Raw genomic sequence first — 72,089 nt, forward strand, 5'->3', positions numbered from 1 at the left:
CAACCGGTGAAAACCTTTCATAAGGACCGGCCATGGGCAATCAGTATCAGCTCTGATAGTTTCCACCCGAAACAAAAAATCTTCTACGCTATCTGATTTATTACTGCCGTCAAATTGTATTCCCCATTTATCAATATCAATGGTATTTTGTGTCCTTGGGACAAATCCAAAGGCAGAAGATGAAATGACATTTTGTTGAGGTGGTGGTGGATAAATAGGTCCATTTGTTGGAAATTGATAGTTCTGGTTATGGTTCGACTGACAGTGATTAGAAATCGGTGGTGGTGGATAACTAAATCTATCAGATGGAAATTGGTAGTTCTGGTTATTATCAGTTCGGAAATTGGTAGAAACGGGAGGTGGTGGCAAATTATGTTGCTGTTGTTGAAATGTGTTAGTATTCGACGGATTACGAATTTGTTGACTTTGCCCTAGTCCCTGTTGTGGTGTCCTATTAACCCCTCGGTAACTAGCATTATGTGACCACTGAGGAAAATTACTCGGTGGCAAATTATGTTGTTGTTGAGGAGTATGCGTTATTGGTGCATTCGAAATCTGCTGATTTCGTCCTCGTACTTGTTGTGGTGGAACATTGTTCGCCGATATTGGATCTGCCTGATTCCTGTCCGATTCTGACAATGCTCGTTCAGACCTTATGGTCTCCCTTACTATTTCTGGTATTAATCTCATAAGACTTTCCTGCATTTTCCTCATCGAACCTGCCTGTGCAGCACCTACTGAGGCTGCAACATAATCCTGAATTGACAGTCCGTTTGAATTTTGTGGTACTGATTGGGAATTTGTCATTTCACGATTTTGTGATTGAAAATCATTTCTAATTCCAATCGCCGTAAGGCTACTGAACGTGGGAGATGGAAACGTACTATCACTCCCTGTAGACGAAAAACTATTAGGACCCAATGTTAAGTTTTGATCAATGTCTAATCCAGTGGTAGCATTTGCCGATGTAGTAGCAGTTGTAGTAAACGTCGTAACAGTGGTGGTTGCAGTGGCTTTCGTTGCAGTCACAGTAGCAGTAGTTGTTGTTGTATTTGTTGTCGTAGTTCTCGTCATGTTCGACATGGTATCACTGGCCGATTTTGATCTAAGCTTCATTACGTATAACTCAAAATTCTCACTTTGTATTGATAATGAAAGTAACGAAGTTTAACGTAAATTTCAAATTGAAAATTAAAAGAAAACGTTTTTTCACGTTAATCGAAAATACCGGTAAAAGTGGCCCAATAAGATTTTGTTTTAATTTTTGTTTAACCAACTATTTTCAACTTTTAGAATTCGTAGACGTTTTTGGTTTTTTTTTTTACAATTGTTTCTTTTCTTTTTTTACTTTTTGGGTTATATGATTAATTTTACAAAAAATCAAACTTCAAAATTTTCTAAAAATTTTTCTCTTTTCAGATAATCCAAGGATTATTCGGATTGAGGTGTTTTTGTAGCTGACTGATTGAGAAGTGGCGCAAAATATTCAACGAATTTGGAACATTTATTTATTTTATTATTTTTTTATTTTTATTTAAATATGTTTTTGACCAATTTCCCACAGTTTAGTATATAAGAAATTGTTCATATTTTATTCTCAAATTCATTTTATATGTATTAAATCATTAAAATAAATAATTCCATATCCTAGAATTTTCAGAAACTATAATCATATTACTTTTTGTATCTTTCTCTTGTGATTATTTTTTATATAATGATTTGTTATCTGTTTTATAGTTTCTTTATAAAAACAATTTAAAGAATTTGGCTTCACAAATTACAAAACATATAAACATATATTGTTAACTACTTTAACCATCAATCTATGTATAAAAATATAGTAGCAAATAATCAAAACAAAATTAATTATTTAATTATGACTTACTATATTAGTTATACATAGTCAAAAGTTAAATAGTTAGCCATGTATGAATATCTATCAATGTATGTCGCTACACTGGTATAACAAAAGACACTTGTTTCCCGGGACTTACAAACATATCTAGTATAGTCAAACATGGGAGAAAGTGGGTTTACGAAAACCATGCCAAGTGGCAAAAATTTAAGACTCCACTTCCTTAAGGTAGACAGTAAATGGTTCGAATGCCTTATACAGACTAATACCTTTTTATTTAGAATTCAAATGATATAGACTTGCACAGCGTAGCAAGTTAGAACCATACTACTGTCCCACGTTGCTGGGCGCCAAAATGTGATGGACACTTCTGGGAATCTCCACCACGTCGAAAACAATCGTATACGATATCAAAAACTCGTCGGAAAAGCGCCGTCACTATTGAGAAGTTGTTCCACGTAAAAGTTACTACAAAAAGGTTTCGCATGAGTGCAATTATTAGGTGTCTTTTTTAATCAATTTATAACGACGCCAACAGGAGTCCCTTCAAAGTGTTAGACAAGGTCCGCTAGAAAGGATCGTTTAGGTGAGTTTAAAAAGGGTCTAAAAAGTGAATTTTAGGGGAATTGAAAAGGAGTCGTTATGGTCAAGTAAAACGATTGTTTTGATTTTTATTAATTTGAATAAAAATAGATTTATTGCAATTTATACGAATAAACTCACATTGAACATAACGGTGTACCAGTACTTAAATTAAATATTATTTGTACTTTTAGATTTCTTCTAAATATGGGTATTAAGTTCAAGTTTAGCCGCTAAAATCAAAAGCAAATCAGTAAAAAATAATAAAGTTATAACTATTAGATGCAAATCTTATTATAACTTGATGGGGAACAGTCCAAAACAACTTTTCGTAAAGTTTATATTCTTTAAAATTGGTTATTAAAGAAAAGTCATTTGACAAAATGGCTAATGGCAGAACGGCTAAACTCGAACTTAATACTCACGTTAAGGCTGTAGCATATAATATGATAATGAGATTTTTATTGAAATGTATATAATTTTTAAAAACGAATTTATCGTTGTATTGATGGACCATGATTCGACGTTTTGAAAAATTTGCTTTAATTTTTGTTTTTACGGCTAATTAAGCGATCTCTCGCATGAAAAACATGCTGCTGACATACTCTGTTGATGTCCGTGATTGTACAATGTGTATATTTTAAGTTGCAGATATCTAAGTAAGAAAGCAAAACATTAGTACGTTTTTAAGTAAAAAGAGTAATCAACAAACCTTTAATTATTTTGAATGAAACGAAATTTTGTATACTTGGTTTAGTTGGCGTTCCACGCCATGTTAGATTTACTGCTAGTTTGTCGCTTATCACAGATTTAATTGCGGCTCGCATAAAGGAAGGCATATCACTTCCCCCAACACGTTGTATTAAATTTTTCTGAAAATGCATAAATATTAAATAAATTAATATTATCGCTACAAAAACTACACCTAAAAAGAGAATGTAGGTTTATAGTAGAAAAGTTTTACTAAAATATTTTAGCAATTCCACATGATATGATTAAACAAATTTAAATTTTTATACCCTGCGCCACACTGTGGAACAGGGTATTATAAGTTAGTGCATATGTTTGCAACACCCAGAAGGAGACGAGATAGACACATGGCGTCGTTGACAAAAATGCTTAGGGTGGGCTTCTGAGTCGATATAGCCATGTCCGTCTATCCGTGAACACATTTTTGTAATCAAAGGATTAGGTCGCAGTTTAAGCCCAATCGACTTCAAATTTGGCACAAGTATGTGTTTTTGGTCAGAATAGAACCCTATTGATTTTGGAAGGAATCGGTTCAGATTTAGATATAGCTCCCATATATATATTTCGCCCGATATGCACTTATACGGCCCTAGAAGTAAGAGTTTTACCCCAATTTGGTTGAAATTTTGCACTAGGAGTACAATCGGTAGTATAGTGAAATGTGCAAAATTTTATTGAAATCGGTTCAGATTTAGATATAGCTCTCATATATATATTTCGTCCGATATGAACTTATGCGGCTTAGAAGACAGAGTTTTACCCCAATTTGGTTGAAATTTTGCACTAGGAGTACAATTGGTAGTATAGTCTAGTGTGCCAATTTTTTTTTTGAAATCGGTTCAGATTTAGATATAACTCCCATATATATATTTCGTCCAATATGAACTTATGCGGCTTAGAAGCCAGAGTTTTACCCCAATTTGGTTGAAATTTTGCACTAGGAGTACAATTGGTAGTATAGTCTAGTGTGCCAATTTTTTTTGAAATCGGTTCAGAGTTAGATATAACTCCCATATATATCTTTCGTCCCATATGAACTTATACGGCCATTAAAGCCAGTGTTTTACCCCAATTTGGTTGAAATTTGCACAGGAGTACAATTGGTAGTATAGTCACGAGTGCAAAATTTGATTGAAATCGGTTCAGATTTAGATATAGCTCCCATATATATCTTTCGCCCGATATGCATTTATACGGACCTAGAAGCCAGAATTTTACCGCAATTTGGTTGAAATTTTGCACTAGGAGTACAATTAATAGTTAAGTCAAGTGTGCTAAATTTTATTGAAATCGGTTCAGATTTAGATATAGCTCCCATATATAGCTTTCACACGATTTTCAGTCATATGACAACAGAGACAATTTTTTTTCTCCGATTAATTTGAATTTTTGCACAGGGAGTAGAATTAGCTTTGTAACTATGTGTGCCAAATTTGACTGAAATCGGTTTGGATTTAGATATAGCTTCCATGTACATATATGTTTTTCTGATTTAGGTAAAAAGGGTCAAAATACCAACATTTTCGAGTTTAAGTTCGAGTTTAGCCGCTAAAATCGAAAACGAATCAGTAAATACAATGTAATATTAGAGAAAAGTAACCGATTTCAGTGGCTCAACTCAAACTTAATACTCACCTTAACACTGTGTTTTCTTTTGTTTTAGAAAATGTCATATTTCGAAGCAGAAATTGGATTTTAAAATGCAAAATTTAAATTAAATTCCATAATTTTCAAAAATGTATGAACTCCTTTGTGCGAATGTGAAATGTAGTGCAATTGAGTACTTAATTTTTATTGAAATTTTTCTGATTTTTAGTTCATGCAATTCAATTAAGGAAAATTTTCCCTCATTTGGCGAAATGTAACTAAAATCAACAATTTTATGAATTAAATTTAAGTTAAATCTAATTCGTTGAAATTTTTTTGAAGGTACTACTTAACGTCCTCATCTAATAGAAGTTGGTCATCGAACTCTTTTAGTAGGTTTAACGAACAAATTGGAAGTGTCGGGAGGAGAGAGGTATCCGAGCTCCCAGGTCGGGACAATCGATTTTGCTAGAAATAACATATTGACAAAATTTACTGCACAGAAAAAAAAGTGAGCTGTTTTATAGGAAGAATGAACTACCTCGCACGAAAATTGAACTAAATTTTACTCCACTTTTTGAAATTTCCACAAAGCGTTGTTAAAACCAGGAAATTTTAATGGCCTGTTGTACTTTTTAACTGCAATTGACGAAATTACATCCTCTCATAGAAGAAAAAATTAACTAAAAGTAAAGTACCAAATTTCAGCCGGATCGGATGAAATTTGCTTCTCGTAGAGGCTCCGAAAGCCAAATTTAGGGGTCCGTTTGTATGTGGGCTATACGTAAACGTGGTGCGCTATGGCCCATTTTCAATAACATCCGACCTACATCAATAACAACTACTTGTGCCAAGTTTCAAGTCGATAGCTTGTTTCGTTCGGAAGTTAGCGTGATTTCAACAGACGGACGGACATGATCAGATCGATTTTTTCACCTCGACCCAGAATATATATACTTTATGAGGTCTTAGAGCAATATTTCGATGTGTTACAAACGGATTGACAAAGTTAATGTACCCCCATCCTATGGTGGAGGGTATAATAAATACTTAGGTCCAGTTTCTCAATGTCTTATTATTATTTATCGTGTCGATAAAATCCCATACAAAAAAAAAAAAATAGTAACCAGTGGTCTATCTTCCGATTAAATATTAATCGGAGGATGAGAATCTTGCCGTTAATAAATAAATTGTGGACATGTCAGTTGAAAACGACTGTTTCTATTTAAAATGTGATTTTTACCCATCTGTGTTGTTGTTGTAGCCCTTTGGAGTTGGAATTCCCGTGTTTATAGGGAAATAGGCATACTCCAAATCCCATTTGGAGTATCTGTGTTGATTTAAACAACTGACGTACGTTTCGTGTTTTGTTTCACTGGCGGTGTTGCCCAAAGATTATCTATTTCCCAAGAAGTACATATCGCTTGTTCTTTCTTGCCGATAGGTGCATGAGTTCATGTTCAAACCAAAGACAATCAAAGAGGAAGACATGAATTGGGCTTTGATAGTGTTAGTGACAAGAACCAGAGATTAGCCCCATACTTGTAGGAGAAGCACTTCGAACTTACTGGTTTGATGTAGACAATTTTTATTTTGCTATTTTCTCGAAAGTTCCCGAAAATTTCTGTGTTGATTGCACTAAATTATTAATAAAATGTTTCATAAAGTGTTTTGGTTCTTTTAAAAGTTAAACAAATTGCTAAAATAAGCGAATTAGATTTTGTTACGAATGCAAAATTAAAAGAGAAACCGAAAAAAAGTTGTAACTACTTATCGAACATGTATGGGGCTAATCTCTGGTTCTTGAGAAAAAAGAATAACAACATGCCCATTTCACGTCTTCTTCTTTGATTATGTTTGGTTCAAACATGTATGAAAGTATTTATTTGGATTTCGGTATGATATTTACGAAAGAAAGGAGGAAGCAAAAGTTATGAAAATTTGTCGATGGTTAAATTTAATAAGTAGGTCTGTTCCCCAATGTATGCGGTTAAAATGTTGGTCAATTGAAAGTTGGTGTGGAAGGAAATTTTCCCATCAATTATGTACAGGTAAGTTGACACCAAGGCTTAGAAGAAATTTTATCTAACAAGCTTCCATTTCTTTCATTAGGTTCACTAAATGCTTTATTAAATAATGGCAGTGCCTTAAATATTATGCAAAGCACAAATCGACATTCAGCTGAAATCTTAAGTGTTCCAAATGACTTTGAACCCGAAATGGGACCAAGTACTTCAATGGCTACAGGTCAAACTACAGCAGCCCAAGAGCAACAACATCATTTATCAGCTGCTAACATTAGTCAAAACACTTCGCCGCAACAAAATCAATCTCAGCAGGCATCAAACACTGCGGCATCAACACCGCGCCATAATGTTTTGTGTGTGCAACAGAACATCCCACCTTCTTTGCCTTGGGGCTATTTGGCTTTGTACCCATACAAACCACGAAAGAACGATGAATTGGAATTGAAAAAAGGTTGTGTTTATATGGTAACTGAAAGATGTTTGGATGGCTGCTTTAAAGGCAAGAATTGGAAAGATGTGAGTGGAATATTTCCGGGAAACTATGTGACACCCTTAAGAGCCAGGGATCAACAGCAACTAATGCATAGTTGGAAGTTAATTCCACCTGCAAATTGTGCCACCATATCAAGCCATATGCAAATGAGTAATCACACATTTAGCGGTAATCCAACACTACAACAACAATCAAATTATTCATCTTCAATGCGTCACGATTTGGAGAATATAAACGCCCGTCTTACCTTGGCAAATTTAACACCTCCCCAAGCATTGCCGCCTGATCTACCACCACATCATATGGGGGCAAGCACTGGAAATTCAAACATTCCACAACAAAATTTGTCTTCAAAGGAAACACGGATAAAGAAGCCCTCAAAGAGAAGCCAACAACTACAGGTTGTATTTCATCCTCATCATCATCATCGACATCAACATCATCCGCTTCGGCGGGATTGAAAAAAACTTTTTAACGCACATAAAATCAAGATCAAACTCGCCAGGGGCAGCAATAGTGGCTGTTTCAGCATTCCACAGCAAACACAAGTAAACCTACGCAGCAGCAACACCAACAATCACAAAGCGGAACACAACAACTCACATCAACAATTACTCCAGTGCATGTTAGGTAACTTTCTCTACCCATATAAAGTTAATATTACAATCTTTAATTTTTCTTTTTGTTACATCTTCAGGTCCGGCTCTTGTCCCAGTCAAATTTTGCAAAACACCCCCAATGATCGCAACCGTATTCATAATGAAAATAAAGATGAATCATCTATAGCTAAAGTCCAACACCAGCAGCCACCGCAAGCGGGCTACGGTTCTCAACGCATAAAAACTGCAAAAGAAAGACCATCTTTAGAAAAGTAAATGTAAAAATATTTTGATTTTATAAACTAATTTTTTTTTGCTTTTAACAGTTCACGACTTCAATTGATTCTACATTACGCACTATTTATGCTAATGACATACAACAGCAATCGAATGTTATGCCTAAAGGCCGGTATGCACCTCTAGCGAAATTTTCGGTAGCAAAAATTTATTTAAGTCTACAACAAACAAACAGGGCTGTGTACACAAATTTTAAACCAGCTAATCGCTTTTAAAAATTGTTAATATATGTTCCAAATATTCCTCAAATAAATTGTTTATTATTTACAGAACTTTTAAAACTTTTACGCACACAATGATTGTAATAAATTAAATGTTTGCTGCCAAAATATGCTTTTGACAACCCTGTTATTTTCATTAGAGGTGCGTACCAGCTTACGAAATTGAACGCTACCGAAAATTTCGTTAGCATAAATAGCAATGCATTTCTTATGGGAATGAAATTTTTCGTTAGAGGTGCATACCGGCCATAACAAATGTGGCCAACAATTGCAACAAACAATCCCCCAGCGGCTACGGTCATACATCGTAACTCTCACTCTTTGGATGCCTCGAATCTTTCGCAAATCCTATTTTTATTTACTTTGTTCAAGTATGCATTTGATGGCATAGCCTAGTAAAATAAGGGCACAATATAATTGTATAATTGGTCGAATATAATTGGCGTATTAGATCCTACCAGGCTAATGAATAGTTTTATGTTGGTTTCTTGCTTCATTGCTTATTTTGATAGATTAATTTTGGCGGAATTGAAAACTTGAACTTTAATGCATAATAATAATAATAATAAATTATATAGATTTTAGTTATTCGTTTATTAATCGAAATGCTTCCTTAATTATACAATTAATATTTTCTATACTTTTTAAGTTGATATATCTCTGTTAAATTATATATAATGTACTTTACACACACACCTTACCTAAATACGAATCCCAATGTTGATGCTTTAATGTATTACTTTGTAAATAGTATTTGGTAATCCAAGCTACCGCAACTTGCAAAATAACAAATTTCACGTGTTTTATGAAACTTATAATTTTTTAATATATATGTATAAATGGAAAATTAATTTACTAACTTTTTATATGTCGACCTTCATTAAAGTAAGTAAGGAAGTTCAAATTTGTGTTCAGCACAAAGCTCATTTTTCGTCAACGAACATGTAAATTTTCGATTTTGGAGTGAAAACAATACCAGACATATTGCAAAAGCTACAAATGCCAGGACATACCTATGAATATTGGCAGTGGCAGCGAGAAGATATCCAATTTTTTTACCCAAAATGCAAGAGCTTAACAAGCATGACATGTGGTTTAAACAAGACGATATATATATCGTCTTGTTATATATATAACGTCTTGTTTAAACCACATGCCATGCTTGCCAAACTCTTGCATTTTGGGCAAAAAAATTTGATATCTTCTCGCTGCCACTGTCAATATTCATAGGTATGTATATATACATACATACATGAATACAAACATGTTCAACTTAAAGGCAGGTATTACGTTCGCTTTATCGCGCTAAATCAATTTTTCCTCATATCATTCACCTTGAAGTTATTATCAAATTTGAAAAACAAGTTATGTTATTCTGTTTTATAGATTTATTTTTGCTTTTAGCGGCTAAATTCGACCTTAATACACACCTTAAGTCTTTACAAAATCTAAATGAAAAACATCGTACTTACCAATTGTGTAAAATTAACGGCTTTCGAATTTAATATTTTAATAAAGTTATGACAACAAGGAAATTGCGCTAAAATATGCTTTAGTTTGGATGAAGCGAACAACTTAATCTGTAATATAAGAAAACAATTTGTTAAAAACTTTCTCAAATTAAGTTATAACAGCAAGCAAAATTTTTGCAAACATTTTGTTGGCTAGTCGCATTCAGAGTATTTTAATTATAAAGGGTGATTTGTTAAGAGCTTGATAACTTTTTTTTAAAAAAAAAACGCATAAAATTTGCAAAATCTCATCGGTTCTTTATTTGAAACGTTAGATTGGTCCATGACATTTACTTTTTGAAGATAATTTCATTTAAATGTTGACCGCGGCTGCGTCTTAGGTGGTCCATTCGGAAAGTCCAATTTTGGGCAACTTTTTCGAGCATTTCGGCCGGAATAGCCCGAATTTCTTCGGAAATGTTGTCTTCCAAAGCTGGAATAGTTGCTGGCTTATTTCTGTAGACTTTAGACTTGACGTAGCCCCACAAAAAATAGTCTAAAGGCGTCAAATCGCATGATCTTGGTGGCCAACTTACCGGTCCATTTCTTGAGATGAATTGTTCTCCGAAGTTTTCCCTCAAAATGGCCATAGAATCGCGAGCTGTGTGGCATGTAGCGCCATCTTGTTGAAACCACATGTCAACCAAGTTCAGTTCTTCCATTTTTGGCAACAAAAAGTTTGTTAGCATCGAACGATAGCGATCGCCATTCACCGTAACGTTGCGTCCAACAGCATCTTTCGACATTTCACGGTCTTCAGCAACACTCTCAGAAACAGACGCAATATTCTCTTCTGTACGCACTGTACGCATTCGTGTGGTTGGTTTAATGTCCAATAAAGTAAACTGAGTGCGAAACTTGGTCACAATCGCATTAATTGTTTGCTCACTTGGTCGATTATGTAGACCATAAATCGGACGTAAAGCGCGAAACACATTTCGAACCGAACACTGATTTTGGTAATAAAATTCAATGATTTGCAAGCGTTGCTCGTTAGTAAGTCTATTCATGATGAAATGTCAAAGCATACTGAGCATCTTTCTCTTTGACACCATGTCTGAAATCCCACGTGATCTGTCAAATACTAATGCATGAAAATCCTAACCTCAAAAGAATCACCCTTTATTAGAGAACTGCAATATAGTTAGTTTTTAGGTTTTTAAACATTTTAAAAACTAGAAATTTTGTCCATCTATTGACTTTATTAACAACAACGAAAGCCTTAAAACGAAAAGGGTTTAACACATGCTCTAAGTAAAACAAAATTACTATTAATTTACAAAATTTTAGGTTATAGGTCCTTTTCTATGGGACTATTAAAAAAGGTTGGTGAGGGATCAGGTATGTTATGATAAACTGATATCTTTTAAATGTTATCATGGCTAGTATTAAGTGTGATTACTACAACTTGTTATGGGTCAAGTCAAATGTAAATGAAATTAACCTTAGGTCCTTACTGCCACACCATTGACCAAACCTCCAACAAAAGAGAGACTGAATTTACTATGCTACCTATAAGGCAATTGGCCGGTCAGTGGTAAACTATACAGCGCCAGTGTGGACACCGCAAACTAGTGATACGCAGTGGAATAACATAAAAACCTGCCAGAACGCTGGCAGGTTTTCTTTTCTCTTGTACTGCTAAACCAACCCGACTTACCGCCAGATCGCTCTGGACACACCCACCTTAGTCACCGAGTTCCTTGATCTGGCTACAAGCTGATGTACCAAAGCGTATTACATGAAATTGATGAAATAACAACAACAAGAAATATGCAAACTTTTTAATTTGTGTTAACTTATAAAACAAGGGAAAGTATTGGATGTGTATCAGTTCATGTTATAAGCTGTATTTTTAGTCTTTTACTTTTTATAACTTTTGTTTCCATGAACAATTGGCACTTAATAAAATACCTTTGAACACAATACGGTGAAAAGGTAAATTCCATCTGGAAGATATTTCTTTTAATTTTATTCTTTGGAACACGCACACCACAAATTTTGTAATTTTAGTTTAAAATATCACCAGATTGCTTTCTTTGCTTATACTTGTATAAAATAAACACTTCAATATTCACAATATACTTACAGTTGGTTTTGGTTTATAAAAGAAATCGTTTATAAAAGAAATCGTGCACTATGAAATCGAAACACTAAACAAATACTTTATTACATTAATGGGAACATAACAGTTACTGGAATGACAGTGCTGAAAACATACATACATGAGTCGCCATTACGATTGTAAACATTTTGTTTTTGTAATTTTCGAATTATCGCGAATTATCTTGACAAACGTTTCTGTTGGGCGTCCGTGAAAAGGATAGCGATGAAAACAAACCTTGAAATGCTGGCAGGGAAGTCACTAAATATATATCTCATTGCAGAAAACTAAAATTATGGATTCTACGTTCTTGAAAACATTAAAAAGCTGACCAATGAAAAAATGGTGGACAATTAACTTGAACTGCTTCCAATAATTTATAATAATTGGTACGTCAATATGAAAAATTAAATCAACACTTTAGAGAAGTCACTAAATTTAAATCTCTTTGCAGAAAACTAAAATCTTTGGATGCTACATTCTTCCAAACATTAAGAAGCTGACCAATGAAAAATGAGTGGCTTATCGACAAGAAAAAGTTTCCAGAAACATTACAAGTGCAACCAATTAGAATTGTTAAAAATAACAAATTGTTGAAATCAACAACTTCTGGATGAAAATGTGCATCACATCGTCAGTTTAATTCATATGCTATTATCAGTTTAAAATGGATATTTTGTGAATTCCTTCTGCTGGAAATCAATTCTAACACGCGGTCCAGTACGTTCCTAATTTCAAATTGCCCGCATGTTAATAAATTTTAATGCTGTTTTATGACACCAGAAGGAAGGAAATCGATTTATCAATGCAAAAGTGTTTACTAATAATGTTTAAGATATTTAAAGTTTTGTTGTTTGTTTTTTTTTTTTTTTTGTTCTTATTTGTTGATATGTTTAATAAGATTATTATTTATCAATTGGTATTGTAGTGAATTATATATTTTATTTTAATGATAATGAATAAATTATACAAAATTCATAGAATTTTGGCTTTGACTTTCAATTTGAAGTGGGTATATCATTCATACCAATTTAGGTTGTAAAGTGTTTGCAACGATGTTAATTTTGAATTTGACTCGCATCGAAAATTGTTTGACAAATTATTGAGTAGCGATGCATTTCAGTTTGAGGATAACACTTGAGATATTATTGCTAATGTGTTGAATTTCACTGTTGAGGGTAATGTCTGTTTTTTGTTGAGAACGCGATTTTCTCAACAATTTCTCAACTTGAATATTACTCTAATCCTTTGAAAAAATGTTTGAAAAATTGTTCAAATTTAGCATTTTTCAAACGTTTGTGTTTATTGGGTCGTTAGCAGCATGCGAGCGCTTTTATATATGACGGTGTGGCAATACGAGAACAATCTGGTAGCACTACAATATTCTGGCAACGCCAGAACATTCTTAGACAATGCTAGAAGGATCTACGACCATTAAGTTATTCGTCTGGTGGCTGCCAAACACATACACACTCACATAGATATATGCTCGCATTACTACAACAACAATGGCAATAGACAATGAGATGAAATGAGAATGCAGAATAACAAAGCAAAGGGGTTGCTATTCTATGAGAGAGTAAGATCTAACATTTCGGTAAGCAAACAAAAGAACATAAAAGAAATTCAGGAAAATACTAGACAATAAATAGATGATTCCAACAAGTGATAGCGAAATTTTATCGTTACAATTTGAAATTTTAAATTAACGGAAACTAATTTAAATAAACTTATGTCTATAATTATCAAATTCGTAACACTGCCTCCCGCTTAAGCCTGTTCGTCCCGAACAGGCACAGAACCTGTTCCGTAAGGAGCCAATCGTTCCAGATGTACAACTTTCATCTTTGATCTAGGGCTGTCGTCCTTCTGAATCCGGTATACAACATCATTGATCTTCTTGATGACTTTGTATGGGCCTTCCCACTGTGTTTGCAGTTTAGGACACAATCCTTTCTTTCATTGCGGGTTAAATAGCAGAACCAATTCTTCTTCTTGGAAGCCCTCAGTATTTACAGCACGATCGTATCTCGCCTTCATTCTGTTGCTGACCATTTTTATTTTGTTGCGCACTGATTCGTGAACTTCACCGAAAGTGTTTGGGATGTCGTTTCTGTTTTCTTCCATGGCGAGCTCATTAGGTTTAGCGCCGAATATCAGATCTCCAGGCAACTTCAACTCAGTTCCGAATAGAACATTGGCCGGTGTTCGAGAGGTGGAATCATGAATGGCAGATCTATAGGACAGCAAAACCTTTGGTATATGCTCGTCCCAGTCCCTCTGGCCGTTGTCCACCACTTTTCGAAGATGTTCCTCCAGGGTGCGATTAAACCTTTCTACCATGCCATCGGATTGTGGATGTAATGGCGTAGTCCTCGTTTTCTTGATACCAAGGGATTCACACATCTCTTTGAATATGGCCGATTCAAAATTTTTTCCCTGGTCTGAGTGAATCTCGGACGGCACACCGTAGCGACATATCCAGTTTTTGTTGACCACATCCACAATCGTTTTTGCCTCTTGGTTTGGAATTGCATACACCTCCGGCCATTTGCTGAAGTAATCCATGACCACAAGGACATAACGGTTTCCAGAATCACTTACTGGGAAAGGGCCTGCCACGTCCATTGCTATTCTTTCAAACGGGGCTCCTGGTCTATATTCTTGCATACGACCTCGACTTTTCCTTGTTGGACCTTTCGCATTCATGCACTTCTCGCAATTGGCTACCCATTCAGCAATTGATTTCTGGCATCCAACCCAGTAGAATCGTTGCTTCACTTTCTCGGCGGTTTGGTTATTCCCAGATGACCTCCACTGGGACCATTATGGAACTCCGCCAAAACGTCTCTTATTTTGGAATCTGGAACGATGATCAAATTTCGGCTGCTTTTGCCATCTTCGCTTTCGCATTTACGTTGCAGGGATCCATTAACTAGAACTAAGCTATCCCATTGAGCCCAGTATGATTTCATAAGTGGACTTTCGGCTGCGATGTCTTTCTTACTGGGCTTCTTGTTTTCTTCCTTTGCCGAAATAATTTTGTTCAAAATGGGATCTTTACTCTGTTCTGTTGGCCAGTCCACTCCAGATTCGATGTGTAACAGCCGAATATCAACAATCTCCTCCTTGTGTTCAGCTTTCGAGCAGTGATTGCATTCTATACTGCAAGGTCGACGTGACAAGGCGTCAGCGTTACCGTGTTTTCCACCTTTTTTATGCTCGATACTGAAATCATAGCTTTGGAGCCTCTCGATCCAACGTGCCAGTTGAGCTTCCGGATTCTTGAATTGGAGCAACCATCGTAGAGCTGAGTGATCAGTCCTGAGCAAGAAGTGTTGTCCATACAAATATTTATGATAATGTTTTACACTCTCTATGACGGCTAGCAGCTCTCGTCGCGTTACACAGTAGTTCTTTTCGGGCTTGGACAACGTTCGGCTGAAATATCCGATGACCTTCTCCTTGCCGTCTATCTGTTGGGATAGCACACCTCCAATGCCATGCGCACTAGCATCTGTATCCAAAACAAATTTTTCGCCCGGAATAGGATACGCTAGAACAGGAGCTGAACATAAAAGTTCTTTTAAATGTTGGAATGAATCCTCCTGTTCGTCGCTCCACTGGAACTTCTGACCTTTTTGCGTCAATTTATGGAGACTAGCGGCGATGCTGGCGAAGTTTGGGACGAATCGTCGGTAATATGTACATAACCCAAGGAAACTTCTTAATTCGTGGAGATTTCGGGGTCGTGGCCAATCTCTGACAGCTTGGATTTTGTCTTCATCGGTGGATATGCCCTCTGCAGTCACATGATGACCCAGGTATTTAAATTCCCGCTGGAAAAGGGAGCATTTCTTTGCGTTAAGGCGTAGACCAGCGGCTGACAATTGCTGGATAACGTCTTTCAAGTTCTTAAGGTGCTCGTCAAATGTTTTGCCCATCACTATGATGTCGTCCAAGTATATCAAGCACGACTTCCAGTGCAACCCCTTCAGTACCCGCTCCATCAATCTTTCGAAAGTAGCCGGAGCGTTGCAGAGCCCGAACGGCATTACATTGAATTGCCAGAGACCGCCATTAACGCCAAAAGCCGTCTTTTCCTTGTCTTTCTCGGCGATCTCTACTTGCCAATATCCACTCTGCAAATCAAGCGTAGAAAACCATGTTGTTCCGGCTAGTGTGTCCAACGTGTCATCAATGCGTGGAAGCGGATAACTGTCCTTTTTGGTGACATCATTCAGTTTTCTGTAGTCCACGCAGCATCGGGTACTTCCATCTTTCTTTTTGACCAGCACAACTGGGGAACACCAAGGACTTGATGATGGCTCGATCACACCACTCTCCGCCATTTCCTTTATGAGCTTGTGAACTTCGTCTCTTTTTGCCAGGGGAACACTTCGTGGCGCTTGTTTTATGGGCCTTTCTTCTGCGGTTTTAATTTCATGTTTCACTACAGATGTTCTTCCTTGATTTCCCTTATCAGAAGCAAAAGCAGAGACGTTTTTCCACAACAATTGCTTGGCTTTATTTCTCTCTGACGGCGATAGATGACGTGTCCAAGCCTCGACATACGCTTCTAGATGTTTTCTCACTGCTCCATGTGTCTTTGATGAGTTACCTTCCAAATTGACTATTGCCTCGGCTGGTGTACATTTGCCAATGTCAGAAAATTTTACAATTTGCTCGTGATTGTCAGACAAGTTCAAGACACGAACTGGTATTAGTCTCTCTTCGTTCGTTGTTACCAGGGCATTTGCTATCAAGATGTTGTTGCTTTTGTTTTCTGCTGGTTCAACAACCCACAATTGGCCGACTTCACAATCTCCATTCATAGAAACCGATATAATTGCTTCGGCATTCGGTGGTATAGACTCTGACTGGCTCGTTGTCAAACGTCTGACAGGTATATTCTCGTCGTATCCCACGTTTACCGTTATTTCGGCATCGCACCATGTCATTACACGACGCTTCATATCCAAATTGAGACCAAAAGCAATCATGAAATCCACTCCAATTATAACTTCGTCTACTATATCGGCCACAATGAAATCATAAGTAACGGATTTGTTAGCAATATTTAATTTTACGGCGACCTTTCCATATACGGTTGCGGCTTCCCCTGTAGCCGTGCGAAGCTTGACTCCAAACAGTGGTGTAACTTTTCCTTTTACTAAATCAGATCTAATGATAGACTTTGATGCACCAGTATCCAACGTCAAAGTACGCTTGTCGCCATTAATAACATAAATTGTTATTTTTCTGTTGAACTATTGCTATGGAGATGGTGGGGCCATCGTCTGTGGGAGCCAGCTCTTGCCCCGCTGAACTAGCTGAACTAGTTTAAAGGTGACTCACTTGACTGTGGGGTCACCTTCTTATGGCTATTGTTTAATAGAGATGGTGATGTGGATCTTGACCGTTTGCGTCGTGCTTTGCATTCTCGAGCTAGATGTCCCGGCTTATCACAGTTATAGCATTTGATCCGGGATTTATTTTCCTCTGGCTTCATTTCTTGCATTGCCTGCTTCATGGCCTCTTTCATCGACTCAATAACGGACTTTGATTCGTCACACTCTGTCTCTACTTTACGTACCTTGTGAATTTGAGGCCGCGCTAGCAATCTCGCAGTCTCCTGTGCAAGTGTTACTGTTTCAGCGAATGTAGCCTTTTGTGACGCATATGTTGCACATTTTATATCTGGGTCTCGAATTCCATTGACGAAGGTTTCAATCTTGATGCGGTCCACAAGAGGATGACTCTCACCTGGGTATGTCAAAAGCACTAGCCGCTCAACTTCTGTTGCGAAATCTTGTAGGGTTTCATTCGATTTCTGGATTCTTCCTCTCAATTCCATTCTGAAGATGTCCTGCTTGTGCTCTCCACCATACTTGCGTTGAAGTGCCGCTATTACTTCATTATAGTTATTTCTAGAAGCAGCGGGAATGCTTTGTATCACATCAGCAGCATTGCCCTTTAATGCCAATAGAAGTTCAATTGCTTTATCATCGTCATTCCACAAATTTCTACAAGCAACCATTTCGAATTGGAATTTGAAGACATCAAATGACGTTGAGCCATCGAAAACAGGAGTTTTGATTTTTGAGCCCTCGATGACGCGCACTGGACCACCTTTAATTTCCAGCTCTGACATTTTTTTCTCGATGTGCAGAAACTTCTCATCATGAACCATAATTTTCTCATCCACGGAAAGAACTTTCTTATCCAATTCCACAATTTGATTTTCTATATGGTCCACACGTTTCTCCATGCCTTCAGAAATTTGTTGTAATTTTTCGTTGAGAATTCTAGAATTTTCGTCGAATTTTTCCTCCAATTTTCTAGAACTTGCTTCCATTTGTAGGGCATTTTCTTTCAGCAATTTTCTAGAATTTTCTTCCATTTTTCTAGAATTTTCTTCCATTTTTCTAGAATTCTCATCCATGATTTTTCTAGAGTTTTCTTCCATCATTTTGCTCAAAACATTGAGCATTGATATGTAATCCACAACACTCGAAGCCACAGATGGAGTTTCTACACTGCTTGTATTGACGAGTATTGATTCATCAATGTCTTCCTTATAATCAAACTCATGCGTCGCAATGTCCATATTACGCCGTTCAAACTCTTCCAGTAGACGCTTTTGAAGCTGGGCCTTATTGCCTGTTGTCGGCAGCTCCAGTTTGCTCAATTCCTTTTTTAAGTCTTCCACACGAAGCTCATTAAACTTCATTGTAGATTTTTTTCCGTTATTTCACTTCCGACACCAATTGTTACGTTTTTATATTTAGGCGTTTTTAATTACCCGACAATTAAAACACAGTTCTTTTAAATAACGACAATCTACAATTTATTTACTATGACTTCACACTTTACAATTCGTTCACACTGAAGTTATTCGTTTGACGCTTTAATTAAGACTGACTCGTTAGCAGCATGCGAGCGCTTTTATATATGACGGTGTGGCAATACATTCTGGTAGCACTACAATATTCTGGCAACGCCAGAACATTCTTATGGCGTTTTCTTTTCTTGTAAAAAATGCGCACTTTTTTTGCATTTTGCCCGGAAAATGTACATTTTAGGTTCTTTTCTAAAAAAACAGGCAAAAGTGCGAAAAGGCTTCGAATTCTGTTGTGAAAATATCGCCACGCATAGGGGCAAATTACGGGCATTTTCAGCACTGCCAACAAACGAGAGTGCTGCGATTGCCCTGTTTCCTTCCTTGAATTTTTTTCTGCCCGCTGAAATGATAGCATTTTTTTAGGTTGCTGGTAACATTTTAAAAATGCGCATTCTGTACAGACAAAATGAAGGCAAAGCACTTTTTTTAGAAAAGAAAACACCATTAGACAATGCTTCTAGCATCTAGGATCTACCATAAATAACTAAGTAATAGATGACCCATCTGTGTCAAACGCAGTCTGACAGTTCCCAAAATGAGGAATAAACGAAGAAAATAGGGGGAATTACAAATTCTCTCTGAGATTCGTTTTTACAATTTTTCTATTTTATCCACAATTTGAACATGTTTGATACACCAGATGATTTATAATCAAGTTAAATATTCAAAAGTTCATATTTGAACAAAAAATTGCGACTACAACCGCGAAAATACAAAATTTAATTTTTAGCAAATTTTCTCTTTACGAAAAACACAAAACGAAATGTCAGAAAATTTATTTGGGCTTCTTCAACATTTTCTGCTCGGAGAGCGATGGGTCATCTATATTTTAAAGAGTCTATGGGATCTACGACCATTAAGTTATACGTCTGTGGCTGCCAAACACATACACACTCACATAGATATATGCTCGCATTACTACAACAACAATGACAATAGACAATGAGATGAAATGAGAATGCAGAATAACAAAGCAAAGGGGTTGCTATTCTATGAGAGAGTAAGAACTAACATTTCGGTAAGCAAACAAAAGAACATAAAAGAAATTCAGGAAAATACTAGAAAATGAATAGATGATTCCAACAAGTGATAGCGAAATTTTATCGTTACAATTTGAAATTTTAAATTAACGGAAACTAATTTAAATAAACTTATGTCTATAATTATCAAATTCGTAACAATACTAAAGAAAGAAATGGGCTAGCGTTGCCACAATTAAATATTATTTTGGACCAATTTTTTCCAAAATCAGATCAAAATTCCCTCCATCATACAAATTTCGAAGCAAAATGCCTTAAATGCCGGTAAAAATCCCATACAAAATCAACATCAAAAATATAGTATCGTGTTGTTGTATTATTGTTAGTATATTAAATTAGACTTAAGAGCATTGTTTGAGTAGTATTTAAAATGTTTTAAATAATTGTATAAGGCCTTTGTAAGACTTGGTTACATATGATAATAAATTAAATAAATAAAATAAAAAATGTGAAAAACTTGCGAATTTTTTCCATTTGTGGTACTTTGTTTTTTTTTTTTATACCCTGCGCCACACTGTGGAACAGGGTATTATAAGTTAGTGCATATGTTTGTAACACCCAGAAGGAGACGAGATAGACACATGGTGCCTTTGGCAATAATGCTCAGGGTGGGTCCCTGAGTCGATATAACCATGTCCGTCTGTCCGTCCGTCTGTCTGTCTGTGAACACATTTTTGTGATCAAAGTCTAGGTCGCAATTTAAGTCCAATCGCCTTCAAATTTGGCACGTGTTCCTAATTTGGGTCAGAATAGAACCCTATTGATTTTGGAAGAAATCGGTTCAGATTTAGATATAGCTCCCATATATATTTTTCGCCCGATATGCACTAATATAGACCCAGCAGCCAGAGTTTTATACCGATTTGCTTGAAATTTTGTACAAACATAACACTTAGTCGTATAGTGCAAGTGTGCAAAATTTGATTGAAATCGGTTCAGATTTAGATGTATCTTTCGCCCGATATGGACTTATATGGCCCCAGAAGCCAGATTTTTTGCCGAATTTGGTTGAAATTTTGCACTAGGAGTACAATTAGTAGTATAGTCAAGTGTGCAAAATTTGATTGAAATCGGTTCAGATTTAGATATAGCTCCCATATATATCTTTCGCCCGATATGGACTAATATGGTCCTAAAAGCCAGAATTTTGGCCCAATTTGGTTGAAATTTTGCACAGGGAGTAGATTTAGCATTGTAGCTATGCGAGCCAAATTTGGTTGAAATCGATTCAGATTTAGATATAGCTCCCATATATATCTTTCGCCCGATATGCACTTATATGGACCCAGAAGCCAGAGTTTTATCCCGATTAGCTTGAAATTTTGCACAAGGAGTACAATTGGTAGTATACTCATGTGTGCCAAATTTGATTGAAATCGGTTCAGATTTAGATATAGCTCCCATATATATGTTTTTCTGATTTCGACAAAAATGGTCAAAATACCAACATTTTCCTTATTAAATCGCCACTGCTTAGTCGAAAAGTTGTAAAAATGACTCTAATTTTCCTAAACTTCTAATACATATGTATCGAGGGATAAATCATAAATAAACTTTTGTGAAGTTTCCTTAAAATTGCTTAAGATTTAAATGTTTCCCATATTTTTTACTAACATTGTGTTCCACCCTAGTGCATTAGCCGACTTAAATTTTGAGTCTATAGATTTTGTAGAAGCCTATCAAATTCTGTCCAGATCGAGTGATATTTAAATGTATGTATTTGGGACAAACCTTTATATATAGCCCCCAACACATTTGACGGATGTGATATGGTGTCGAAAATTTAGATCTACAAAGTGGTGCAGGGTATAATATAGTCGGCCCCGCCCGACTTTAGACTTTCCTTACTTGTTTTGAGTTGAAAAACTGACGTAAATCGCGTAGTCAGTAATTAGTGTTAAATCGTTCCATCTGTTAACTTTAGTTATTTTCATAGCATGGCGCCATTTGCAATTTGAATTAAGAAATAATTTATTTATTAAACTGATTTGTGTGAATTTATAATACATACGTGGATCGCATTATTATTTAGAAATGTAATCAAATCGATTGATGAAATAAAATATAACATGGAGTGGTATTTCCGTAATCAGCCTTGCAGATTATAAGTTTATCCGGACGACAGTGGTCGTGTCGAACATATCCCATATATTGGCCACATTATAAGTTAAGTCCGAAGGCATAATCGATACTGCTGCATGTTTATGGGATCGATAACACATTTACCGATTATTTAGTCATCAACAAATTGTGGTATCGATTGGACACACTGTAAGATTCTTTACAAACACCGCCCTCGTTGCAGTCGGGTCTACGGCACGGGGCGGACACAGGGTTCTCAACCCTGTCCAAGGACTGCAAACCCCTATTTGGAGTATGCTTATTTCCAGAAAAAAACTCGAAAATACCATCTCCAAAGGGCTACAACAACAAACACAGACATTCCGTCCGGAAAAACTTTTAGTCTGTAAAGGGCACCTTATACGGTTGATAAACCTTGCGACACAACACGTTGCGGCTACAAATCCGTTAGTATAAGGTCATGTTCGCGTGTTGCGGAGACGTGTTGGCATAAAATCAAAACCACTTTAATTTTTTCATGTTGGGAGGCACAAATCTTTACGTGTAGGGTATGTTCGCCAAACATTATCAAAAACAAATTTGTTTTCATAACAAAAACAAGCATTTCTGCAATGAAATTAATGATGGATAGCAAATTCTGCATGGGAATTTAAGAAATATATAAAACTAAACCAGAGTTGTGGCAAAAACGTAGAAAAATTCCACTTCCATTCATGGAAAACTATGCGAGAAGTATTTTGAAATTCATAAAGTAATTTGTAATTTATTAAATGTGGATTACTTCAGGAATCATTGTATTGTCACAAATACCAGGATTTTAATTGTCTTCTTCCATTTTTTAGTAAAAAATGGATTCAATCATAACTTTTCTTACATCTTCATAGTTTATGTTTCACCTTATTTTTTCATGTTGTCATCATATTTGTTCGTGCTGTGTAAGGGCAAAACTTGAACGAACACACAACAAATAGGCGAACCTCCGTCGTAGTGTTTATCTGATCGTGTAAGGTCCACTTAATAGTCTTGGGCAAAATCGTGCACCGTACTCTGCCAGCATTTCAAAGTTCCATTTCATCCTCATCGCTACTACAGACTCGTAAGTGACACTACAACAACCGACAATTACGATGGGGGGAAGCGTATCAGAAAGTACTAAATGTACATGAAGGTATTTTACCATCACTATTGTTACAAAAGCCATTTTATATTTTGTGAAATGCCAAGCGCCACTAGCTACCCAGTAAAAACTGGGTAAGCACTAGTGATTCTTTCAGTAATACCGGTAATCAAAAAGTTACTACTTGCGGTATTACCTGTGATTTAAAAATAATAACTTACCTGTGTAGGCAAAAAGTGATTCTTTCTATTAATACCGGTAATCAAAATCATATCTTAAGGTCCGGGTTCGGCTCTACAGTGGGCACCGTTAATAGTATCGAAAAGTAGTGCCAAATTATATTTCAGAAAAAATTGCCAATAAAATATACCTTTGTTTTCTAAAGTTGTATAGTACATAATTTATATTACAAAATAACATCATTAAATAGATACATGCCGTGGAGCGTGGTATAGTGTGATGACTTACAAAACAACAGGGGTGAGTTCGCACTTTTTGGGTATCTTTATGGTAAATATATTATTTTTGGAGAGCTGGTATGCTTGCGAAGAAGTACTTATTTTTCGACTGCTGGTATGCTTGCACGGAAGTACTTTCCTCCAATGTCATGCCCGTGTAAAAGTATTACTACTGATATATGTACGAGGAAGTTGTTACCAATTTGGCGCAGGCATACTTGTACTCATACCTGGTAATAGGAGTTTTTGCTGGGTAATTATAATTTATTTAAATAAAAACGAAAATGAAGTGCTGAAAACATAGTTATTACGCTTAAAATTGTGAAAGGTATGTTGTTGAACAATTTCCGAATTTCCAAATGGAGTAAAGTGATAGTTTTTCAGATATTTTTTCAGACACGCTGCCTCCATCGAGAATGAACAAACTGGCTGATAAACGCTGCAACATGTAACTTGCTACTTGTAACTCAACATCATTATTTTATTTATGCCAAAAAATTTTTTTTCGATTTTTTTTGAAAAAAAATTTCGCCGGGGGTGCTTTTAACAGTCAAATCGTTGTTATAAGTGCTTCTTTCATTTAATTACTTCATAAAATTGAAGATTTTTGCAGATTTATATTCATATTAGGTTTGCAAAGAAAAAGATTTTTTTTAAATCGCGCTATTTTTTGAAAAAAATTTCGCCTGCGGCGCTTTGTACATCCAAATTGTAGTTAAAACCGGAAATATTTATTCATTTGCATCAATAGCATACATACATTCTTCTTATACATATACATATATACATATACATATACATTCTTCTTACAACCAAATATATAAACCGATTTATATCCATATCCGTTAAACAACAAGTTCGCCCGCGGAGCTTTTTGTATCGAAATATTTTTTAGAACCGGATACATTAACAGATTTATATCCATATCCGGTTTAAAAAGGTTTTTTTTTTAAATTCGCGTTGTTTTTGTTTTTGCAAAATGTGACTTTCCAAACAAACGATTCACTACACCCATGTTGCCATAATCGGTTTAAAACCACTTCTGTTTTATTCTACCCGAAAAGCAACTTTTAAATAAAAATTAGTATAATAGTTTACAATGCAAAAGTCCACATTTCACGGATACAATTAAATTCATTGGCGCATAACTCCGGTTCTGGCAGTGATATTTGCCTAAATGTAACTTTAGCAGATAAGTGGAAGTTTTGGCTACATTTCCATCAGTGAACACAAATAGAAACTATTAAAAGTGTAAAAAAAATACCAAATCAACGTTATTTAAAAGTGTATAACGACATCAGTGGAAAATAAATACTAAGAAATATTCAAAAGTGTGGACAGTATAAATAATGTCAAAAACAAGAAGAAGTTGCCAGTACCAAACATCAACCTAATGCAAATAAATTGAATGCAATTTCAAAGAAATAATCGGTAAACAACATGAATTTTAATCATCAAATGCCAGGGTGACCCTGCCAACATTTTTTGAATTTGGGGGCTCTTCTGAGAATCCCCACTACGTCGAAAACAGTCGTATACGATATCCAAAACTCCTCGGAAAAGCGCCGTCACTATTGAGAAGTTGTACCACGCCAAGTTACTACAAAAAAGTATCGCATGAGTGCAATTATTAGGTGCCCTTCTGGATACATTGAGAGGGACGCCAATAAGAGCCCCTTCAAACAATCAGAGAAAGTGCATTTTAAGAATCATTGTGGTCAAGTAAAACACAATGTTTATTAATTTTATTATACATTTATAATTTTTCATAAATACAACATATATACGACTATCACATTTAACATATTTTTATGCATTAATAAAAGATTGATGTTGAGTTACAAGTTGCAAGTTACATGTTGTCTATCAGCCAGTGCTTTTATTCCCAATGGAGGCAGCGTGTCTGGAAAAACTATGACTTTATTCCATTTGGAAAGTCAAAAATTGTTCACCAATATACCTTTCACAATTTTAAGCGAAATAAATATGTTTTCAGCACTTCATTATCGTTTTTATTTAAATAACTTATAAGAAGCTAGTTGTGTTTGGTGTTTCATAAAATATAAAATGGCTCTTGTAACAATAGTGATGGCAAAATACTATCACAGTTGGCGATTGTTGCAGTGTCACTTACGAGTCTGCGGTAGCGATGAGGATGAAATGGAACTTTGAAATGCTGGCAGGGGAGTTTTTCAAAGATTTTTTCTTGATATTCTTCTTAAAATTTGAATAAATAATATTAATAAAATCAGCAACAAACTTCCACAAAAAATACCGTACGATTATAACAACAACAGTAGTGATATTTGCAGTGTCAAATATTTGCCCAAAGCAAAGAAAAAAGCAAACACAATATACTGTAGGTGGGTAGGCGTAAAGCTGGTGCATACATATGTACGTATATACGACTGGTTGCATAGACCAATTAAAATAGAGACATACCTTGACAATTGACCATGGTTTTGTTTATTTGCAGTGCGCAGTCATTCCACTCAATTGCGCAGTCAAGTGACTCAATTTCTTTTTGGAAAACGAGAATTACCGTACAAATCAGTCAATTTGCATTACAAAAAAGGTGTGGATGTATAGAATTTTATATGCTTTTACAATATTTGGTGTTTCATCAGGAAAACATAGGAAAGAAAACAAATTAAAGCTGAATTAAAAAATCACTTAATTGCAGACGAAAAAGAGCCATCTACGGTGTGCAGACAAACTACAGAGCTGTGAATTCACTTTCGTTGTCTATACCTTCCTTGGTCTATGCTGGTTGATGCAGTCATATGTTGTGACGTCATATCTATAACATAGGGAATGCCTACCTCGAGAGAAAATAGGGTATGCCGATAAAGATTTTTTTTACGGAATTAAAAAAAATACCCACTCTTAATGAAATTTTCGTGCGTGTGGAATAGAGATCACATATACTGCAGTTCGAGATATATTTTTTTATCGGAATCGTACGAAATAATCAAAAATAATAAAAAGAACCATTGTTTTAAACTAATTTTTCGCCTTATTGAAATCAACACAACAATTGACATTTTCGAAATTTATAAAACCAAGATTGTTTGAAAAATTGGGAATTGCACACCATTTGGACATGAAAGCGAGACTCTTCGAAATTCAATTGAAAAATAATCTATATAAAAAACGAATTTAGAAAATTTGTGTACACAAATTCTCAAACGTGAAATATCGGTGGATTCGATTTCAGGATGAATTGTTGACAACAAAATTAAAGTATTTATTTCAAAATTGCCGAATTAAATATGTGCTGTGTTACGAAGAAGCATTCAATCAGTGCGCTGAAGAAAAAAAAAACAGATTCTCTAATTAAACCATATTGTTTTTTGACAAAACATATTTTTGGAAATATTTCAAAATTTTTGGACAATTTATTTATTAATATATAAAATTCGGTCGATCGTAATCACATTTTCAACATAAAAATTTATCATACCTATAGTACGAAGGATTAATAGTAATTTCATCGTAAAGAAAATTTTGCTCCAGCACAGCAGTTATACTCAAAAAATCGAATCATTTTAATCGCATATGGTAGAATGGCCGCTAGATGCAAATTTCTATTTGATTTGAATCAACTGAAAATCTTTTGTTCGTCGTACACACCAAGCAGCAGCGTTGCAGGTCATGTTGTTGACGAAGAAGAGCTGGAGAGGAAATGGCAGGAATTAACACCGAATTACAAGGAGATCATGACGGCAGATGAAGGTGAGCATATCAAGGACTTATTGGAGATGGCTGGAAGAGAATATGTGACAACATGTGCAATGTACAGAGAGTGCAAAACCACGATTTACAGTGTAAAACTACAGAAACAGTCCCAGAATCAAACGCGACACCACGTTCACCGCCCAAGGGTTTTCATTATTAAAACTCCCGCCGTGCGATACTCAACCCTTTGAATGAGGGTATTCGAGGTGGCCAGCTTTCCGAGACATATTTTGGGGTGTGCGGTACTCATTCTGAATTATCATCTGCTCAAAAGTTATACCATTTGCGGAACAAAACGAGGGGAGAAGCTTACCAGATTGTGAAGCAATTCGATTTAGTTGATGGCAATTTCGAGCTTGCGTGGGAAGCGCTGAAGACTCGGTATGAGAATCCCAGGATACTTGTACACCAGCAAATGGAAATCTTATTTGGTATTCAAGCTGCTCAAAATGAGAATGCCAAGTCCGTACGACAAATTCAAAGAACAATTAATGACAGTTTAGCGATATTTAGATCTTATAAAATAAAAACTGAAAACTGGGATCCCATCTTGGTCCATCATTGTTCTTCGAATTCCAGAAGAAACACTTCGTGCGTGGGAGGACTCGTTATCCGACCACAAGAAACTTCCAACATGGGAGCAAATGGACGAGTTTTTATCGAAACGAATTGAGATGTTGGAAACATATCCGACATAAGAAGATCGAACAATAGCTATACAAACAAATCACAATCTTTTCACTCTAAAGGTAGGTACTTTGTTCGGTTTCCGCAGCGAAATCCAATACAAAACCAAAAATACGAAAAAGTACCGAAATATTTTTTCATTTGTAGTACTTTGCTTTTTTTTTCGAGTTGAAAAACTGACGTAAAGCGCACAGTCCCTAATTAGATCGTGTTAAATCCTTCCATATGTTGAGATTAATTAGTTTCAAAACATGGCGCCATTTGCAATGTGAATTAAGAAATAATTTATTTATTCAAATGATTTGTGTGAAATTACAACACAAATGTGGTTCGCATTGTTATTTAAAAATGCAATAAGATCGATTGACAAAATAAAAATAACTTGGAGTGGTGTTTTCGTAATAAAGCTACCATCTAGCGGCTCCCTACTACATGATAGAAAAGAAATAATGTACATAAAATGAAATTTATAGAAAAAGTGTTAACAAAATAAAGTTCTATTTAGTGAATTTCATTTTACATTTTCTTTTTACTGGGTATAGGGATATTAAACACAAATGCTGGCCGTGCATCGTAATTATAAAGAAGGCAGTGCGATTGATGTTGCAGTACTATGGTAGCTACGAATGTAATCGCAAGAATAAATTGCTATGTTCCAAAAATAAAATGCACAAATTAATTATGCATATATCTTGCATTTTATCGATTCAAAACACTGGTTGAATTTTATAACTTGACTGAAATAGTTATAAAATTATACATTGGGAGAGTATAAAAAGAGACATTCTTCAGTAAACCAGCCACTTTGCATCTCAATGTATTAATTTCGGTCAACGAAGAGTTCCTGGTATAGAACACTAACATCCCTTTGTGACGAATTATCTTGCGAAATATAAGTCGGGAACAGTGACTTTTGCTTAGGAACTACCCTTGAACGTGAGTTATAGGCTTATGTTGATTGAACAAAAAGTTTCACTTTGACTTTAGCTATTGTATGGTGTACGTGTTTTAACTGGTCACCCCATGATGTTGTTCCCCCCGAGGTAACAACATTGGCAAATTAAATGGCGTTATTAGCCTTTGTGGGAACCGTGGTGGTGACCACTGGATTTGAAATTGCTAGTGAGGCGGCAACAGCATGGACATAAGTACACTCTTGTCCGCTGGTATTGCAATGCGATTGTGTAGATATTGTGGACACCAACGAATTAAGTTTGTTGATGAATGAGTCCATTGCTGCGCATGATGTAAAAGTTAGAATAACACCGGAATTATATGTTTGTTAGATGGGCGTTACAAATTGACGGTATGTCGTTAAAGCTGTTGCCGAATGTGGTAAGACACCACGAGTAGATCGGCTGGCGTTTTATTCTTAACAATTATTAGTATCCAGTGCTGTGTGAGGTTTCGTTGCAAAACAATTTAAAAACTGGTAGAAAAAACTTTTCAAAACAATTATCATGAATGCGTGTGTGTAAACAATCTAATCAGCTGCCGCGTATACATATGTAATAATTTTATGACGTTTGGCGATGTTGTCAATTAAATTTCGGAGAAATAAACGCGAAATATTTCCAAAATGGCTGTGTTCTTCCTTCGAAATCTATTGTCAACACTCTCATTTTATCGTGCCAATAAACATACAAGGCATATTAATTAAAGGTAAAGTCACGAGCAAACGTGTGTACACCCCATGATATTTAGAAAGTCAAACTAAAATGACAGGTCACTTAAGTTGACATTTTGTGTATGTGCAGTGTTGTTGTATTGTAACACAATGTAAATAAAAGCAATATTTATGTACACAAAGAAAGTAAACAAACCTACTAAACGTAAACAAAGCCTTTGACAAGATGAATGTCGATATTAGTCACCTGATTGCATGACTTTACCTCTTTAATATGCCTTGATAAACATAGTACCTACCTTAAAATGGAAACAAACATCCGAATGCGCAAAGTGTAATGGTAATCATAACTCAAGGAATTGTGACCGATTCAAAAAGATGTCTGTGAAAGAAAGAATGACATTTGTCTACAATTGTAAAATATGCGTAAACTGCTTATCATTGAATCATTTCAAAGCGAAATGTCCTAGTAAACTAACTTGTTTTCACTGTAATAAAAGAGTTCTTCCAACATTACTCAGGCTAACAGGGGTCCGTCTAGTGTTGAACAACCGTCTACATCATCGAACATGCAATCGGTAGAAAATTCATCAGAGAGTCTAACGACTTGTGTTCAAACACATTTTTCCCAACATGAAGGAACAACAATTTTGCCAACAGCTGTTGTGAATATTGACCGCGCAGGTGAAATATTCGCTGTTAGAGCACTATTAAACGCACGTTCGGAAAAGAGTTTCATAACAAAGCGCCTTCAACAGCGTCTCTCTTTACCCACAAGCAGTCATCATACTCAAATTTCAGGGTTAAGAGGGACGGTTGTAGGAAATCCGAACCATCTGTGTTTTATAAAATTAAAATCGACAGATCTCACGTTTACCATTAATATAAAAGCCATTGTAGTTTCAAAGCTCTCGCATTTTCTACCATCGAAAAGAATTAGAGTTGAAAATTTACCATATTTCAAAAATATAAAACTAGCAGATCCTCACTTCTACAGAGTATCCGCAATCGACATGATTATAGGTAGCGAATACTTACCAGTTATTAATTTGGATGGTGTTCTTCATATCGAGAGAATGGATTAGAGGCCAGAGAGTCTCACTTTGGATGGTACTTGTCTGTTCCCATACCGACTACTTCGGTCAATGCATTTACAACATTAGTCAATGAATCAGCTGATGCTCACTCACCGCTCAACTTAAGCGATTTTGGGAAATTGAAGAAGATGAACAGCCATGATTATTCTCCGAGGAAGATGAAAATTGCGAGGAGTTCTATTGTCAGGCAACTTATCGGGCGGTATGTTGTGCAGTTACCCTTCCGAAAAGAATTTCCTAATACCGTGTTCCTGGGACCATCCCGAAATATGGACCTGGCGCAATATCATCATATGGAGAAAACCTTAAGTAAGACAGCAGAGTTGAAACACCAGTATGAGCGTGTAACAGAGTTCAGAGAGAAACAGAGATAATTTCATCTACCCCACCATGCGGTTCTGAAACTCGAGAGTAAAACCACGAAGGTGCGAGTGGTTTTCAACGGATCGAAAAAGAGCAGTAGTGGTTACTCTCTTAACAATATTTTATATCCAGGTCCGATACTTCAAACAGATATTGTAAAAAGTTCGTGTTCACAGGGGGCATAGAGAAAATGTACCGCCAGATCGTTCTGCATAAACCTGATCGAGCTTATCAGAGAATTCCCTTTCGTTCAAACCAGTTAAATCGTATGAATTGAAAACTGTTACTTTTGGCATTAATTGCGCACCGTTTCTCGCCATAAGAACATTGAAGCAGCTTGGAAGCGATTGTGAAGAGTCAAGTCCGCAAGCAGCAGCTATTCTCAAATATGAAATTTACGTCGATGATGTGCTACCAGGAGGATTTAGTTTGGCAGAGGCAAGAGAGAAACTGGCACAACTTATGCAAACTTTAGCTTCTGCGTCATTTCCATTCAAAAAAATAACTGCTAACAACAGGTTTCTGCTGAAAGACATAGCCCGAGAAGATCTTCTAGGTGAAGAGTTTTTAAATTTCGATACTACTAATATTGTGAAAACGTTAGGCATTCGCTGAAATGCGAAATCCGATAATTTTTACTATGTTGTAGGCCCAGTTAATGATTCTCCAATTGTCACAAAACGACAAATGCTCTCTACTATTGCCCGTCTTTTTGACCCACTAGGACGGCTTAGTCCAATCGTCATCATAGCGAAAATACTTATGCAGCAGCTTTGGGAAGCAAATATTGATTGGGATGAAGCCATTCCACCACATTTATTAGAAAGATGGAAATCATTCAGAGAAAATTTGCCGATCATCCAGGAACTAAAAATCCCAAGATGGGTTGAATTTTCGCAAGATGCACAAGTTCAGATCCATGGCTTCTGCGATGCATCGGAGCGAGCATATATATATGAATTGAGAAATATGGCAGCTTTTTCAGCAACTTACTGGTCGCTAAAACCAGAGTAGCGCCGACTAAGAAAACAACAATACCGAAACTTGAGCTATGTGGTGCTTTGTTACTCACCAACTTAGTGAAAGCAGTGGCTGAATCTTTTAATAATGGAGCTGAGTTGCACTTATGGACGGATTCATCGATAGTGCTAGGTTGGCTTCAAAAATCACCGCAGACACTTAAAACTTTTGTTGCGAATCGAGTATCTCAGATTCAAAACTTTACAATTTAAAAACTGGTAGAAAAAACTTTTCAAAACAATTATCATGAATGCGTGTGTTTAAACAATCTAATCAGCTGCCGCGTATACATATGTAATAATTTTATGACGTTTGGCGATGTTGTCAATTAAATTTCGGAGAAATAAACGCGAAATATTTCCAAAATGGCTGTGTCCTTCCTTCGAAATCTATTGTCAACACTCTCATTTTATCGTGCCAATAAACATACAAGGCATATTAATTAAAGGTAAAGTCACGAGCAAACGTGTGTACACCCCATGATATTTAGAAAGTCAAACTAAAATGACAGGTCACTTAAGTTGACATTTTGTGTATGTGCAGTGTTGTTGTATTGTAACACAATGTAAATAAAAGCAATATTTATGTACACAAAGAAAGTAAACAAACCTACTAAACGTAAACAAAGCCTTTGACAAGATGAATGTCGATATTAGTCACCTGATTGCATGACTTTACCTCTTTAATATGCCTTGATAAACATAGTACCTACCTTAAAATGGAAACAAACATCCGAATGCGCAAAGTGTAATGGTAATCATAACTCAAGGAATTGTGACCGATTCAAAAAGATGTCTGTGAAAGAAAGAATGACATTTGTCTACAATTGTAAAATATGCGTAAACTGCTTATCATTGAATCATTTCAAAGCGAAATGTCCTAGTAAACTAACTTGTTTTCACTGTAATAAAAGAGTTCTTCCAACATTACTCAGGCTAACAGGGGTCCGTCTAGTGTTGAACAACCGTCTACATCATCGAACATGCAATCGGTAGAAAATTCATCAGAGAGTCTAACGACTTGTGTTCAAACACATTTTTCCCAACATGAAGGAACAACAATTTTGCCAACAGCTGTTGTGAATATTGACCGCGCAGGTGAAATATTCGCTGTTAGAGCACTATTAAACGCACGTTCGGAAAAGAGTTTCATAACAAAGCGCCTTCAACAGCGTCTCTCTTTACCCACAAGCAGTCATCATACTCAAATTTCAGGGTTAAGAGGGACGGTTGTAGGAAATCCGAACCATCTGTGTTTTATAAAATTAAAATCGACAGATCTCACGTTTACCATTAATATAAAAGCCATTGTAGTTTCAAAGCTCTCGCATTTTCTACCATCGAAAAGAATTAGAGTTGAAAATTTACCATATTTCAAAAATATAAAACTAGCAGATCCTCACTTCTACAGAGTATCCGCAATCGACATGATTATAGGTAGCGAATACTTACCAGTTATTAATTTGGATGGTGTTCTTCATATCGAGAGAATGGATTAGAGGCCAGAGAGTCTCACTTTGGATGGTACTTGTCTGTTCCCATACCGACTACTTCGGTCAATGCATTTACAACATTAGTCAATGAATCAGCTGATGCTCACTCACCGCTCAACTTAAGCGATTTTGGGAAATTGAAGAAGATGAACAGCCATGATTATTCTCCGAGGAAGATGAAAATTGCGAGGAGTTCTATTGTCAGGCAACTTATCGGGCGGTATGTTGTGCAGTTACCCTTCCGAAAAGAATTTCCTAATACCGTGTTCCTGGGACCATCCCGAAATATGGACCTGGCGCAATATCATCATATGGAGAAAACCTTAAGTAAGGCAGCAGAGTTGAAACACCAGTATGAGCGTGTAACAGAGTTCAGAGAGAAACAGAGATAATTTCATCTACCCCACCATGCGGTTCTGAAACTCGAGAGTAAAACCACGAAGGTGCGAGTGGTTTTCAACGGATCGAAAAAGAGCAGTAGTGGTTACTCTCTTAACAATATTTTATATCCAGGTCCGATACTTCAAACAGATATTGTAAAAAGTTCGTGTTCACAGGGGGCATAGAGAAAATGTACCGCCAGATCGTTCTGCATAAACCTGATCGAGCTTATCAGAGAATTCCCTTTCGTTCAAACCAGTTAAATCGTATGAATTGAAAACTGTTACTTTTGGCATTAATTGCGCACCGTTTCTCGCCATAAGAACATTGAAGCAGCTTGGAAGCGATTGTGAAGAGTCAAGTCCGCAAGCAGCAGCTATTCTCAAATATGAAATTTACGTCGATGATGTGCTACCAGGAGGATTTAGTTTGGCAGAGGCAAGAGAGAAACTGGCACAACTTATGCAAACTTTAGCTTCTGCGTCATTTCCATTCAAAAAAATAACTGCTAACAACAGGTTTCTGCTGAAAGACATAGCCCGAGAAGATCTTCTAGGTGAAGAGTTTTTAAATTTCGATACTACTAATATTGTGAAAACGTTAGGCATTCGCTGAAATGCGAAATCCGATAATTTTTACTATGTTGTAGGCCCAGTTAATGATTCTCCAATTGTCACAAAACGACAAATGCTCTCTACTATTGCCCGTCTTTTTGACCCACTAGGACGGCTTAGTCCAATCGTCATCATAGCGAAAATACTTATGCAGCAGCTTTGGGAAGCAAATATTGATTGGGATGAAGCCATTCCACCACATTTATTAGAAAGATGGAAATCATTCAGAGAAAATTTGCCGATCATCCAGGAACTAAAAATCCCAAGATGGGTTGAATTTTCGCAAGATGCACAAGTTCAGATCCATGGCTTCTGCGATGCATCGGAGCGAGCATATATATATGAATTGAGAAATATGGCAGCTTTTTCAGCAACTTACTGGTCGCTAAAACCAGAGTAGCGCCGACTAAGAAAACAACAATACCGAAACTTGAGCTATGTGGTGCTTTGTTACTCACCAACTTAGTGAAAGCAGTGGCTGAATCTTTTAATAATGGAGCTGAGTTGCACTTATGGACGGATTCATCGATAGTGCTAGGTTGGCTTCAAAAATCACCGCAGACACTTAAAACTTTTGTTGCGAATCGAGTATCTCAGATTCAAAACTTTACAAGTGTCACTAATTGGAAGCACGTTAAAACAGAGGATAACCCTGCCGATTTGGGTACCCGTGGTAGTTTACCACAGGACTTAATGAAAAGTAGTGTCTGGTGGAGCGGACCATCTTGGATTCGAACTCCGAGAAATTTATGGCCCGAACCTCGTACATTTGACGGATCTTGAAACTAAGAAATCATCTAATCTCCACACCACTGTAAGTGAAAGTTTGATTTCAAGATTCTCTTCATACTCCCGCGCCTTACGTGTGATGAACTATGTTTTACGAGTGTTCCAAGAGCCTTCCTCTCGTCCTAAGAGCTTTGATATTTCGACTATGGAACTCGAGAAAACCAATTGGTATTTACTCAACAATTGTATTATCCTCAAGAAGCAATTAGCTTCTTTTCTTGACAGGAATGGACTTATGCGAGTCCGAGGTCGTCTGGAAAATTCGGGATTAAGTTATGATGAAATGCATCCAGTTATAGTTCCAGAAAAATCATATTTTGCGGGTCTTCTTATCAATCATACACATCAACTATTATGTCATGCCGAGTACAAAGTAATGATGCGTGCTCTTCGACAAGGTTTCTATCTACCTCGACTAAAAAATAGAATTAGAAAATGTATTAGGATGTGCAAGCCGTGTACCATGTTCAAACGAAAATTTCAACATCAAATGATGGCTCGTTGCCGCCCGAACGAGCAACATTTTCTTTACCATTCACGTATACTGGAGTGGACTTCGCTGGTCCCTTCAACCTAAAGACTTCGAGTTTGAGAAACGCTAAAGTAGTTAAAGGTTATGCCGCGGTGTTCGTATGCTTTTCAACAAAGGCGGTTCATTTAGAAGTGTGTTCCGACTTATCGTCTGATGCCTTTTTAGCAGCGTTCACCCGATTTACCGGTCGAAGAGGTTTGCCGAAAACTATGTTTTCCGACAATGGGAAGAACTTTGGTGGAGCCAGTTATAAACTTCTACAAGCACATAATACATTTCTAATGAGGAAAAGTGTCTCATCAGAAAGTTTGGTACTGAGGGTTTTACGCGGTCTTTTATACCCGATATGCGCCACACATGGGTGGGCTATGGGAGTTTACCGTAAAGATAATGAAATCTCACCTTAAGAAGCAGGCTGGAATTCAATTCAATACCATGTTAGTTCGGATTGAAGCGATCATAATCAAGGCCACTCCCGCCGTTGTCTGACATCATATCAGAATTACTTCCTTTGACACCTGGTCATTTCTCACGTGGGGCGCCGATAACTGCTCACCATGAAGCACCAGAAGAATCTCAAACAGAGAATTTTTCTTATTTATCTAGATGGAGAAGATTGAAGGCAATACAGAATATATGTTCAGCCAGAGGTGGAAATCGGAATATATAACCGAACTTCAAAGACGATACAAGTGGAGGACTACCAGAAATAACCTGAAGGAGAACGATTTCGTCATCGTAAAATACGACCATCGACAGAATGGCGTTTAGGCCATATCACAAAAGTTATATACGGCAAAGATGGAAATGTGCGTGTTGTGGAAGTTAAAACACAAAATGGAGTTATAACGCTTCCAATCATGAAACTCTGCGTTTTATAGTCAGAACAACGTAATATAAATCCGTAATCCGGTACTAAACATACAATGAATAAATCTTGCCATTGATCACATTTATGAATTCCAATTATCTCTTGCATATACTTGTTTCTTCTCCTTTCTCTTTTTTCTGTTTCTTCATAGAGCCACGGATAAACATAAATGACATCCTATCGATAATTTGACGTTTACTGAGAGCGTATGCGTTACTCATCGTAATGTTCAGCACCAAAATTCATCTAGAAGTCAATCATCTTATATCTCCAAATGTTGAAGATACCCAACGTCATCTTACCGAAGAAGTACAGTAGATCAGTTAAATGCCATATTCGAGGATATATCAAGGCGACTCTAACATGTAATCAACTATTGTCTTATCAACCCCATGGTGGTTGTGGAATCCATGCGGGTGCAGCCTATCCAAGGGTCAAATTTGCAAACCATCATCTTTGAGTCGCGGAATATGTTGAATCCAACATTCAACAAGTATTGTAAGACCATTCCAATTTTTATTTAATTATCATTTGAAATTGTAAAAAATACTGTTTTGTCATAAAGGTGGGTATTAAGTTCGAGTTTAGCCGCTAAAATCGTATTGGCAGCCCTGATCAATACCTTTATGGTATAAATATTAATACCACTTAAGTATTATTTTTAATACCATATTGGTATTTTCATAATACCGTATGGTACTTTCATGCTTTGCGTACCGCCTGCTCCGTTCGGTATTGATATTGTACCATACGGGGTTGGCTAACTATCAATAACGTACGGTATCGATTTGAACCCGTACGGGAATAATTTTCCTATGGGTGTACCAACGACCAGCAACAAAATTAGCAAAATTGGATTTCGGCATTAAAGCCAAGTAAACTCATCCATTGGACTCAATTACGAGGAGGGGAATGTTGCCGCCATATATCCACGAGATAAAATTATTATATTGATTTATTAAAATATTTATCATTTTAATTTTAAATTATTACAATAGGGATACATCCCATTAGAATTTGCAAAAGTTGCTATGTACATGTAATAATGTAACAAATATTTTCTATTTACTTCTTCATATGTACATACACACATACATGTCTGCCTATTTATTGTAATTCCTTTTGCTTTCATATTTGTTTATGATATACAACTCCGCATATAACGGTCCATATTCATTTATCACGTATGCCAATCAATAGCTACCACCTAGCAAGAGGACAAATGAGTTTGGACATATCAGTCGATTAATAGGCACGGTCAAATACAAAATTATTTTAAATTATTATTGATCTTCTTGATGTCTTTATATGGGCTTTCCCACTGTGTTTCCTTCCTAATCCTTTCCTTCTTTGCGGGTTGAATAGCAAAGCCAGTTGTACTTCTTTAAAGCCCTCAGTGTTCGCTGCACGATCATATCTCTCCTTCATCCTGTTGCTGACCATTTTTATTTTGTTTCGCACTGATTCGTGAACTTCACCAAATGTGTTCGGTATATCGTTACTGGTTTCTTCCATGGAGAGCTCATTAGGTGTAGCGCCGAATATGAAATCTCCGGACAACTTGAATTCCGTTCCGAATAGAACCTTGGCCGGTGTTTGTGACGTAGAATCATGTATGGCTGATCTATACGACTGAAAAACTTTGGTATATGCTCGTTCCAGTCTCGTTGGCCGGTATCTACCACCTTTCGAAGATGTTCTTCCAGAGTGCGATTAAACCTTTCTACCATGCCATCGGACTGTGGATGCAATGGGGTAGTCCTTGTTTTCTTGATACCAAGGGAGTCACACATCTCTTGGAATATGGCCAATTCAAAATTTCTTCCTTGGTCTGAGTGTATCTTGGACGGCACACCGTAGCGACATATCCAGTTCTTGTCGACTACGTCTACAATCGTCTTTGCCTCTTTGTTTGTAATGGCATAAACAGTGCTGCCGCTACTACTTCAATCGAAGTATTTTGCTTCATTTTCACAAAATTTACTTCGTCACTCCTTCTTCCAAAAATCTGCTTCACTTTTTGTTCTGCTTCAAATTTTAAAATTGTTCCCCATATTACCTAATTGTTTTTCCTATTCCTTTAATTACGATGAACATAGTGGTTTTAACCATTGAACATATGCAAACCCTATTTTTCATCGCTGGAATGGCAACCCTTTATTTTTGCTTTGTACAAGTGTCAATGCGTGAACTCTCAAATTGTTGTGAGTAAATAACGTGTGGACATGTGATGTGCTAGATGAATCGGTAAGTAGTGCAATAATTTCCATGAAAAATATAAATATAGTATTAATTATAAATTCTTTAATATCTTTAGCAAAGGAATACGCTCACGGACGCTATTGTTTTGTTTTCAAAAATGTATGCTACTTCAATATTATTCAATCTACTCCACTTTTTTCCAAAATCTACTTCACCCAATTTTTCACTAGCGGCAGCACTGGGCATAAACTTCTGGCCACTTGCTGAAGTAATCCATGACCACAAGGACATATCGGTTTCCAGAATCACTTACTGGGAAAGGCCCTGCAACGTCCTTTGCTATTCTTTCAAATGACGCTACTGGCCTATACTCTTGCATAATAGGTTGGCTGATAAGTCCCCGGTCTGACACATAGATGGCGTCGCTAGTATTAAATGTATATTATTTTTATATAGTAACAACCTTCAAATGATTTGTGTCAAAATTTGACGTCTGTAAGTCAATTAGTTTGTGAGACAGAGCGTCTTTTGTGAAACAACTTTTGTTATTGTGAAAAAATTGAATAAAAGGAATTTCAGAGTCCGTGAACGTTTCCGGACTCTGCCCCAGGGAAATCAACAATAATTGATTGGTATGCAAAATTCAAGCGTGGTGAAATGAGCACGGAGAACGGTGAACGCAGTGGACGCCCGAAAGAGGTGGTTACCGAAGAAAACATAAAAAAATCCACAAAATGATTTTGAATGACCGTAAAATGAAGTTGATCGAGATAGCAGAGACCTTAAAGATATCAAAGGAACGTGTTGGTCATATCATTCATCAATATTTGGATATGCGGAAGCTCTCTGCAAAATGGGTGCCGCGCGAGCTCGTATGAAAATTTTCATTTGCTGTAGTTCATATTGAACTTATGTGTACGGTCATTGAACTTTATACTCACGTTTAGTTCTTAAAATGTTTGAGACATACTTAAAAAAACGAAAATTTCATTGGGCTGTGGAAAATTTCGCAAAAAAATTATAAAATTTAACTACAAACAAATAATTTTTTGCAATAAAACTAAGTTTAATTTAGCGTTAGTTTAACTACGGAATTTTTTTTCTGTGTACTTCGTACTTCGCTATATTCACACAATTATTTTCTTTGCTCGTAATTATTTTTCCTACAAACATTGTCGTCTGCATTATGTGAAAAAAACAAACTACCAAGGTGACCAACTAGTTTTCAGCAACGGCTACGTATCGTTATCGTTTGATAGTTAATACCATAATATATAATACCTGATGGTAATGATTTGATATAAAGCCGTATCAAAATTAAATGTACCCAGAGAAATTGTTGGTTGCAATTCGATCATTATAATGAGGAAATAATTTCAGTAACCAATTTTTTGTTAGAAGAACAATGTTTTAATTATTTCTCCCATTATATATCCAACACAACTGTAACAAAGTTTACACCGAAAAAAAAGTTTACTATTTTTTATGAAAAATTTACTAACCCATAGTAAGAATGACCATGATTTGGCCCAAAGATTTTTTTCATCTAGATAAGTTCATGATTTTCTTATAAATTAGTTCAAGTATTGCATCGTATTTTAGTTCATTATTACAATGATGTGGGAAGAATATACTTAAACTCATTCAAAATATTCCTGCTATCCGGAAAAATGAACAATTTTTTGGGAAACCTGTATTAAGAAATTGGGTTGAAATAAACTGTTTATCAGTATAATTTTCAAAAAAGTAGAGAAATTGTCGAATCAAAGGTACAACAAGCCTGTATACAACTAAGAAAATTTTCGTACAAAACAAGTGAATTTTCTATAACCACCAGTATTTTATTTCAAAAAATTATTATAATGTTACGTTTTTATATTGAGGCGTGTTTAATAACACGATAATTAAAACACAGTTCTTTTCAAATAACGACAATCTACAATTTATTTGTTTTACTGATAGGTTTCACTTATTTGCTCTACGATGTGTACTGTATAAACTTTAGTTTGCGACTGACTTCACAGCTCCCTTCGCCAGGGGCTTATATACCGTGATTTGACGATTTCGAAAATTCTGGATAGTCTGGCCTACAACCATCGAGAACTATCTAGATACAATTTATCTAACAGCACATATTCAACTGGCTATCTTCATTGCCTACAGCCATCTGGAATGTTATTGTACAGATGATATGGCACACATACTTTTAGGCTTATGCTAATAATCTAGTGCATTCTACTATCTGGTAGATGTCGTGTAGGCATAACATAAGTGATTATGGTCATATTACTACAATAAGTAAAATAAAAGGTGTTACTTTTACAATGAACGATTGAAAAACTAAGAACACAAAAGATTTTTAGGAAAGTACTAGAAAATAAAGAAATGACCCTAACAAGTTATGACGTAATTTTATCGTTACAATTTGAAATTTAAATTAACGAAACTAATTATATTAAACTTAAATCTAGAAATATCACATTCGTAACACTGTCTCCCGCTTAAGCCTTTCATCTTTGGCCTTGGGCTGTCGTCTTTTTGAATGCGGTATACAACATCATTGATCTTCTTGATGACTTTATATGGGCCTTCCCACTGTGTTTGTAGTTTAGAACATAATCCTTTCCTTCTTTGCGGGTTGAATAGCAGAACCAATTGTCCTTCTTTAAAGCCCTCGGTGTTCGCTGCACGATCATATCTCGCCTTCATCCTGTTGCTGACCATTTTTATTTTGTTTCGCACTGATTCGTGAACTTCACCAAATGTGTTTGGTATATCGTTACTGGTTTCTTCCATGGAGAGCTCATTAGGTGTAGCGCCGAATATCAAATCTCCGGACAACTTCAATTCCGTTCCGAATATAACCTTGGCCGGTGTTTGTGACGTAGAATCGTGTATGGCTGATCTATACCACAGCAAAAACTTTGGTATATGTTCGTTCCAGTCTCGTTGGCCGGTATCTACCACCTTTCGAAGATGTTCTTCCAGAGTGCGATTAAACCTTTCTACCATGCCATCAGACTGTGGATGCAATGGCGTAGTCCTTGTTTTCTTGATACCAAGGGAGTCACACATCTCTTGGAATATGGCCGATTCAAAAATTCTTCCTTGGTCTGAGTGTATCTCGGACGGCACACCGTAGCGACATATCCAGTTCTTGTCGACTACGTCTATAATCGTCTTCGCCTCTTGGTTTGGAATGGCATAAACTTCTGGCCACTTGCTGAAGTAATCCATGACCACAAGGACATATCGGTTTTAAGAATCACTCACTGCGAAAGGGCCTGCAACGTCCATTGCTATTCTTTCAAATGACGCTACTGGCCTATACTCTTGCATAATAGGTTGGCTGATAAGTCCCCGGTGTGACACACAGATGGCGTCGCTAGTATTAAATGTATATTATTTTTATATAGTACCAACCTTCAAATGATTCGTGTCAAAATTTGACGTCTGTAAGTCAATTAGTTTGTGAGACAGAGCGTCTTTTGTGAAACAACTTTTGTTATTGTGAAAAAATGGAAAAAAAGGAATTTCGTGTTTTGATAAAATACTGTTTTCTGAAGGGGAAAAATACGGTGGAAGCAAAAACTTGGCTTGATAATGTGTTTCCGGACTCTGCCCCAGGGAAATCAACAATAGGTTAGGTTAGGTTAGGTGGCAGCCCTATGTATCAGGCTCACTTAGACTACTCAGTCCATTGTGATACCACATTGGTGAACTTCTCTCTTATCACTGAGTGCTGCCCGATTCCATGTTAAGCTCAATGACAAGGGACCTCCTTTTTACAGCCACTTAGAGAAGCTTTGAAACCCTCAGAAATGTCACCAGCATTACTGAGGTGGAAATCAACAATAATTGATCGATTAATTCAAGCGTGGTGAAATGAGCACGGAGAACGGTGAACGCAGTGGACGCGCGAAAGAGGTGATTACCGAAGAAAACATAAAAAAACACAAAATCATTTTGAATGACCGTAAAATGAAGTTGATCGAGATAGCAGAGGCCTTAAATATATCAAAGGAACGTGTTGGTCATATCATTCATCAATATTTGGATATGCGGAAGCTCTGTGCAAAATGGGTGCCGCGCAAGCTCACATTTGACCAAAAACAACAACGTGTTGATGATTCTGAGCGGTGTTTGCAGCTGTTAACTCGTAACTGTTAACTCGTAATGGATGAAACATGGCTCCATAATTACACTCCTGAGTCCAATCGACAGTCGGCTGAGTGGACAGAGACCGGCGAACAGTCTCCGATGCGTGGAAAGAATCAAAAGTCCGCTGGCAAAGTAATGGCCTCTGTTTTTTTGGGATGCGCATGGAATAATTTTTATCGCTTATCTTGAGAAGGGAAAAACCATCAACAGTGACTATTATATGGCGTTATTGGAGCGTTTGAAGTTCGAAAACGGCCCCATATGAAGAAGAAAAAAGTGTTGTTCCACCAAGACAACGCACCGTGCCACAAGTCATTGAGAACGATGGCAAAAATTCATGAATTGGTCATCGAATTGCTTCCCCACCCACCGTATTCTCCAGATCTGGCCCCAGCGACCTTTTCTTGTTCTCAGACCTCAAAAGGATGCTCGCAGGGAAAAAATTTGGCTGCAATGAAGAGGTGATCGCCGAAACTGAGGCCTATTTTGAGGCAAAACCGAAGGAGTACTACCAAAATGGTATAAAAAAATTGGAAGGTCGTTATAATTGTTGTATCGCTCTTGAAGGGAACTTTGTTGAATAATAACAAGTATATACGCCCGTATGTTCGGCCAGTCCGAAGCTTATGTACCCTACACCATGGATTGCGTAGAAAATTCTACTGAAGACTGTCATCCACAAACGAGTTACTTGGGTTGCGGTAACACTTACCGTCTTCTAAATTACAAGGTAGTCCATACGTAGTATTTATTAAACTAAAAAAGACCGATTAAATACGTATATAATTCAGTTGAATGTTTCTATAGAAATAAAATTTTGACAAAATAAAATTTTGACAACATTTTCTATAGAAGTAATATTTGGAAAAAATTTTCTATAGAAATAAAATTTGGAAAAAAATTTCTATAGAAATAAAATGTTGTCAAAAAAATTTCTATAGAAATAAAATGTTGTCAAAAGTTTGACAAAATTGTCTACAGAAATAAAATTTTTACAAAATTTTCTATAGCAATAAAATTTTGACAAAATTTTCTATAGAAATAAAATTTTGACAAAATTTTTTTTAGAAATAACATTGTCAAAATATGTTTTCCATAAAAATAAAATTTTGGTACATTATCTGGGAATCGATTTATATGGGGGCTATATATAATTATGGACCGATATGGACCAATTTTTGCATGGTCATTAGAGAACATATACCAACACCATGTACCAAATTTCAGCCGGATCGGATGAAATTTTCGTTTCTTACAGGCTCCGCAAGCCAAATCGGGGGATCGGTTTATATGGGGGCGATATATAAATGTGGACCCATGTGAACCAATTTTTGCATGGTTATTAGAGAACATATACCAATACCATGTACCAAATTTCAGCCGGATCGGATGAAATTTGCTTCTCTTAGAGGCTCCGCACGCCAAATCGTGGGTTCGGTTTATATGGGGGCTATATATAATTATGGACCGATGTGGACCAATTATTGCATGGTTGTTAGAGACCATATACTAACACCATGTACCAAATTTCAGCCGGATCGGATGAAATTTGGTTCTCGTAGAGGCTCCGCAAGCCAAATCGGGGGATCGGTTTATATGGGGGCTATATGTAATAATGGACCGATATGGATCAATTTTTGCATGGTTGTTAGAGACCATATACTAGCACCATGTACCAAATTTCAGCCGGATCGGATGAATTTGCTTCTCTTAGAGGCTCCGCAAGCCAAATCGGGGGATCGGTTTATATGGGGGCTATATGTAATAATGGACCGATACGGACCAATTTTTGCATGGTTGTTAGAGACCATATACTATCACCATGTACCAAATTTCAGCCGGATCGGATGAAATTTGCTTCTCTTAGAGCAATCGCAAGCCAAATTTGGGGGTCCGTTTATATGGGGCTATACGTAAAAGTGGACCGATATGGCCCATTTGCAATACCATCCGACCTACATCAATAACAACTACTTTGCCAAGTTTCAAGTCGATGGCTTGTTTCGTTCGGAAGTTAGCGTGATTTCAACAGACGGACGGGCGGACGGACATGCTCAGATCGATTCAGAATTTCACCACGACCCAGAATATATATAGTTTATGGGGTCTTAGAGCAATATTTCGATGTGTTACAAACGGAATGACAAAGTTTATATACCCCCATCCTTTGGTGGAGGGTATAAAAACGAATTTTGACAAAAAAAATGTGTTTTCTTTGTTAGACCGGGGACTTAGTAGAGGTCTTAACAGGTTGGCTGTTAAGACCTCTACTTTTTCGTCTTGGCCCTTTCGCCTTTATGCACTTCTCACAATTTCAGCAATTGATTTCTGGCATCCAACCCAGTAGAATCGTTGCTTCACTTTCTCAGCTGTTTTGGTTATTCCCAAGTGACCTCCACTAGGTCCATTGTGGAATTCCGTCAAAACACCTCTTATTGTAGAATCCGGTACGATGATTAAATCTCGGCTGCTCTTACCATCTTCGCCTTCCCATTTACGTTGAAGGGTTCCATTGACCAGACATAGACTGTCCCATTGAGCCCAGTGTGATTTCATAAGTGGGCTTTCGGCTGCGATGTCTTTCTTGCTGGGTTTCTTATCTTCTTCCTTCGCCGAAATAATTTTGCTCAAATGGGATCTATACGCTCTTCTGCTGGCCAGTCCACTCCAAATTCGACGTGCAACAGCCGGATATCCACGATTTCTTCCTTATTTTCAGCTTTCGAGCAGTGTTTGCATTCGAAATTGCAAGGTCGTGTTTGCCACCTTTTCTATGCTCGATACTGAAATCATAGCCAACGTGCCAGCTGAGCTTCCGGATTCTTGAATTGAAGCAACCATTGTAGAGCTGCCCATACAAGTATTTGTGGTAATGCTTCACGCTTTCTATGACAGCAAGCAGCTCTCTTCTAGTTACGGAATATTTCCTCTCGGGCTTGGATAACGTTCGGCTAAAATATCCGATGACCTTTTCTTTACCGTCAATCTGTTGAGATAGCACACCACCAATTCCGTACGCACTAGCATCTGTGTCCAAAACAAATTTTTCGCCAGGAATAGGATACGCCAGAACAGGAGTTGAACATAAAAGTTCTTTTAGATGATGAAATGACTCTTCCTGTTCTTCACTCCACTGGAACTTCTGACCTTTTTGCGTCAATTTATGGAGACTATCGGCTATACTGGCGAAGTTTGGCACAAATCGTCTACAATAAGTGCATAACACAAGGAAGCTGCGCAATTAATGGAGATTTTTGGGACGTGGCCAATCTTTTACTGCTTGAATTTTGTCTTCATCGGTGGATATGCACTCTGCTGTAACATGATGACCCAGGTACTTAACTTCTCGCTGGAAAAGCGAACACTTCTTAGCGTTAAGTCGTAGACCAGCGGCTGACAGTTGCTGGATAACCACCTTCAAGTTCTTAAGGTGCTCATCAAATGTTTTGCCCATAACTATGATATCGTCGAGATATATCAAGCAGGACTTCCAATGCAAACCTTTAGCACCCGCTCCATCAATCGCTCGAACGTAGCCGGAGCATTGCAGAGCCCGAATGACATTACATTGAATTGCCAAAGACCGCCATTAACGCCAAAAGCTGTCTTTTCTTTGTCTTTCTCGGCGATCTCTACTTGCCAATATCCACTCTGCAAATCAAGCGTGGAAAACCATTTTGTGTGTCCAACGTGTCATCAATGCGTGGAAGCGGATAACTGTCCTTTTTGGTAACATCATTCAATATTCTGTAGTCCACGCAAAATCGGGTACTTCCATCTTTCTTTTTGACCAGCACAACTAGCGAGCACCAAGGACCACTCTCCGCCATTTCCTTAACGAGCTTTTGAACCTCATCTCGTTTTACTAGAGAGACACTTCGTGGTGCCTGTTTTATGGGTCTTTCTTCGCTGGTATTTATTTCATGCTTCACCACAGATGTTCTCCCTTGATTTTTCTTCTCAATGGCAAAGGCAGAGGCATTTTTCAGCCACAATTTCTTGGCTTTATTTTTCTCGGAGGGTGATAGATGACGTGTCCAAGTTTCGACATAACCTTCCAGATGTTTCATCATTATGCTTCTTTGGCGATTTGCTTTCCAAGTTGACTATTGCTTCGGCAGGAGTACATTTGCCAATGTCCGAAAATTTTCCAATTTGCTCCTGATGGTCAGATAAATTCAAAACTCGAACTGGTATAAGTCCCTCTTCATTTGTTATTACCAGGGCATTTGCTATCAAGATGTTGTTATTTTTATATTCTGTTGGTTCAACAACCTACAATTTGCCGACTTCACAATCTCCAGTCATAGAAACCCATATAATTGTTTCGGCATTTGGTGGTATTGGCTCTGGCTGGCTCATTGTCAAACATCTGTCAGTTGTATTCTCACTGTAGCCCACGTTTACCGATATTTCGATATCGCACCAGGTCATTACACGACGCTTCATATCCAAGTTGAGACCAAAAGCAATCCTAAAATCGTCCACTATATCGGCCACAATGAATTCATAATTAACGGATTTACTTGCAATGGTTAACTTTACAGGACTCCAATTAGTGGTGTAACTTTTCCTCTTACTAAATCGGATCTAATGATAGATTTCGATGCACCAGTATCCAACGTCAAAGTTCGCTTGTATCCATTAATACCACCCACAATAGTCAAATTGTTATTTTTCTGTTTAACTATTGCTATAGAGATTGTGGGGCCATCACATGTGGGAGTCAGCTCTTGCCCCGCTGAACTAGCTCGATTTAGTTTAAATGTGAATCACTGGACTGTGGGTTTACCCACATATGGCTATTATTAGGTGGTGAAAGCGATTTGGATCTTGATCGCTTACGACGTGCTTTACATTCACGAGCAACATGTCCAGGCTTATCACAGTTATAGCACTTTATTCTGGATTTAGTTGTCTCCTGCTTTATTTCTTGCATTGCCTGATTAACGGCTTCTTTCACTGAGTCAATCACGGAATTTGATTCATCTTGCTCGGTCTCCAATCTGCGTACCTTGTGAATTTGAGGTCGTGCCAACAATCTCGCAGTTTCTTGTGCATGTGCAAATGTTACTGTTTCTGCGAATGTAGCCTTTTGTGACGCATATGTTGCACATTTTATATCAGGGTCTCTAATTCCATTCACAAAGGTCTCGATTTTGATGGATGACTTTCTCCTGGATATGTCAAAAGCACCAACCGCTCAACCTCTGTTGCAAAGTCTTGTAGAGTCTCATTTGACTTCTGAACTCATCCTCTTAATTCCATTCTGAAGATGTCTTGCTTATGATCTCCGCCGTACTTACGTTGAAGTGTCGCTTTTACTTCATTATAATTATTTCTATAGCCAGCGGGAATGCTTTGTATCACATCAGCGGCATTGCCCTTTAATGCCAATAGAAGCTCAATTGCTTTGTCATTGTCGTTCCATAAATTTCTAGAAGCAACCATTTCGAATTGGAATTTGAATACATCAAATGAAGTTGAGCCATCGAAAACAGGAGGTTTGGTTTTCGAGCCCTCGATAACGCGCACTGGTCCACCTTTAATTTCCAGCTCTGACATTTTTCTTTCAATGTGTAGAAATTTCTCATCATGAACCATAATGTTCTCATCCACAGAAATAATCTTCTTATCCAGCTCCCCAATTTGGCTTTCGATATGGTCCACACGTTTTTCCATGCCTTCAGCAATTTGTTGAAGATTCTCATTTAGAATTCTAGAATTTTCTTCCATCTTTCTGGAGTTTTCCTCAATAATTTTTCTAGAATTCGCTTCCATTTTTAGAGAATTTTCTTCCAATTTTCTAGAGTTCTCTTCCAGCATTTTTCTAGAATTCTCTTGCATTTTTAGAGAATGTTCTCCCACCATTTTTCTAGAATTCTCTTGCATTTTTAGAGAATTTTCTTCCATCATTTTGCTCAAAATATTGACCATCGATGTGTAATCAACAACATTAGAAGCAACACATTGAGTTTCTAAGGCGCTGGCTACTACTGATTCGTCAAGATCTTCCTTATAATCGAACTCATGTGTTTCGATATCAATACTGCGCCGCTCGAACTCTTCCAGTAGTCGCTTTTGTAATTGAGCCTTATTTCCTGTAGTCGGCTGCTCCATTTTGCTCAATTCCTTCTTCAAGTCTTCCACTCGAAGCTGATTAAACTTCATTGTAGATTTTTTTCGTTATTTCACTTCCGACACCAATTGTTACGTTTTTATATTGAGGCGTGTTTAATAACCCGATAATTAAAACACAGTTCTTTTCAAATAACGACAATCTACAATTTATTTGTTTAACTGATAGGTTTCACTTATTTGCTCTACGATGTGTACTGTATAAACTTTAGCTGACGACTGACTTCACAGCTCCCTCCGCCAGGGGCTTATATACCGTGATTTGACGATTTCGAAAATTCTGGATAGTCTGGCCTACAACCATCGAGAACTATCTAGTTACAATTTATCTAACAGCACATATTCAACTGGTTATCTTCATTGACTACAGCCATCTGGAATGTTATTGTACAGACGATATGGCACACATACTTTTAGGCTTATGCAAATAATCTAGTGCATTCTACTATATGGTAGATGTCGTGCAGGCATAACATAAGTGATTATGGTCATATTACTACAATAAGTAAAACAAAAAGCGTTACTTTTACAATGAACGATTGGAAAACTAAGAACACAAAAGATGTTTTGGAAAGTACTAGAAAATAAAGAAATGACTCTAACAAGTTATGACGTAATTTCATCTTTACAAATTGAAATTTAAATTAACGAAAACTAATTTAAATAAACTTAAATCTAGAAATATCACATTCGTAACAATAATATTACACAAAACTATGGCTTATGATATACAATAAATAATAGTTAGTAATTGCTTCTTAAAAAGAGTAATATTCTATTTTATTAGTACTAAACTAATTAATTTAAATTTCCATGTTTTCTATTCATATGAAAGATATATGTAACATAAGTTCCCAGCAAAAAAAGCGTCGCCAAAAAAGTAATGAAAATGTTCTTTTTGCAAAATTGACGCAGAAGCGATGAATTTAACATGGGCTTGTCATAGGACGGAAGTCCTCCATTTCAACAGCCGTTGCACTGAATTTGCATCACTTCTTTAGGTGTGATCCGAATTCAATGTCTTGGATGTAAATTAAAAAATTCTGTGATATTTTGTCAAATAAATAATTTTTATAATATTTTATAATTTTTAATGGATTCTAACGCTTATCTGAAAAGTTTGACCTCAAATATTTTCAAAAATTCACAATTTTTTCAGATTGGATTTAGCATTTTTTTTCGACAAAATTTAAGTGATTTGTACTATTTTATAAATTCTTACTCTGTTTTTTAACCTATTTGAAAAAGAAAAGTTAAAATTACCCAAAGGTATGAAAAAACCAAGTTATAAAAAATTGAATTAAAAGAACTTCCTGGGTAGTTAAAATAAAGAACATCATTGGGAGTGCATCTTCTGGAAGTGCTTTTAAAGTTGTTTAAAGTTAAAGTTTTTTGCTGGGTTGCTATATTCATTGAATTGTTGTCCAATTTCATCGATTTTGGTTAACTTTTGATGGGCGGATTTGTCATCTGAAATTGCAAAGTTATACATAATATAAGAAAAATATTATCAAATTCTATCGTTCATATTGATTTTTAACTTACGGTTTTCAAGAGTATTTCCTAGAGCCAATAAGGATATCAGCTTAGTTAGCATTAAACAGTAAGAATATTCAAAAAAACTACAATTACAAGACCTGTCTACCTGCAAGTGAAAATAATTATTTGCAAGTGAAAATAATTATTGAAAAATCCATCCAGTAGGTACATTATTGGAATCATATCCATGGACTAATGGGACGTTTTTGAAATTATTCTCAGAATATATTTGGAATAAAAAATACTATAAAATTAGACATAATTTCCAATTGTCAGTATAGCATTTAGTATTTAAGGTGGATATTAAGTTCGAGTTTAGAGGCTAAAATCGCAATTTTCATGATAAGTTTCCTTTAATAATACATTATAAAAAAATAATCTTTATAAAAACTTGGTTTGGGCTATTCTCCATCAAGTTATATTTAAATTTGTATCGAAGACGTATAATTTTATACTTTTCTTAGTAATTTATTTTTAATTTTAGCGGCTAAACTCGAACTTAGGACTCACCTGTAGGAATTGCTGTAACATAAAAAAATATAGATTCAAAAAAATGGTTGCATCTCCAACCTGTGATCCAGTTGTACAATAAATATAGATCATCCTATTACCACTCATGTTGTATATTTTTTATGTAAATCGATTAAAAATCCGCACTAATTTTAAACTATTATTTCTATTATCTATGATACATACTTGCCGTAAAGAAAAACAACTCCACACACACACACACGATCCCTTTGTGATCTCGCTATTGCAAGAAAACAACTCTCACCACAAAAGATACCAACAACACACAAGGAACATTCCATTGTCTCTAGAATCAAAACAACCAACAACAGCATAAATGACGCAATAACAAACACAAACTCTCATACGAGATATACACAAAATGTTTCTAAAACTCCCTCACATGATGCAATGATTTCATTACTCTCTTCTCACTTCATTTTCCAGTAGCACGTTTATTGATTAGTTGGAATTCTTTCCATAAGTTAAGGTAAAATATATACCAAATTTATGAGGAATCTATAAAAAATGATATACACCCGTCAAGGATTATATTAACTACTTTTTATTCTACTTTATCTAAAATTTTCAATTTGAATTTGAATTTTTATAAGTTTTCTTTAGCTAAGTTAATTTTCGTTGTGGTTACGAAAAATGAACTATATTACAGTAAATTTGTTGAACTATGTGGAAGTTAAAATGGTCCTTAAATTTACAAGATACTTTCTTTTCTGTGCACAAAATCAAATAGGAATTCCCATAACTATTCAATTGGTTACAATAACCAATGCTGATCAATTTAGTTTTATGTTATGGAATCAACGAATGGTTAGTATAACCAAAAGTTGAGTATACTAATGGCCAGTTTCTCATCCTCCGATTAATTTTAACCGGTGGATAGACCTCCGGTTAGTAAAATTTTTGTATGGGATCAGCTGTTTTATCGACACCATAAATAATAACAAGACATTGAGAAACTGGCCCTAAAAGAATTTTATTTCATGGGACGCACGTAAGGTAGTTGTTGCAACAAGTAAATAGTAATATCAGCATTGACAATTTAGATGTTATGACGCTACAAAATTTGCAAAACGGGGAACAGCGATACTAATTTTACTCTTTAATAGTCTGCAATAAATTGAATAATAATGTTCGCATTACCAAGTGTAAACTAGAATTTGGCTTAAGGTAAGTATCTTATCGACTTAGTAAAAATATAATATTATAAAAGTTTCCATAAGCATTGCAGGCTTCATACACCAACAAACACAAATACTTTTTACGGCAAGAGAGCTTTTTTATTGTATTAAGCACATAGGACGAGTCTACGGCGGTTCTAAGTCGATCTATATTTACACCCCCAAAAAAAATCGCTTCTTTAACATATGTTCCAAACATATTTTGCAGGAAGCACATATATTATTGCATACTGCCGAAACATTAATATGTTTGTTTTATGTGAACATATTATATGTTTGGAAGCATTTTGAGCCAAAAATATTATATGCTTGGAAGAATTTTTCCCAAACACGATTGTGCTCATTCCCTAACATACTCGTAATTTTCACTTCCACGAAATTTTTTAGTTATTGGCACCTTTCTCTGTAATACAAATAATGTTGAAGAAATTATTCACTTTTATAAATTTTTTAAATTTTACCTTTCGCCTGCACGGTGAATCGAACCGAGGACCATACAGTTTGTAAGCCAACACACTATCCACTGGGCTACGTAGCTGTTGTAGTCACCAGTAGATAATTATCGTTTTAAGTTACATTTATATAGCATAGTTTGCAGCGCCCACGAGCCCATGCAAACATAACATTATTTAACAGAAACATACATTTGTTTGCCACGTGGAGCAGTGGTTAGCATGTCTGCCTTGCATGCAAAGGGTCGTGGGTTCAATCCCTGCTCCGACCGAACATTGTTTTTTTTTTTAAATTTACACATTTATATTTATACTATATCAATTTTTTTAAATGAAACATCGAAATGTGCGTTATTAAAGATTTATAGTCAGTAACAGTGCTTGATATAAACGAAATTGAATGATTTTTGGATAAAATATTATTTTTTATTGCAATAATAACAATCTTGTAATCAAAAACTGTTTTTGTACAAAACTTTAAAATTTGGAAGGAATTCAAAAACTAACAAAAGAAGAACGTGGAGTCGAGTATAAACATACATACATAATTTTATAATATAAACATAAATTTATTTAGGAGTGAACAGTTTTTTACTAGCATTTAACACCATCGCTCTAAAATTCCTTTTATTTTTCTTTAATAATTCATTTTAAAGAAAATAAACTTTTTAAATTGTTTTAGCTGTAAAAGTCGAACTTAATGCCCGCTTTTATATTTGATGGTGTCCGTCAACTCCTCGTGGACTACTTTTTAATAAAGAGAAACTAAACTTTGTTTTTTACATTTTACTGTGTAATTTTTCACTATTTCCTCCTTATTTCATTTTACCGTCCCAACTCTAAAAAGAGTATAGTGCCCTTTCGTTATTTTTATGAAGACCCCTGATTTCTTTTAACGAACCAAGAAAAAAATAATGCCAAAATGATAAACAAAACACATGTCCACACATACATAAAATGCTGCTCTCAAGGCGAAAACATAAGCTGTTTGTTTTTCAAATGTCTATTCTCTTGGTTCTGAATGTATATTCTCTTTATTCAAATTAAATAATATTTAGACTTAAACATATCAAATTTTTGGCCTTATCATAAAACAGTTTTCCGAAACAACATACAAGCGGTTTCACAGAAATTGTTCTCTTTTGACTCTTTTGCTGTGTTATATTGATATCTTTCGTCAACTCTCCCGGTTTCCATCTCTATTTCAATCTATACTCTCTCTGTCGCTTTGAATAAAATATCACAACATATGTATGTTTAGTTGAAATTTGTAAATTTATATATGTTTGTATTCACACATATGATTTTTATGAAACATTCATGCCCCAAACATAATATATTCTAACATATTAACATAGATGTCCCAAACATTTAGTGTTAGTTTAGGAAAATTACATGTTCGCACTTAAATATATTGTGGTTTAAAATCGTGCCCGAAACACATTTTGTTTATATCGGAACATATGAAAAACATATTTTTCTAACAGTGTATATCTAGCGGCATAGGAAGGAAATTTCTGGCAAGTATATATTGAATTAGGTTCTGTAGTTTGACCACATAATAACAATCTAATAACCATCTGACATTTGTGTACAAAAGTATCCCTATAAAAATACACAAACATTATTTCATCCCTTTGTAAATTGATCTCACATATAGATCAAAAGCCTTTAATGTTAGCACCTTTTGTATTTATTTTCGTAGTTTATTATGATTGCAAATCTTGTAATGAATTAATAAAATCTCAATATAATCTGCCCTTTCATTTAATATTGGAATTTGGTTAGGGTAATAATGAAGAACATCTAGAGCGGTTGCACCAACAAACAATTAATATGAGATTGCGACAACCAATGCAAAGTTGATCCAACATACTACCATGCAGTTACAATTGCCAAATGTTTGGACATGGTTGCCGCATCCATTTAATACTTATCTAGAGCATGATACAATGATTGTAAGGTAGCCTCTGTAGAAAAAATAACAACAAAAACATAAAAGCAGCTCATCATAACGTCAAACTAAATGTCGGTAAAAAGTAAATAAACAAATACTAAAATGTTTGTTTTGATTTTCTGTTGCTCATGAGAAATGTTTTTTTGTTCGGTATTGAAAAAACACATTGTGAGTGAAAAGATTCAAACGCGTGCAATATTTTTGGAATTCCTGTATCCAGTTATGCCCACTGTTTGGGGCATGTACTCGCCCAGTAACGCTGTTGTTGAACTAACTCCTTCCAATTTTGATCGGCTTATGGATCAAGATGATGTCATTTGGATTGTTGAATTCAATGCAAACTGGCGTGGCCATTGTCAGAGTCTAGCAAAAAATTGGTCAAAGCTTTCAAGGGTATCATCAAAGTAGGAACTGTGAATGCTGATGAGCACAAACATTTGGGCGTTGTTTCCCTACAATTAAGATATCAGGTGCTAATAAACGCTCGAAGTTAAGAAAAAAAGACAATTGGTTGGTTACATTTTCCGCCCCTTGGTGCGGTTATTGCAAAAATTTGGGTGAGAAGCAGTTATGGATTGTAATAGCTTGATGTTAACACATTTGGACAAATTCAGTCTCTTACTGCAGATCCTGAGGCCTATTGTTTTGCGACAACTTTTGAATAAGTAAATGGGACCATAAATAATAATTATATTGGTTTATTGTTAGCATTACAAATGTACATTATAAATTAATTTTGAGTAATTTTTTATTTTTTAATAATCTTTGTTTCGCTTTTTGAATTTTTAATCTTTGATTGAGACATCTTAGTCGAAAGTGCATGCGACATTTAAAGAAAAATTTCTTCACTTTCTCGGGTAGATCAATTCCATTACATCCTTCGTAAAGACGCTTTTGTATGTTTTTATCGTGATTTATAAGCCTGCCATTCATGTTTTGAAAAATTACATCCAATTTCTTAATCGCCTGGAGGAATGTTTGGGAAGGCTTCTTCAGGCCCCCTTTAGATATTTGATCCACCCAAGTATATGATTTCTCTTCACTTTCATATTCTTTTAAGCCAAGTTTTTTAATCATATACCCCCGGGTCAAATTCCTTCGCGTTTGAGTCCTGCTCGTCAAATGAATGTTCGTTCTCAATTGCATCCTCTGGTCGATCCCGAGAGAAAACATAATCTGTAGAGAGAATCTCTAAATTTTCAAGGAAATCTTGTGGGATTTCCTCCTCCTTACATTCTACCTCTACATTTTTAGTTAAATCCTTTGAATTATCTTTATTTTTCTCTGTGATTGAACTTAGCCATGGAATGTCATCTTCATCTTCGCATACATTCCCGTATGCTGAAAGGTGTTCAGTATTTCTAGCTAAAATTGAAAAAAAAAAAACAGTTTTTTAATGTTCAATACCCAATCTTTAATGCATACCCAGGACATATTTTCTAAACCTATATTTAAATTGCTTTGGTGTTGGATGGTCATTTAAACCTCCTACACTTCGCATTGCACTAAAAAAATGTTCAAGGCAATCTTGGTTCAAACGCTTTGTGCAAACAAAACCCATTCCGAATTTTTGTTGTGCATATTCGTGTAGCAAAATTAATGCGTTATTTGTTAGTACGATTCCCTTTTGAAATGGTTCAAGTGATTTCTTTGTTCTTTGCTTTTCTTTCATTTTAATAGTCCCCTTTTTAAAAGCAACATTGGGAATTATTTGCATCGACATAATCTCATTCATTTTCATTAGAACTTGTTTCTGATTTTCATAATCGATCCCAAATGGTTCCTTTTAGAATAAACGTTTTTGAATCAATACCCAGTATTAAGAAACAAGTACAAACATTAATATACCTTCCCAGGCTTATTGAAAGTTTTGAGGCTGGAGTTGAATACATCAAACCAATCGTTTACCAACTGTATGAAATCTGCTGCATCCAAGGCCTCATATACTTCGTAACCAAGGCTATAACAGCGTCTGATTGCATTGGCTGTTGTATTTGAAAAAAGTTGAGAGGCTAATTTAACCTTTTGTCTCCCTATGGATTAAAAGAAACGATATTTTTTTGGGATTAAGTAATATTTTAAAGTTATACCGGGACCAGTGATCGTAATATGATCATTGTTCACTTTAAATGATATTGAAACATCATTGTTGGATGTTAATCGCAATACATCACTTATTGTTCGTGTTGTGATTAGCTTATTGTTATAAATTATTCCTGAATCCAAAAAATGGTTCCTTATAAGTTTTAATAAATGAGGTGCATCCGCAAACACAAAAACTTTTGCATTTTCGTCTACAGGATTTGGAAACCATGGTTTATCTATTGCAAAATTTATTAGGTTTGCATAAATATTTATGTAAGTATACTATTATACCTCTTGTTACGCCTAAACTTGAATGTAATTTTTGATTTTTTGGGCCAAGGTCGGTTACCATACCCACTACAGTGTATCCACCGCAGGATAACATAGTAATTATTGCTATTAAAACACTTGCATCAATATTGGTATCAAAGTCGAAGAAAATTGGCTGCTTCCAGGACTTGTATATTACACGCACCATAACAACATGTGCATAGTTTGCCGGTTTTCGTACCAAATCTTCCGTTGCATCATGTTCAAATGTCTCAGCTACCTTCATTTCATCCATTAATAAAACACAGACTTTTTCGTTGAGTTCCGTGTTATGATTCATAAAGTCAATGACCGGTTTTATTATGCCTTCTTTAATATCAATTTTATTACTCCATCGTTGTAGTGATTTAATCGAGGGAAATGGGAAACCTTTTTTCAATAAATGATTGTAACATCGAGGGCCTGCCGCATGCACACAAATGGCATCATTTTGCGGATTTGCCCTTCGGTAAAAAATGATTTTAATGTGTCAACAACCCTATTGGCTCGAGACAGTTCTAATTGCAAATCTTTTATTTTGGTCTCGAGCTCCTTAATTTTCTTTCGCAATTGAGAATTTTGGTGATGATTACATTTCGATTCCATCTCTCTAAATGAGGAAAATAAAATCATTGTAAAACATGTAAGAAACTTCTAAAGTCAAAAGAAAATTGGAAGTGATGTCTAAAAAGTAACCGATTTAGATGAAACTTTTAAAGACTCATTGAGAATGCCATAAAAATCGGAACAAGTCTATCTCCATATCAGAGAAAACCGTATATGGGAACTTTTTCCGAATATAACCGATTTTTGGTTTTGATGTATTTTGAAAAAAAGTAGTACGTAGTCATAGTCTTACTCTTCTTGCACTTGTTCAAGGATCTCTTCGAATTCTCTAAAAAATATGTGGTCAATATCGCTAAAATATACAATGATAATGTAATGTTTGCATACCCCATCGCTGTATCTGTGTCTTCCAAATAAGCTCCAGAAACATATTTGGAATCATCAACCATCGGTAGATGAATTTCCCTAAACACAAATATTATTATGGTTTTCGTTGATATAACTCCAAATTACTTACTCTTTCATTAAAATACTTTCCACCATGAATGGCTCTGCAGTTGGAAGAAGCATAAAATTATTGGCGCGTTTTATAATGTATTCAGGCAAAAAGTGGTCCCCACAGATAAAATCATTTTTTTTAAAAACCTTTTGACAAATTCCCATCCACTTCGTTCGTCTTTGGGAATAGAAAAAAATGAACCATTTTCACCATTTACCCGTTTGTTACACAGACAACACTTTCGCATTTTCCGTTGAATTTTGTTTTTCCGAATTTCAAATACAATTTAAATTTAAGACGTTAATTACAACAACATAATTTAAAAATGTCAACAATATTTTTGACATTATGATGAGCCGTTCAAAGTCACCTGATGGATTAAGGCTACCTTACAATCATTGTATCATGATCTAGAGCATGTAATGGTGGCGAAAACCATGTATTTTGTTTTTGTAAAAATAATTTTTGAGCAGAGAAAAATGTATGCTGGCAATAAGCATTTAAATGGTTCTCAAACATTTTCTATTATTTAAATGATAGAATTTGAGACCATTACATGGTCAGGAAAATCATGTACCACACCATTGAATTTGTCGACTTTTTTGCACACCCAGAAAACAAATTCGTTGCCTTATTTGCCAACCGAAAGCAGGTGGTTCCATCAACTATCAATGATATCTGTCAGCACAACTAACATTTGGTAATTGTAACTACATGGTAGTATGTTGGATCAACTTTGCATTGGTTGTCGCAATTTCATATTAATTGTTTTGTTTGTCGGTGCAACTGCCCTCGATTTTCTTTACTATTATCCTAACCAAATTCCAATATCAAATGAAAGGGCAGATTATATTGAGATTTTATTAATTTATTACAAGAGTTACAATCATAATAAACTACGAAAATAAATACAAAAGGTGCTAACAACAAAGGCTTTTGATCTACATATATGTGAGATCAATTTACATTACAATTTACAATTTTTTATAGGTAATGTTTGTATACCAATGACAGATGGTTATTAGGTTGAAATTATGTGGTCAAACTACAGAACCTAATTCAATATATACTTGCCAGATATTTCTTCCTTAAGCCTCTACACGCTCACAAAAAATCGCTTCTGTAACATATACTCCCAAACATATTTTGCTTCAAGCATATACATTTTTGGGTATTGCCCAAACATTTATATGTTTGATCTCTTCCAATATATAATATGCTTGAAAGCATATTGGTCTAAACGATATATGTTTGGGTAGTCTAAGTTCCAAACATTTTGTATTTTTGCATCCAAATTCAATAATGTTGTCTTCCAAAAAACAATATGTTATTATATGAACATATAATATGTTTGGAAGCATTTTGCACCCAAAATTATTATATGCTTAAAAAAAATCTCAAAATTTTATTTATTTATTTATATTTTTACAATCATAATGAATTATGAAAATAAACAGGTAATATAGGTGCTAACAACATAGGTTTTCGACCTGAATGCTCAAAATTTTGTTTCTGTCCCACATCTTTCTCACTTCCACGAGATTTTTTAGTTCTTACACCCTCAAAAAAAATCGCCTCTTTAACATATGTTCCAAACATATTTTGCAGGAAGCACATATATTATTGGATACTGCCGAAACATTAATATGTTTGTTTTATGTGAACATATTATATGTTTGGAAACATTTTGAGCCCAAAAATATTATATGCTTGGAAGAATTTTTCCCAAAGACGATTGTGCTCATTCCCTAACATACTCGTTATTTTCACTTCCACGAAATATTTTAATTCTTGGCACCTTTTTCTGTAATACAAATAATGTTGAAGAAATTATTCACTTTTATAATTTTTTTAAATTTTACCTTTCGCCTGCACGGAGAATCGAACCGAGTACCATACAGTTTGTAAGCCAACACACTATCCACTGGGCTACGTAGCTGTTATGGTCACCAGCAGATAATTATCGTTATAAGTTACATTTATATAGCATAGTTTGCAGCGCCCTCGAGCCCATGCAAACATAACATTATTTAACAGAAACATACATTTGTTTGCCACGTGGAGCAGTGGCTAGCATGTCTGCCTTGCATGCAAAGGGTCGTGGGTTCAATCCCTGCTCCGACCGAACACTTTTTTTTGTTTTTTTTTTTTTGTTAATTTACACATTTATATTTATACTATATTAAATTTTTGTAATAAAACTTCGAAATGTGGGTTATTAAAGATTTATAGTCATTAACAGTGCTTGATATAAACGAAATTGACTGATTTTTGGATAAAATATTATTTTTTATTGCAAAAATAACAATTTTGTAACAAAAAACTGTTTTTGGTACAAAACTTTAAAATTTGGAAGGAATTCAAAAACTAACAAAAGAAGAACGTGGAGTCGAGTATAAACATACATAAATAATTTTATAATATAAATATAAATTTATTTAGGCGTGAGCAGTTTTTTACTAGCCTTTTATTTTTTTTTTTTTAATAATTCATTTTAAAGAAAATAAAATTTTTAAATTGTTTTAGCTGCAAAACTCGAACTTTTTTTTTTTTTTTTTTTTTTTTAATGTGATTTTATTGAACAATTTAATTAATAATTCCTTATATATATGGTCCCGCGCCAAGAAGGCATTATTGGGACAAATTGGCAAAAATTATTTCATAATGTTCAGATAAAAAACTTAATGCCCGCTTTTATATTTGAAGGTGTCTGTCAACTCCTTTTGGACTACTTATTAATAAAGAGGAACTAACCTTTGTTTTTATACATTTTACTGTGTAATTTTTCACTATTTCCTCCTTATTTCATTTTATTGTGCCCATAATGCCAAAATGATAAACAAAACACATGTCCACACATACAGAAAATGCAGCTCTCAAGGCGAAAACACTGGCTTTTTTTCAAATGTCTATTCTCTTGGTTCCGAATGTCCATTCTCTTTATTCAAATTAAATAATATTTAAACTTAAGCATATCAAATTTTTGGCCTTATCAAAAAACAGTTTTCTGAAACAACATACAAGCGGTTTCACAGAAATTGTTCTCTTTTGATTCTTTCGCTGTTTTATGTTGATATCTTTTGTCAACTCTCCCGGTTTCCATCTCTATTTCTTTCTCTATACTCTCTCTGTCGCTTTGAATAAAATATCCCAACATATGTATGTTTAGTCGAAATTTGTAAATTTATACATGTTTGCATTCACACATATGATTTTTATGAAACATTCATGCCCCAAACATAATATATTCTAACATATTAACATAGATGTCCCAAACATTTAGTGTTAGTTTAGGAACATTACATGTTTGCACTTAAATATATTGTGTTTTAAAATTGTGCCCGAAACACATTTTGTTTATATCGGAACATATGAAAAACATATTTTTCTAAGAGTGTAGCACATTTTTCTGTAATACAAACATTGTAGAATAAATTATTCAATTTTATGATTTTTTTATTTTAATTTTACCTTTTGCCGGACGGGGATTCGAACAGCGGACCACACAGTTTGTAAGGATCAAAGAAGTAGCTGATCAATTGCCCAAGGAAAAATAAAATGTTAATTTTGTAATAACAAGCAACAACCACCAACTTAATTCAATATCGCTCCCTGTTAAATAGCGCTCCAAGCTACTAAACACATATATGTTTATAGGCTATTTCTAAATTAATATATGTTTGCATCCAAGCATATTATATTTACAAACATTTTATGTCCCAAACATAATATGTTCTAACATATTAACATATATGTCCCAAACATGTTATGCTAGTTTATGAACATTATATGCTTGCACTCAAAAATATTGTGTTTAAAAATTTGTGTTCCAAACATATAATGTTTAAAGCCAAACATATGAAAAACAGTCGTTTTCATCCGTGTAGATATAAATACAGATCGACTTAGACTCTTCCTGTATTTTTAATACAATAAAAAAGCTCGCTTGCCGTAAAAAGTATTTGTGTTTGTTGGTGTAAGAAGCCTGCAATTTTTATGGAAACTTTTGTAATATTCCTTTTTTATAAATCGGCGCGCTACTTACCTGAAGGCAACTTCTTTTCTATGTGATAAAGTTTATTCAATGTATTGCGGACTATTATCAAGTAAATGCTGTTCCCCGTTTTGCAAATTTTGTAGCGTCATACCATTTACCATGTCGATGTTGATATAAATATTTATTTGTTGCAACAACTACCTTAAGGTTAAGTTAAGTTAACTTAACAACTACCTTAGGCCTTCCTATAATTGAACTAAGATTCTATTAGTATACTCATCTTTTGGTTGTACCAACCATTTGTTGATTCCCATGATGTAGGTCTCACTATGCTAGTGGTTAGCTCAACAATTTTATGCAGCATAAAACCAAATTTATCGGTATTGGTTATTGTAACCAATTGAATGGTTATGGGAATTTCGTTTTGATCCTGTGAACTTTTTTATGGTCGTGTTGAATGTATAATGGGGAAAATAATCAAAACATTGTTCTTGTAACAAAAAATAAGTTACTGACATCATTTCCTCATTGTAATTATCGAATTTCAACCAACCATTTCTCTGGGTGCAGGGAAAAAAGTATTTTTATAGGTTTATAGGTACACGGTTGAAAAAGACTGTTTTTCATATGTTTGGCTATAAACATTATATGTTTGGAACACAAATTTTTAAACACAATATTTTTGAGTGCAAGCATATAATGTTCATAAACTAGCATAACATGTTTGGGACATATATGTTAATATGTTAGAACATATTATGTTTGGGACATAAAATGTTTGTAAATATAATATGCTTGAATGCAAACATATATTAATTTAGAAATAGCCTATAAACATATATGTGTTTAGTAGCTTGGAGCGCTATTTAACAGGGAGCGATATTGAATTAAGTTGGTGGTTGTTGCTTGTTATTACAAAATTAACATTTTATTTTTCCTTGGGCAATTGATCAGCTACTTCTTTGATCCTTACAAACTGTGTGGTCCGCTGTTCGAATCCCCGTCCGGCAAAAGGTAAAATTAAAATAAAAAAATATAAAATTGAATAATTTCTTCTACAATGTTTGTATTACAGAAAAAGGTGCTAAGAACTAAAAAATCTCGTGGAAGTGAGAAAGATGTCGGGGAATATACAATTGGGCAGAAACAAAATTTTGAGCATTCAGGTCGAAAACCTATGTTGTTAGCACCTATATTACCTGTTTATTTTCATAATTCATTATGATTGTAAATATATAAATAAATAAATAAAATTTTGAGCACAATATTGTTTGGGAGAATTTTTTTAAGCATATAATATTTTTGGGTGCAAAATGCTTCCAAACATATTATATGTTCACATAATAACATATTGTTTTTTGGAAGACAACATTATTGAATTTGGATGCAAAAATACAAAATGTTTGGAAATTGACTACCCAAACATATATTGTTTAGACCAATATGCTTTCAAACATATTATATATTGGAAGAGATCAAACATATAAATGTTTGGGCAATAGCCAAAAATGTATATGCTTGAAGCAAAATATGTTTGGGAGTATATGTTACAGAAGCGATTTTTTGTGAGCGTGTATAGACATGTCTAGAACCATTACATGACAATAAAGACCATGTACATTTTTTCGTGACCATTTAATCTTTTAACTGTTTTGCAGCGAAAAGAATTTTATAAAAACATTGAGTAGGTATACACGATTTTCATTTTGCGCGTCAGTCTCGTGTTGATTGTCGCTTGGAATGGACGGAGAATACGGAATTACTGTGTTTTGTGTTAAATTATTTATTCAGAAGAAGCACGTGGTTTTATGTGAACACAAAAAAGGAAAGTGTAATTGAAAAAAATTTACCTGATTTTTGTTATGCATTTTGCCTATGGTATAATTTATTTTTATTTGGAGTTACATGATGCCCGCGTTTGTACATTTGATGGGCACGACGTTAAATATGGAATGATTACATATTGTTGAAATTGAACCAAAATAGAGAGTGTAAAATTATGTGATGTTTGCTTGCACGACATTATAAATACAAATAATCAATGAATTAGTTTATAAATAAATAAAAACAAATAATGAAAGTTAATTTTTTGTTTTCTTTTCTCAAATGGCGTCCTTTTTCGACGACGAAAAAAATTTTTTCATAAAGATCAAAACATTTTTGGTTGTGACCATGTTCTTTTAACTGGAAGAAAAACATTTTTGACGAATACCATAACATTTTAGATCGTGACCATTGTCTTTTGATTCAAACTAAATTATTTTTATCAATATAATAACATTTTAGATGAGGACATTTATATTTTTCTTAGAACAATGTTCACTGAGCCAACATGGTTGCAAGTGAAAATGTTACACGGTCGCCGCAAAAATAGCTCTTATCATATTATTTTGCTCTTGGAATATGATTTGCGTGCGGGCTCTGGGCACCGATACCTTTTGCATGTTAATCGATTAAAATTGTTAACATCTTTCCATTTTTATATCCTCATTAAAACCTTGTTGTGTTATTTTCGTTCCTCCGGATCAGTATGTATACGTAACAAAAATATACTCCTCTTTCGGTTTGTTTCTTGACTTAAGGTGAGTATTGTGTTCGATTTTTCCACCAAAACACTAAACCCTAACTCCAAGGCAATGATTTTGAAACACTTTATATTTCTAAATGAATGGCTGGTTGGTTTTCAGCTTGGAGCTTTTCCATCTATATTTTGACAAGCCTAAAAAAATATAATATTATAAGTTAGTGTTGTGGTGGAAAAACGGAACATAATACTCACCAATAACTGTAACCACTTTCTGACGAACTAGATCTCGGTCTAAAGGTAGGTACTATGTTCGGTTTCCGCAGCGAAATCCCATACAAAACCAAAAATGCGAAAAACTACCGAAATATTTTTTCATTTGTAGTACTTTGTTTTTTTTTTTTTCGAGTTGAAAAACTGACGTGAAGCGCACAGTCCCTAATTAGATCGTGTTAAATCCTTCCATATGTTGAGATTAGTTAGTTTCAAAACATGGCGCCATTTGCAATGTGAATTAAGAAATAATTTATTTATTCAAATGATTTGTGTGAAATTACAATACAAATGTGGTTCGCATTGTTATTTAAAAATGCAATAAGATCGATTGACAAAATAAAAATAACTTGGAGTGGTGTTTTCGATATAAAGCCACCATCTAGCGGCTCCCTACTACATGATAGAATAGAAATAATGTACATAACATGAAATTTATAGAACAGTGTTAACAAAATAAAGTTCTATTTAGTGAATTTCATTTTACAATCGTTTCTTTTTACTGGGTATAGGGATAATAAACACAAATTCTGGCCGTGCATCGTAATTATAAAGAAAGCGGTGCGATTGATGTTGCAGTACTATGGTAGCTACGAATGGAATCACAAGAATAAATTGCTATGTTCCAAAAATAAAATGCAAAAATTAATTATGCATATATCTTGCATTTTATCGATTCAAAACACTGGTTGAATTTTATAACGTGACTGAAATAGTTATAAAATTATACATTGGGAGAGAATAACAAGAAACATTCTTCAGTAAACCAGCCACTTTGCATCTCAATGTATTACTTTCAGTCAACGAAGAGTTCCTGGTATAGAACACTAACATCCCTTTGTGACGAATTATCTTGCGAAATATAAGTCGGGAACAGTGACTTTTGATTAGGAACTACCCTTGAACGTGAGTTATAGGCTTATGTTGATTGAACAAAAAGTTTCACTTTGACTATAGCTATTGTATGGTGTACGTGTTTTAACTGGTCACCCCATGATGATTAAATGGCGTTATTATCCTTTGTGGGAACCGTGGTGGTGACCACTGGATTTGAAATTGCTAGTGAGGCGGCAACAGCATGGACATAAGTACACTTTTGTCCGCTGGTATTGCAATGCGATTGTGTAGATATTGTGGACACCAACGAATTAAGTTTGTTGATGAATGAGTCCATTGCTGCGCATGATGTAAAAGTTAGCATAACACCGGAATTATATGTTTGGTAGATGGGCGTTACAAATTGACGGTATCCATTTGGAAAAGCTGAAGAAGACGACAATGTACCACATGTCGTTAAAGCTGTTGCCGAATGTGGTAAGGTACCACGAGTAGAGCGGCTGGCGTTTTATTCTTAACAATTATTAGTGTCCAGTGCTGTGTGAGGTTTGGTTGCAAAACAATTTAAAAACTGGTAGAAAAAACTTTTCAAAACAATTATCATGAATGCGTGTGTGTAAACAATCTAATCATCTGCTGCGTATACATATGTAATAATTTTATGACGTTTGGCGATGTTGTCAATTAAATTTCGGAGACATAAACACGAAATATTATCAAAATGGCTGTTTTCTTCCTTCGAAATCTATTGTCAACACTCTCATTTTTCAACGCGAAAGAATGGTTTAGGGACTTTTTTTCGTGCCAATAAACATAGTACCTACCTTTAGTCAGTATTTTCATAACATGGCGCCATTTGCAATGTGAATTAAGAAATAATTTATTTATTAGACTGATTTTTGTGAATTTATAACACAAAAGTGGATCTGATTATTATTTAAAAATGTAATCTGATGATTGATAAAACAAAGTATAACATGGAGTTGTATTTCCATAATAAACTAGCAACCAACATCTAGCCGCTCCCTACTATATGGTAGAATATAAATAAGGTATATAACATGAAATTTAAACACAAATGTTAACAAAATAAAAGATTTAGGCTAAACTCTAGTTTAGCTATACTTCTCAGATTCTTTTGGCGGTCGTAACCGGATAACCGGTTATTCGGTTCTAAAGTGTAAGTTAAAAATCCTTAATATTTCCGGTTCTAGAGATCCGATTACTTTTGAAAGTGCATCACTAGAAAGGTTTTGAAGAGACCTTTAAAATGATGTATGAACCGTTATATCAGCTTCATCAGCTTTACGGGTAAAAACTTGTATTTTTCGGAACCGGTTTTTTATAAATAAGCTTATATCTCAAAAACTGCTCCATATAAAAGTACTAAATAACGGATTGCATTGTGTAGCTAACACTTCTACCTTTCCATCAAGGTCAAAGTCAAGCTGCTATCTTTACTATAACCGGTGATTTTAACTATTATATATCCATATACGGTTCGAAAAATAAAAATTTTTTTCAAAAAAAATCGCGCGATTTTTTTGAAAAAAATTTTTGCCTACGGCGCTTTCTTATTCCTACAATTAGACATATTACCCAGATCCTATCCATATCCGGTTTGAAAAGACAAAATGAAAATTTTTTCAAAAGAATCGCGCGATTTGAACCTTGACATCGAGCGTTTTTGGATTAAAAGCCGGTTTTGTCAAAAAAAAAACGGTTCAAAAACACGTAACTGATAACCGGATAAACTCGAGTTATACCTCATTTGAAAGGTGGTACCTTTAGCTTTCTAGTGATGTGCATTTTAAAGTAATCGGTTCAATAAAACTGGTTTTATTAACGATAAATTAAAGTTTTACGGTTACAATTAAATTTCAGATCAAATATATCCGGTTCTAACGGAGATATCGGCTTGCAAATGGCTTTGACGGATAGGCAGAAGTGTTAGCTACACAATGCAATTAGTAATTTTGTACCTTTACTTAGAGCGTTTTTGGATTAAAAGCCGGTTTTGTCAAAAAAACCGGTTCAAAAACACGTATTTTTTCATCTAAAACCTAAACTGATAACCGGATAAACTCATTTGAACCTCATTTGAAAGGTCGTACCTTTAGCTTTCTAGTGATGTATATTTTAAAGTAATCGGTTCACTAAAACCGGTTTTATTAACATTTGCTTACACTTTAGGCTCGAATAACCGGTTGCGACCGCCAACCGGTTACTTTTTATTTCGATGTCAAATTTAATTCTCTATCGACCCAAAAAAATTTTTTTTTTACGAGTTATAGCTAAACTAGATTTGCTCCAAGCTTTATTTGGTGAATTATATTTTACAATCGTTTCATTTGTACTGGGCATCGGGATAATAAACACAAAACATAATTTAAACAAAAGGAGGCACAGCAATTGATGTTCCAAAACAAGAATTAGCACTTCAACCAACATGTATAGTACCGAGGTAGCAATGAATGGAATCACAAGAATTAATTGCTATGTTCCAAAAAATAAAATGCAGCATTGTAAAATTAGTTTTTTAATTCCAAAGATATTTGTAAAATAACTTCGCCTGCTCCTTCTTTTTCAAATTATTTATTTTGTATGCGTGTGTGTGTAAATCGAGCCACTAGTTGCGTATGTATATGTAATCATTTCGTGACAGTCTGCGATGTTGTCAATACATTTCGATGAAATAAACGCAAAAAAGCCCTAAAATGGCTTTTTTTCCCTCAAAATATATCGTCAACACTATCATTTTTCAACGCGAAACAATGATTTAGGGGAACTTTTTTCGCACCAACAAACAGAGTACGGAGTACAGAGATTGGCGACATTCTGTCTGCTGCATTCAAAATGTGTGCATAAATATTTTGAAAGCAACAACAAATATAGCAGAGTGCACGGTTACAGCGGGAGAAGTACACTTTATTACTTACTAAATGTCAATAACATAAGGAATACAATAAATGTCATAATACATAAATATATACAAATAGGGATATAATAGGATATGTAGATTACATGATAGTATAATCCCAATACTCCTCCTTAATCTGGATATTCTTTTGAAGCCCCATTGCCTTTCTGAATAATTCCAATTTATTCTTCTCAAGCGGTTTCGTTAGGATATCAGCAACTTGTTCGTTTGTGCTTATGTAGTTCACCTTAAACTTTCCATTTTGTAATTGATCTTGCACAAAGTGATGACGAACATCAATGTGTTTAGTTCTAGAATGGACTCCACTTGCTGATGCAATCGATATGGCACTTTGATTATCGCAAGCTATTTGCATTGATTTTGGACTCGGGCAAAAATGTGATTCTATACCACTCCACCATATTGCTTCTTGAACAGTTGCTGAAAGAGCAATATATTCAGCTTCACACGATGAGAGGGCTACGGTTTGTTGCTGGCTCCTCCTTGAGCGATAAAGACATAGCCTGTCGTAGATTTCCTATCATCAATACTACCAGCCCAGTTTTCAATTTTAATTTTGAGATGCCACGCAAATACCTTAAAATATGTTTTACTGCTAACCAATGATGGGTTCCAGGATTTGCGTTGAAGCAACTCAATTTATTTACAGCGAATGTAATGTCTGGTCTAGTGCATTGAGACAAATACCTAAGACATCCGATAGCTTCCTGGTACGGAATATTTTCCATTTTCTTCATTTCCTCGGATGTGGTAGGACAGTCATCCTTTGAATATTTTTCACTTGCATTCATGGGTGTGCTGACTGGTTTTGCATTCTTCATTCCAAATTTTTCAATATAGTTTTCTTGATGAAGAGAAATTGTACCTTCTTCACGAGTGATTCTCATTCCAAGAATTTGTTTCGCGGCTCCAAGGTCTTTCATGTGAAATTTACGGTTAAGGTGACCTTTTATATTCTTGAGCCAATTATCATCGTTACAGAACAGTAAGAAGTTATTTGTCTTCGAGTTTGCAAAATACACATGGATCATATTTTGACTTTTGCAGTCCACTATCCTCTAGTACCTTGTTTAATTCTTTGTTCCAAACTCTGCTTGACCGTTTTAGTCCATACAATACTTTATTTAAACGACATACTTTATGATGATCTGTGTATAGCGGTGGCTGTTCCATGTAGATCTCCTCTTCAATATTGCCTTGAAGAAATGCTGTGATGGCATCCATTTGTTCAACTTGTAGATTTGGTTTTGCTGCGATTGCAAAAATGTATCGTAGGGAACTATGACGTATAACTGGCGAGTACGTTTCATCATAATCCACCCCCTTTCGCTGCGAGTATCCTTTTATAACCACTCGCGCTTTATAACGATCAATGCTACCAGTGAAGTCACGTTTAGTTCGAAAAATCCATTTACATTTGGTTGCCGTTTTGGTGTCGATTCTGACATTGACCAAGTATTGTTTTGCATCAGAGATTGATATTCCTCTTCCATTGCCAGCTTCCAGGTATTCGCATCTGGCCGTGCCAATGCTTCTTCTAGCGTCGCCAGATCATCCATGTATGTCTGAAACAAATGTGATGCAGTATTTTGTTTATTTTTAAAATTAGTTTCAAAATACTTGCCTCTAAATATGCGCCCCTCATCGCCGTGCTTAACCTTTTGTTGAGGAAACAATTTTTGGCTATTTGGTTGCGATGGAGGCGCCGCCAATCCAGAAAATCCAATAAAGTTGACTTCAGAATTACATGTTGAGTTATCATCTCCTTGTTCATCATTTCGCAAAACAGCTGTTTCATATTCATCTGATGAAGATGCACTTTCATTGTTAGTGACGTATGCATATAATCTAACGGGTTTCTTTCGGTTTCTTCCACTCCGTCTTAAAGACTGTGTTGCAGTATGCTACTGCTCAGAAACTTGTTGATTTGTTTTGCTTACGTCGTCCGTTGAATCAGTTGGGGTAATTTCAATTTGTTGTTGTTCTGCCACTTCATTTCTGCTTATAATTTCAGTTTGACTTTGTTCTTCTAGTACATTTTCTTTTAAGTCCAGACTGACTTTGCTATGTTTTGTCTTGATCGCAAACTTCGCAGGAGTATCTTTAGATAGGTTTTCATCAATGAATGATACATTTCGACTTTTGAACACCATGTTTTTATCCGGATCATAAAAACGGTAACATTTTGTGTGCTCATCAAAGCCTACTAAAACACATTCTTTAGCCTTTACATCCCACTTTTTACGATTTGCACTGGGGACCATAGCAGTTCTTCCGAAAACTTTTATATGTGACAAATCAGGTTTCCTGCCATTCCATGCCTCTTCAGGAGTGATGCCAGTGCCTTTCGATGGTGACCGTTTCAGTAAATAAACCGAATATGCTGCTGCTTCTGCCCAAAATATTTTTGGCAAATTTGCATCTGCTAATATACATCTCGCTTTTTCAACAATTGATCTGTTGTTGCGTTCGGAAACTTATTTTGCTCAGGTGTGTGTACATTTGTTGTTTGGTGATTTATCCCATTCTCTTTTACTATGCGCCGAAAGGTTTTGTTTACAAACTCAGTTCCATTATCGGTGCGTATGGTTTTTAGTTGTTCACCACTTTGCCTCTCCGCAAAACACAAAAATTCTTTAAATTTGGCAGCAACTTCACTTTCACCTTTCGTTGTAAGAAAATAAATAAACATTTTTCGTGTTTTGTCGTCGATAAAAAATATCGGCTTCCACCAAGAGAATGTTCTTCCATTGGGCCGCAAACGTCACAATGTACCAACTCGAGTATCTCCGAAGCTCTATGTGCATTTTTGTTGAATGGTAATCTAATTTGCTTACCCATTGGACAAATTTTACAATCATTCGCGTTGTCATTCGAAAATTCTATGCCAGTTGCTAAACCGTTTTTTAGTTGTTGTAAACTTTTGAGGTTAATATGACCCATACGTCTGTGCCATAAATTGTAACTTGCAGTTGCCCCACATGCAAATGCTTTATTAGTGGTTTTACATTCCAATTTAAACAGACCGTTTATATGTTTTCCTGTAGAAATTACTTTGTTA

At 35.4% G+C, this 72,089-nt stretch overlaps 5 protein-coding genes and 1 long non-coding RNA gene across 9 annotated transcripts in view; 3 read left to right on the top strand and 3 right to left on the bottom strand.

Annotated features, from left to right (window-relative positions):
- Window positions 1–2,514: 2,514 nt before the first annotated feature.
- Window positions 2,515–12,280, bottom strand: LOC142225554 (uncharacterized). Of its 3 annotated transcripts, none has more exons than XM_075295337.1 (4): window positions 12,148–12,280; window positions 9,884–9,991; window positions 3,150–3,309; window positions 2,515–3,092 (listed from the first exon to the last, which is right to left on the bottom strand). In XM_075295337.1, exons 1-4 carry the CDS (start codon window positions 12,172–12,174, stop codon window positions 2,980–2,982), a joined length of 408 nt encoding a protein of 135 aa, XP_075151452.1. In that variant the 5' UTR covers window positions 12,175–12,280; the 3' UTR covers window positions 2,515–2,979. The 3 variants fall into 3 exon arrangements, with proteins under 3 accessions (XP_075151452.1, XP_075151453.1, XP_075151454.1); XM_075295338.1 differs by having other exon boundaries at window positions 12,144–12,164; XM_075295339.1 differs by lacking the exons at window positions 9,884–9,991; window positions 12,148–12,280 and adding an exon at window positions 6,018–6,185.
- On the top strand, window positions 6,334–9,262 carry LOC142225553 (uncharacterized). Of its 2 annotated transcripts, XM_075295336.1 has the most exons (5): window positions 6,334–6,670; window positions 6,743–6,825; window positions 6,887–7,924; window positions 7,992–8,165; window positions 8,220–9,262. In XM_075295336.1, the coding sequence occupies exons 2-3, from the start codon at window positions 6,759–6,761 to the stop codon at window positions 7,753–7,755; spliced, it is 936 nt and encodes a 311-aa protein (XP_075151451.1). In that variant the 5' UTR covers window positions 6,334–6,670; window positions 6,743–6,758; the 3' UTR covers window positions 7,756–7,924; window positions 7,992–8,165; window positions 8,220–9,262. The 2 variants fall into 2 exon arrangements, with proteins under 2 accessions (XP_075151451.1, XP_075151450.1); XM_075295335.1 differs by having other exon boundaries at window positions 6,335–6,825.
- A 13,082-nt stretch (window positions 12,281–25,362) lies between the features above and the next one.
- LOC142223910 (uncharacterized) lies at window positions 25,363–25,815 on the bottom strand. Its single transcript, XR_012718958.1, has 2 exons — window positions 25,588–25,815; window positions 25,363–25,530 (listed from the first exon to the last, which is right to left on the bottom strand). It is a non-coding gene; the product is annotated as an uncharacterized LOC142223910 (long non-coding RNA).
- An 8,123-nt stretch (window positions 25,816–33,938) lies between these two features.
- On the top strand, window positions 33,939–35,429 carry LOC142224664 (uncharacterized). Its single transcript, XM_075294447.1, has 4 exons — window positions 33,939–33,978; window positions 34,292–34,588; window positions 34,682–34,973; window positions 35,042–35,429. Exons 1-4 carry the CDS (start codon window positions 33,939–33,941, stop codon window positions 35,427–35,429), a joined length of 1,017 nt encoding a protein of 338 aa, XP_075150562.1.
- Window positions 35,430–35,514: 85 nt separating this feature from the next.
- On the top strand, window positions 35,515–37,001 carry LOC142224665 (uncharacterized). Its single transcript, XM_075294448.1, has 3 exons — window positions 35,515–35,808; window positions 35,880–36,278; window positions 36,990–37,001. Exons 1-3 carry the CDS (start codon window positions 35,515–35,517, stop codon window positions 36,999–37,001), a joined length of 705 nt encoding a protein of 234 aa, XP_075150563.1.
- A 33,370-nt stretch (window positions 37,002–70,371) lies between these two features.
- Window positions 70,372–72,089, bottom strand: part of LOC142224666 (uncharacterized) — an 8,197-nt gene continuing 6,479 nt past the window's right edge. Inside the window, exons 3-6 of the mRNA XM_075294450.1 lie at window positions 71,761–72,089; window positions 71,593–71,692; window positions 70,969–71,485; window positions 70,372–70,917 (exon numbers count right to left, since the gene is read on the bottom strand). The exon at window positions 71,761–72,089 is cut by the window's right edge and continues 306 nt beyond it. Coding sequence (XP_075150565.1) covers window positions 70,372–70,917; window positions 70,969–71,485; window positions 71,593–71,692; window positions 71,761–72,089 — 1,492 coding nt within the window. The remainder of the gene's footprint in view (window positions 70,918–70,968; window positions 71,486–71,592; window positions 71,693–71,760) is intronic.

The sequence above is a fragment of the Haematobia irritans genome, chromosome 2, assembly GCF_050003625.1.
Source record: "Haematobia irritans isolate KBUSLIRL chromosome 2, ASM5000362v1, whole genome shotgun sequence".
Classification (NCBI taxonomy): Eukaryota; Metazoa; Arthropoda; class Insecta; order Diptera; family Muscidae; genus Haematobia; species Haematobia irritans.

Bases quoted from the DNA above. Each gene is read 5' to 3' on its own strand.
- LOC142225553 (XM_075295335.1), top strand. From the start codon at position 6,708: ATGAAAATTTGTCGATGGTTAAATTTAATAAGTAGGTCTGTTCCCCAA. The intron at 6,826-6,886 runs GTAAGTTGACAC...TTCTTTCATTAG, and splicing joins TTCCCATCAATTATGTACAG to GTTCACTAAATGCTTTATTA.
- LOC142225554 (XM_075295337.1), bottom strand. From the start codon at position 12,174: ATGTTTACAATCGTAATGGCGACTCAT. The intron at 9,992-12,147 runs GTATGTATGTTT...CTTATATTACAG, and splicing joins CAATCGTAATGGCGACTCAT to ATTAAGTTGTTCGCTTCATC. The intron at 3,310-9,883 runs GTAAGTACGATG...ATGCATTTTCAG, and splicing joins CCGTTAATTTTACACAATTG to AAAAATTTAATACAACGTGT.
- LOC142224664 (XM_075294447.1), top strand. From the start codon at position 33,939: ATGGACCTGGCGCAATATCATCATATGGAGAAAACCTTAA. The intron at 34,589-34,681 runs GTGAAGAGTTTT...ACTATGTTGTAG, and splicing joins AGCCCGAGAAGATCTTCTAG to GCCCAGTTAATGATTCTCCA. The intron at 34,974-35,041 runs GCGAGCATATAT...CGCTAAAACCAG, and splicing joins GGCTTCTGCGATGCATCGGA to AGTAGCGCCGACTAAGAAAA.
- LOC142224665 (XM_075294448.1), top strand. From the start codon at position 35,515: ATGAACTATGTTTTACGAGTGTTCCAAGAGCCTTCCTCTCGTCCTAAG. The intron at 35,809-35,879 runs GTAATGATGCGT...AAAATGTATTAG, and splicing joins TATGTCATGCCGAGTACAAA to GATGTGCAAGCCGTGTACCA.